General features: G+C 45.9%; 1 protein-coding gene and 1 non-coding gene across 3 annotated transcripts; one reads left to right on the forward strand and one right to left on the reverse strand.

Annotated features, from left to right (window-relative positions):
• Positions 1-23,235: 23,235 nt before the first annotated feature.
• LOC126522357 (uncharacterized) lies at positions 23,236-43,957 on the reverse strand. 2 transcript variants are annotated; one of them, XM_050171093.3, is made up of 3 exons: positions 43,774-43,957; positions 40,665-40,822; positions 23,236-26,178 (listed from the first exon to the last, which is right to left on the reverse strand). In XM_050171093.3, the coding sequence occupies exon 3, from the start codon at positions 26,031-26,033 to the stop codon at positions 24,915-24,917; it is 1,119 nt and encodes a 372-aa protein (XP_050027050.1). In that variant the 5' UTR covers positions 26,034-26,178; positions 40,665-40,822; positions 43,774-43,957; the 3' UTR covers positions 23,236-24,914. The 2 variants fall into 2 exon arrangements, with proteins under 2 accessions (XP_050027050.1, XP_050027049.1); XM_050171092.3 differs by having other exon boundaries at positions 40,665-40,863.
• Positions 43,958-55,750: 11,793 nt separating this feature from the next.
• TRNAY-GUA (transfer RNA tyrosine (anticodon GUA)) lies at positions 55,751-55,842 on the forward strand. The gene is given in 2 exon segments: positions 55,751-55,787; positions 55,807-55,842. It is a non-coding gene; the product is annotated as a tRNA-Tyr (tRNA).
• The last annotated feature ends 3,006 nt before the right edge of the window (positions 55,843-58,848 follow it).

Below are 58,848 nucleotides of genomic sequence, written 5' to 3' on the forward strand. Positions count from 1 at the left end.
GTAATAAAGCGCCTAAATTCGTCAGTACAATCAGTGCCTGAATATTTATGTTTCTCTCAAGTGAAAATACGATTAGTTTTCCCGGTGCCGTTAGTAGCGATGAGTAAACAGGCCAGTCAGGCGAGCCGCTTCGTATACAGACGATTGCTGGCGCGTCTGCGCTTACCGCGTCCGAGTAGAAATCACGCCAACGATTTACTATTTCGTACAACGTTTTATAACTCGCACTCTTTCGAGGTCACTTTATTCTAGAAGTTATATCGTGTCAGAAACAAATTCTAGCCCATTTATGTGCCGCCGTCAGCGGCGAAAGAGGCCCGCGTTTCGACCAGGGAGAAAAAAAACAAAAAAACAGACATGATCAGAGCGGCGAGGCGCCCGCTCGCCGGCCCCGCCCCGCCGGGTCTACCACGTGGCCATGACGTTCACGCTACCGGCGCTGTCCGATGCGGCAGTCGCACGACAATATTCAGCAAGTTGGTCGCGCACGTCATGGCTTTTTGCGAACAGGTGACCACTTTGTTTACATCCCCGTTTGTCCCGTCTCGTTGCTCTCTGGAACCGAAACTTCAACTGGTCGCTACAAAAAAGACTGCAAATAATTACCTGTCGCGCTCTGAAGTAAATGAGGTTTCGTGCCGTGATTACTGGGTCATTAACTACTTATTAAAGCAGAAAAAACCACCTGGATTTTTTTTTGAGTAAGTACTCCTTTAAAGGGTTCAGCCTTATTGTTCATCCACCCGTGCTCATTTGCCTTTAGCAATGTGGCCGGCGCCGGCTTCACTCTCCCCCATCAGGGTCCTCAAATACTTCAACCGTGGTATGGTGGTTTCTATAGCTACTCGTATGGTGGCTAGAAGCCACCATAAGAGTGGCGCCTTGACGAACGTGCGGCATCGCGCGATTGCACCGAAAACGGCACGAGTGCCCTCAGACGAAGGTATGATTGAACGTGTATCTAAGTCCAGCAATCTTTTTATTATTAATAATTAATTAATTTGTTTATTTATTGCCGCGTGCCGACAGCAGCAAAGTCTTTACGATCCACATCGTTTTGTCTAGAGGGCTCCACCAGCGAGGCGCGATTTGGGTTAGTAAGATCTTGATGAGGCATTTTCATGAGCGCTATATTTGGTTGGCTAGCTATTTCTTTTCCCTACAAGGAAAGAGAGGGAGCGCTTACACATTATATCCTTCCTTTCTAATGTAATAAGCCTCTATTATTTTCCTTTCCCTCTTACCTTTTCCTTTCCCTATGACTGTTTTTTTTCAAATATGGGAATGCGATTTGGGGCACCACTAGGTGGCAGGTGCCACTACCACGTAACAGAATATAAATACCTTGGTATATGGATAAACGAAGGCAACGGATATATGGAAACACAGGAAAAAACCATAACAGTCAAGGGGAAGAGAAATGCAGCCATAATGAAGCACAGAGCGCTATGGGGATACAATAGGTACGAGGTCCTCCGAGGTATGTGGAAAGGGGTAATGGTTCCAGGACTTACTTTTGGAAATGCGGTTGTTTGCTTTAAATCAGGGGTACAATCAGGACTCGACGGGAACCAAAGGTCAGTGGGTCGCCTCGCATTGGGCGCTCACGGGAAGACTACAAATGAAGCTGTGCAAGGGGATATGGGCTGGACTAGTTTTGAAGTGAGGGAAGCCCGCAGTAAAATTGAGTACGAAGAACGGCTGAGGAATATGGAGGAAAGTAAATGGGCTGGGAGAGTGTTCAGGTATCTGTACAGGCAAAACATTGATTCACAGTGGAGGAAAAGAACTAGGAAGCTTACCAGCAAGTATGCGGCCTGTGGGGTGGGCAACACAGCAACAAAGAAGGTCAAGCGGAAAGTCAGAGAGGCTGAATTAATCTCATGGGTGGCAGCAATGGAAAAGAAACCTGCCATGAGTAACTACTTAAGGGGAAAAAACGAAATTAGGAAAGAAACCATTTATGATAACTCAAAGGGAAGCTCATTACTTTTCGAAGCGAGATCGGGATGCCTTAGAACACGCACCTATAAAGCGAGATATAAGAATGAAGAAGAAACATGTGCTTGCTGCGGTAAAGCTAGGGAAACGACGGAACATATTTTATTAGAATGTGAGGATGTCTACCCAGCGGTCGATTTAGGCACCACTGGCCTCCTTGAAGCCCTTGGGTTCAGCGGGAGCAGTGGTAAAGCAAACAGGTCCGCAATAGACATCAGTAAGAGGCGATTGGAGGATTGGTGGAAGAAAAGTAGGGAAACGACAAAAGACGGAGACGTTCAAAAGCACAGTTCGCAATAGGGTATCAGAAAATTTGGACGTGGTAGTTCATAGTGGGTTTTTTTTTTTTTTTTTTTTTTTTTCATTGGTGAACATAGGTAGGATATTAGGCAGCATAGTAGTAAGAGCTTGGTGGCGCAAGCCACCGCCCCGTTCCAAAGGTGACGCTCATAACATCCATCCATCCATCCATTTCAAAGTAGTTGCTACACATCCGTTCATATCACGTGCCGATTCTTGCTGGCTACCATGCTGTCTTTTCGAACAATCACTCGAGCATAACCCTTGCATTGAGTTGCTTATGCGTTCACTGTACCCACTGTAGGTCTTGGTAACGAGTAAAAAAACTAAAGTCAAAAACATGAGTGCTTTCGACCACCAGAACGTCTCTCCGAGACACACACCCGGGGGACTACTCCCCGAGAAGCCGAGGACTACGGTACCGCTCCAGCAGAAGTCATTGCCAGATCTTCGGTGTGAAGTCTGCTCAGCGTTGGATGGCGTAATGGAACAAGCCTGGGCGCTTTATGGCACCAGCAGCCTCATGTCGAAACTGTTGGCGGCATTGCCTGAAGACAGGACAGCGACAATGCGGAGTCAGCATCTCGTGGCCGCAAGGCAGACAATGAACGCACTGAACACTCTACGGGAGCGCTTCCGCAGCAGCAGAAGGCAAATGAGTGCCCGACAGCGTACGACACCGTACCCTGTACGCAGGAGGCCGGTGTCGCCTAATTGCAGTAGCGTTTCAACGCTGCCCGAAGGCACTGAAATAGCGCCAGGAGCATTCTCCCGGTGCTGCGGCAGCGGGGACATAAATCAGTTGGCTGCGCTCGAGGACAGGTTTTTGATGCCCATGGGGCTATACGGCTCATCAAGCGAGCCCGCCACGCCCAAAGCAAGCCAGCACACCTCCGCCCCCGCCACAAGGCTTGACGAAAGTTGTGACGTCTCACGTAGTCAGCGTGAGTTGAACGTGAGTGACTTCTCCGCGATGGCCGTCGGCGACAGGACCGTGACTACCACTACTGACCATGCCAGAATGTTAGCTGAAGAGGACTACCATGCCGATGACGACGACCGAGAAGACTGCTCAACCAGCGAGGACGTGTTCTGCATGCGCGACATTTACCGGGACCTCAGTTCGATTTGATTCCCTTTTGTCCATCGATTGATGATGCAGCCTTGCTTAGGCATTGAGTAAAAGACTATAAATCTTTCTCTTGCCATTTTTTTGCATACGTCCTAACTGGTCATAAAGTGTTGTGCCGACCTTGCAGTGCGAGGGCTGGTCATCCAAATCTTTTGATTACACTAAAACCACTCGGACGTAGAGCTTGCCGGTGATAGATGGTTTGAGCTGGTCCAGTAAGAAGTGATTGGACCCATGCTTGTACACAGCTGACATCACTGGACCCAGTTCTTGGAATAAGTTGGGCACACATCATGCTTAGACACAAATTCCTGTGGAATATTATAATGAATTTCAGACGTGGAAGGGGCATCCCCGTTATTAAAGCCCACCAGTGCCACAGTTTTCCTTTTTTTATTATCACCATATATTAACCAGCCATACAGCATATCCTCCTTAAGGAAAATAGGTTGCTAATAAGGACAACTCGTCTTGGTGGCTTTGGCATTGCACTGCTAAGTCCGAGGGTGTGGGATCGAATCTGGGTCATCGTGGCCCCATTTCGATGGGGGCAGTAAGGACACACAATACGATTGCTGCTGGGATGTTTGCCTGTAGAACTTCATTTAGGTGTGGAAGCTATGTCTGACGTGTATGTCCAGCCCCATCATTTCTGTCTAGAGGAACAAACCACTGGGCCTCAGAATGAAGAAGCACGTGTTGAATGCAAATTTCGGTTTTGAAGGACAATGCTAAAGATGGAGAGAAAGCTTTTTATTGCAAAGCACATTTCTGTTGGGATGTGTGTGGTTGGGCGCATGCTACTAAAATGAGGAATTGAAAGGCCCCGAGAGGGGTCTCAAGAAAGAAAAAAAGCAAAACAGACGTTAAAAACGTTGACTAGGTATTTAAGTGTGAAATAAAGTTCCTGATAAAATATAACCCTTGAAGGCCACACCATACAATTACCACCAACAATGTTTATTTTCCACCTAAATGTGCAAAATATATTGCAACCGAAGCAAAGAAAAATATTTTTGTGGAATCTTTTAGCAATAGGGGAGCAACACCAGGCAGGAAACTGGAAGTGGGCTTCTCCCCAGATCATCTATGGCTTCATTTGGAACTTGTACATATAGCTTTCTATCACATGTGAACCATAGGTGTACACTGCATTTGCTTCATGTTATGTGTGTGAGGATGCATGTAGTCTGAGATCTCACGTCGGTTGTCTCCTCTGACTGTGCTTTCAAAAGAAAGCGAGCCATGTGGCAAACTTCTTCCTCATCCTCTGTTCCTTCTCGCAACCATGAAATGATGCTGGCTGCCTCTCATTCAGTGTCGGCCGAAGACATTTGGTCAGAAACTCTCTCGTGAAAACCGAAACTCGGCAAGCAAGAAATTTATTATGGCGATGCTATATATGGCTAGAGTTCCCCGTATTTCTTTTTCTCACTCAACAAAATCTATCATCATCAATGGCCCATACAACTGTAAGTAAGCAAGAAATGTAATGGCTCATAGCTACAAGCCCTCAGCAAAGTGAAGCGAACACTGCTTACATTCTTTGGAATCGTGCATACAAGATACAGAACAGCATGTTGAAAACTGGTATCATTAATGGCTCATAACCTCGTAAAAAAAAAAAAAAATGCAATGTCTCAAACCCCTGTAAGGCAGAGGTTACAAGCACTCTGCAAAGTGCAACAAACAGTACATAGTACATACACATTCTTTGGGATCATGCATCCAACATACAGAACAGCATACGTTTCAATAGAGAACAATCTCAAAAAAAGCATCCGAACCACACAATTGATGATACGACCCTCCTAATAGCAAAGCGCAGAACGTAATGCTCCCCACAAACGTTTCCGGTAAAGGTTCGATGCCAGCTTTCGACGTGGTGCGTGATGTCCGTAGCCTTTCGTATATTATACAACCAGCCTAGCAACTGATTTCGATCTAGTTGCAGCACAGCTATGAGCAGTGGTGTGATGTGAAAATTACGATTACCCCCATTCTTACCATTACTCTGACATAGAACTACTACCATTACTCTACAGCCATGAATCATTGCATACCACTTGCAGCACTTGTAGTGGTGGTTTTCAACAGCTTTGCTGGACATACACCTTAAAAGAGTGGAATGGCTCACGAATTTTTCATGAACCCTTTATGAGTGTTAACCCTTTATGAGTTAACCCTTTATGAAACGAGACAACACTCATTCATAGAAGGTTAATGAAATGAAGTAAAATGAACAGCTAAAGGAAAGCAACATGAATGTAGTACTGTACTTTAACATTTTCTTTAGGCTTTCTTTCTTTACAGCTTAAGGCTGACTACCTTGTCTCACTAAATCTGTGCATAATTGCAATAGCTATGGGTCAAATCAACCAGCCAGATGGGCGGCTACATGGTTTGCATAGGACTGTCTTCCTTGTGAGGCCCACTGAGTGGACTTTTCATGGTAGCATTAGAGGTGCATAAACGGTGATCCCCCATCACATCTCGCAACACATTGCTGATTCCTATTATTGAACGGCTGAGACGACGCCTAGCCTTTGTTGCACTACATGAAATTAATGAGATGGAATATAGACAGCCATAACAGAGGCTGTACTCCAATATTTTAAGTCTTCTTTTGTTTTAAAACAGCTTGCACTGTGAAGCTCATGCATTTCACTACTACTGTAGCGCATTGAATCCTTTATACATGGTTACTGTCGGTTACAAAACATCACCTGAAACATCACCTTCGTCACGAGCCAAAATATGTCAACACTTTATTATTTGGACGAAAAGTTACCTTGTTTCGCTTCTTTCTTTTATAGCGGATTTTCAAGCTTCTGTTTTTCTAAAGTACTTCAAAATCATTTTCAACCAATTTACGTCATACTCTACACGTGCAAACATGATTTTACTTCTTCGCTAGGCATTGTATATGTATTTGTCATTGCAACAAACAGTAAAGTAGGAAACGAGGAAAATGCTTTATATTCTACTGCTTCAAAATCAACTATTCTGCGAGCCTGATTTCAAAAACATGGTCTCTAAGCACTGACAAAGTGCTGTGATCTATCTGGTTTAACAGAAGGACCGAATAAATTCTGGCCTTCAAATGCCTAAAAAGTGCTGTCATCTATGTACTAAACACAAAAAAATGCAATAAATGCCAGTTTTGATTGCACACACTGTGCAGCCATCCAAGCAGTAAAGAAATCTAAGTCAACGCACTCCGGTCTTCCAAATTACATTGAAAACGGGAATATAGCGGTGGGTGAGCTGAACTCGTCTGATGCAAAGGTTACTAGTATCATGTTGACAAGCTAGGCTCATCCAAAATGCCTAAGGGATTAAACTGCAAGCCTACAAATGACTTATCTCCTTGAAACAGTATTATCCGCCACCTATATGGTCCCCACACTGAGCATGCTTAGTAGATGACCGTGAGGTGGTACAATATCATGCTACCAGATTCATTTAGTTAACATTACCACCCTCAAAGCAGGTCTGGGTTGAGAACATTATCTTTATGCGAATGCATAGCCACAGTTTGCCTGTTCCATAGGCTTTTGTTTTCATCACTTAATAGCATTCTTTACACTACCTCACCGGCATACATATCTCACCGTACCGGTCACCAAATGCAACCTTATTGCACATGCGTAAGAATTGTTGATTTTTTGTCATGCTTGTTTCCTTGTGCAGGCAAAGACTGAAACAGACTTCCTCACTATATTGCTAATTTATCAAGACAAAAATGACACGCGGGTCCAATGTAAGTTAACATTACTGATGTCAAATTCAGATAATTTTCCAAGTAATCAATCATGCATGCATCGTTAGCGCAAGAATAACCTTTGACAATATGGACAGATGATTTTTTTTAGTTTTAGCATAGGAATCAAGTAGTAAGGAAACACAAACAAGATAGTGGTCAGATAGCCCCTGCTTGGTCGGCCCTGTGAACTCAGCGAATATGTGAGCAAAGAAAACAAGGTCCAAAACTGAAGATGAAGAAGATTGCACACATGTCAGCTCAAGAGCAACTTGTCCATGGTCATGTGTTAACATGATATCAAACAGTACATTAATATCCTGACTATAGTGTGGCCTAGGCTGAAGGTGCAACGAGTCTACTCCAGCCAAATTAAAATCACCTACAAGAATAATCCAACTGCTTAAATATTTATTCATACAAGACTGTAATTCATGCGAGAATTCAGGAGGGGCGTCAGGAGGTCTGTAAGTTGCAAATAGAAGGAGGTTATAGCCCCAAAGGGATACCTTAATATGTACACGTACATTCCAACATAGATATTATGTCCAGAACGACAGCTTCTATACGAGTTTTAATTAGGACCGCCACACCTACTCTCCTAGAAGATCTATCCATGCAATAAACACTACAGGAGGGAGGAAAGATGTCTTGGTCATTAATATCCTCGCGAATCCAAGTTTCTGTAATAACAGTAATGTGTGGGTCGTGTTGAAGCAACAGTATTTCTAGGGAATCTGTTTTATTTACAATACTTCTAACATTAACATTATTTAATCATAGTTGCTTATTCCGTGAAGGCTCATTGATTCATGATTGTGTTTGCTGGGGGCGACCATCTGCAACCTGAACCCATTTGTTTTGCGATTTGTCCCAAAAGAACACAAGCTTATCTATTTTGAGCTTGACGTGCACAAGTGTGACCTTCTTTCCTTGAAGCTTATCGTTTCTTGCATTTACCCACAGAAGCTTGAGCTTCTTTAAGGTAGATTGCGAGTAGTCATTCTGGATGAAAATACCAGTTCCCTTCATTTTTTTTTTTAATTTTGTGGTATTTCTTCCTTTTAATTTAAATTTGGAAAATACAGAATTACTAGTTGATTGTCACCTTGCCTTCCTAATCTGTGAATATGACCAACAGAATCACACTGCACATTCAATTTTTCATTAAATATGTCCTTAACAACTTTGTCATTGAGCGTGTTTTTGATCTCATTCAGAATTTCAGGTATCCCATGAATGATGAGATTAGAACGCCGGCTTTGGTCCTCAAGGTCTGTTAGCTTTCTAGCCTGGATGGTGATCATATGTTCCATAGACTGCAAACTATGGGCATTTGTTACCGGGGTATCTATTGTTTGTGTGATTTGTGTCTGCATTTTGTTAAATGTACTGTAAATTTCCAAAACCAGATTCTCAGTTTTCAAGAAATGCCGTTGCAGTTCTTGGATTTCGTTACAAAGATCAGCCTGCCCCTCTAATAATTGGTAGAGCATTTGGGCCTGTGTAGGAACGGGATTCACTTCAACATCGCCGCAAAGTAGCAGTTTACACACAATAAGACACTCATATGCCAAAGCAAGGCATATCCGTGGGAAGCCGTGTATTAAGAACACGGCTTCCGTCAGTGCCATGGCAGTTCATGGTCTGCATTCCCACAGAAGGAAAATTCCTGTGGCGCTTCTTTTATACGAGCGACCACCAATGACGTCACAGCGCTGTACTCAAAAGGGTCGCTAGAAGCAGGGTTGCGTTAGGAGATGACAATGAGATAGGAGGCGTCATATCACCGCCGAAAGTTGATATGCGTACATCGCAGAACCGTTGTTCACCGACACATTCGTGAACTGTAGTTGATACCACGGCGAATCCAAGAATGCCCTGCACAATGAAGAACATGGCTTCCGTCAGTGCCATGGCAGCTCCCGGTCCAAGCACGGCGGAAAGGGACGGAAAGAGTAGTATGGCAAGGGTGGGAAAAAAAAAAACGATTGAGACATTGCATTAGTCAACGAAACGATTAGTTGACACGAGTTCCACTTCAAAACTGGGCTTCATCAGGCTTCTTTGCCAGACGCATCTGACACATATGCGAATTGGGTTGTCCCAAACTCTGGTAGCGTAGTAGATCACGTCCGCTCTCATACAGGCTGGCACCTTTTCTGCCTCTGTCGCCGCAGAAGGAGCAGTCTGGTACCCGAGCAAAGGACAAACCACAGCTGTGAAATCAAGTCATCCTTCCTGCAACGGGTTGTAGTCTGCTATTGATCCCGAGTATGCTTCTTGAAAGCGCCCACTAGGTGGCCATCATTGGTGCCTCAATAGGCAGCGGGCTATGTGCATACTTAAAGTTTATTGGGTTAAGTTTGTGCGTTATGGCCAAGCATACCGTTTTAGTTGGGCGTAATGGCATTTGTCATGCACTACACCACTGTTCGATGTTTTCTAGGTATTCATTCAGCCTTATTTGATAATCCTGCAAGTTTATTTCGGTGTAAATTAAACGATTGTCTGCACAATCGTCATACGTAATTATCGGCTGCTGAGGTAGACTTCTCAATTGTTGAAGGAAGCTCTAAACACGACAGCGCTAAACGGACAGTTGCATAGTTAATTTTCAATACATTTGTGGTCCAGTGCCTAATGTTCAATCTCTTTGGAGCTAACAAATGAATCTAGACATCTAGGCATGAAACTAGACACATTTATTTATTCATTTCTGTTACCCGCAGGGACCAAGGGCATTAAAAGGGGTAATGGATACCTTTAAGTAAAAAAATCAAATACAGAACACATAAATGCAAAATTAGACTAGTGCAACAGTTTGATTGAGAGTACATTTACAATGTTCCTACCAATAAAATGTTGGCTAGTTCATTATGAAAATATTCGCTGTTGCTAATGGCTACACTTACAATAAAGTATGAGACGTAAGGTGGCTCCAGTCTTGCAATGTGCGAGCCAGGGATGACTTAAAATATGACTTGGTAATAAGTACACAAATTCCTATCTCATAAACATAAACAATGCATGGTAAAGTGTAGTGTGGCAGAGGAACGAGATCATTGCGTAGTGCTGGATGGTGAAACAGCTTACGAAACTTGGCTAAACATGCAATTTTCCGTAGAAATGATAAGCTAGGTAGTATGCTGAGGCTTGCTTTCCTTAGGGTTATACTTAGTGTACACAAATAATAAGAGAATGACACACATGGAGCTATTTTGGACAAGTTCCAGAGGTTTAAGTCATCCTGACTAGAGTTCCATATTGAGGTGGCATATTGAAGTTTTGAATGAACTATGGTTTTATAAAGTATAAGCTTCAATGAAGAATGCACACTGGAAAAGTTATGGCATAAGTAACCTAATACACAATTAGCATTGTTTATTATGTAATCAATGTGTAGTGATCAAGTTACATTATGTGCCATGTGGACACCTAAATATTTGTAGGAGTTGACAGCTTCTTAGGAAATGTTACGTAATAGTAGGTACACGAGCTACTACAACTATGGGATACACTCATAAGTTCAAATTTTTTAGTATATGATCCCATGTGCCACTGTCCCCAGCAGTTAGTTATAGCATTAAGGTCAGACTGTAGGATTTTAGTATCTATGTGGTTACATATTGATCGATAAACAAGACGACCACCAGCAAAAGGTGAATGTTACAGGTTATTGAAGAATGGAGGTCATTGGTGCATATAAGAAAGAGGACCCAGCATAGGTCCCTGCAGTAGCCCTGGATGAATTTCACTGAAAAGATTTGTTACCACTGGCAATAGTGAACTGAGGTTGGTTAGTAAGGAAGTTATCAATCCATGCTAATAACTTAGTGAATATTTAATTGGTTCAGTTTATGAATGACCGAATTGAAACACACTTCATCAAATGCTTTAGAGAAGTCTGAAAATACCCATTCGGTGAATGATAATCAATCAAGAACAGTATACAGGCAATGGGTGAAAGATATGAGCTATGTTTCAGGGAACGATCTGCAAAAACCATGCAGGGAGAAAACTAATTCGACTCAAGAAATTTTGTCATTTTGGCATGTTAGTAAATATATGCTCTAGACCTGTGTTGTCACGTATATGAGAAGTCAGAAATTGGAATTTCTTTTTCTTGCATAAGTTTTCAAGCTTGTAGGTAGAGCCTTTAATCCACTTGGAACGCAATGTAGTCATTTATTGAGAAATATTTAATCACAGGTACACGCCGACGTCGAAATCTACAACGTTGTGTTGAGCTGCTGCGGGGAATTTCAGGGCAGCGTTGCTGTGTTTTTCATTTTTGTGTCTTTTCTGCCTTACCAAGCCTGCTCAAAGGCAGCCGTTTTGTCATCTTCAATCAATCAATCAATCAGTCAATCAATCAATCAATCAATCAATCAATCAATCAATCAATCAATCAATCAGAAATGAGCTTTACTGAAACAATTCAAGAAATGCATACAAAATAGTAGGGTCAGTAGCCTATGTGGCTAGTATCTGATCCAATACAAAAAAAATGCATATATAGGTAACCATCAATCTTCTTCATTTCGCTTTCATTCATTTACAGTTTACCATCAGATACCATCATTTACAGTTACCATTAACATATATTATCAATGAATGAGAACATTGTTTGTGTGAACAAGACTTAATTTACTTATTACGTTTGACTAGACAAGAAGCAGCTTTTACAGGCGAAGTCAAAGTTTCTCGTTACTTTTATTTCCACAGGCACAGTCTTCCAAGTCATAGCTTTAAAGAACTCTGTTGGACAACATTTAAAAAATTTTCCATCATGTACTTTCACGAGGAAAATGTGAATTAAAATGAAATTAATCAGATGTGGCAGCTAGGTTCAAAACCTTGCTCTAGAAGTGCATCACTTCAAAGTTGTGCAGCCAGGCGATCCGCCACCTTAGAAGATGACAGCATCAAGGCTTGAATTGAAATTGAGAGCCAAGGGAATGAAGGAACTTCTGTAGAGGCTTTCATGTTCACGTTTTGTTCACATTTTGCGTACATCATAAGAGAATTAATGAGACTGATTACATTCGGAGGTGACGGAGTTACGAAACCGTCACAGGGACTTCCTAAAATAAAACATGTGTATATTATGTGCAAATTACAGCCCAATCCACAGCTGAAGTTACTATATGAAAGGTTGTAACAGCACCTATGATAGCGCTGAACTGATAAAGATGGTGGAAACGCAACCGTGGGTCGTGTCTTGATTACAATTTAAAATTACAATATTCAAAAGTATAACAAAACGTCTCAAAGAGACATATATGACGGCAAGCATGACAGAGACCGAAAGCAAAGGCAAGGTGTTACTTTGCAGGGAATGATGGCTACTGGCGAAAGAGGTTATAAAAATAAAAAAGAGATGGGAAGGGGTGTGCTTTTGTGCCACCATGGTGAAAACACAGATGAGCTACTATGGGATGGTGCCCAGAAATTCCAAGCGCAGAGTAGCTACTCAATGCTGCACAGAATTGTCCGTCTCTACACTCACATGTGCTTTAGCACTAGATTAAAGACAACGGCAAATTCTGTTCTGCATGCTGGCCCAGACGTCCATGAACAGACTAAACAAGGCGTCGATCGAGAGGCTTTCAAACGCAATTTTTCTAGATAATTCTGAATGAAAGCGTTACCAGAACTGTCCTTCCTATAATTTTTTATTTGTAAAAGGCCAGATCTTTTGTCTCTGTAAGTGGCGCTTGTAAAAACCCCTCAGTTCCCCTTCTCATTCATGTAAAGGTTGCCTATCAGGGTGACAAACAATGGAGATGTAGCTCACCACCTCCATCAAAAATGTCACATAAACTAGATGAAATAAGATGTCACCTGAATATTTGTATGCACAAAGCGAAACCAACCTAACTTTAACAAAATTTACATGAACATAGTTCTTTATCCGGTCAATTTGGATCCACAATTTTTACATTTTATTGCCCGATAAAAAAAAAAATGAGAAAAAAAAAGCTATTGCATCTGCTACATCTGCTGCACACTAGCATTCTCTCTCCCCCTGATTATTCTCCCTTCATTAAAGGAGCTTCGAAACACTTTTTCAACGTGGTAGGAAAACATTGCCAATCTTGACGTAGAGGCTGCTGCAATATGTGAGCAAGATATTACTGCACAGTATGCTGCATGGAATTTACAATCTCCCGTCAGACACGGCTAACAATTGTGTGCTCTTGCTTCTGCAATTTTTGTCGTGCAGTGTCAACGGTAACAGCTGGACACACCAACACTATTCACTGATTTCGTGATCGCAAGAGCATTCTCAGTGACATACAATTACTAATTGTGAGTTAAATAAATGAAAGAAATGTGTATGCCTGCAATCTCAAAAAGACAGAAAATAATTTTACCTTTGCACTGCGCATGGCCGCATCCGCTGCGTGTGGCCTCCAAGACGGCAGTACTGTGCGGGATAGCATAGTCTATCGTGGCCGCCATGGGGTGCCGCGATGAGCCTTTTTGCTACTGCAATGCTCCACATTTAGCTGGGGCTTTGCCCTCTAGGCGTCTCCGCTGTATAGCATCCAGCGCGTTAGCGGAGACGAAACAGAGAGAGGAAGTCGGGCATTGGTGCGATAACTCCACTTATAGCTGAAGGATTAAAAACATTTTTGCGGCACGAGGAACGTGGGACGACATCCTTTAATAGTGAGGTTGTTCTATGATTAGTCAGAAAAGTGTTTTAGGGCCCCTTTGAGACCTTTGTATTGTACGTACATCTGTAACGACTCCAGATCTATCATTCTCTTCTCTGCATTTTTTACACAAATGCTGTAAACGTCTCTTGCTTATCCCAATCGCTGAGCAGTTAATGCTTCCATCCGCTTTTAATCGCAGCACTCCTGGGAGATGGACGCTTCATGGGGTCTTGCTGGGTAATTATCTTGGCATTCCATTAATATGTGCCAAGCCGTTTCCCGGCTTTTGCTGCACAAAGCAAAAGCCTCATTCTTTTGCGAATACTTGCTACGGTGTGTTCTTTTCCTCGGACAACTAGCTCAGGCCTCAAATAGCAAGGCACTGCCCTTTAAGCTATTGTGCAAATTTTCCCTCTCAATTTCTTTTTTCCCGTATTTGTAAAGCTCCATCGCGTTTTCTTCTTTTCATCATTTGCATCCAAATTACTGTCTATTTCACTTTCTTTTTTGAAGATCCCAGGTTGTCTAATTCTTCCAATTACCCTGTACTTGGTTACCAAATTTCTTGACCTGTTCCTCCATTCCGTGTCCACGATTATGAGGTGCAGATATTCATGCACTTTAGCCACCCACTTCATTTTACTCATGTTCCCCAGTCTTTCTTCAGAAACTAATTTTGCTCTGTGCTTCGCTGACCTCATAAGAGGCTGAATCTATGTCACCCTTGTTGTGCTTGGCTGAGCATGGGAGACGCCAACTTGGAGGGGCTTTTGCGCAATGCTTCATTATGCACTTCTCCTGAGGCGAGTTGAGAGCAGCTGCAGAGGAGCACGGAATCTGGTGCATTCTTTGCAAGTATTTACAGTGGCTGCGCTCTGTGACCTTGCAGCGCATCTGATGCTCGTTGGTTACATACGTTTCAGCAGCTGCCTGAGTGCTGGTAAGCGGATGCCACGAGGTGAGTATGTCACCATCACTTTGGCCACCACCTCAGCCCATGGCAACATCACACTCTCCGACTCCAAGCAGGCCATCTCCAATTTAGCCCAAGGTCTTGTCTCGCCTACCCACCCCATGGCTTGTTTGCCCGCTCCTACTGCAAGACAAACCACGTCACATCAAACTGATCTGTGCCCCCAACCACTCAGGTCACCCCGGCAACGAGTCGGCTCACCAATACACTTGAGGATTCGTCGACCAAGCAGTGGGCCCCTCCGTGTCGGACACCCCAGTGCTGGAGCCCCTGGTCACTTACCATGACATTACCCAGCACTACCGCCTCGAATGGTACACCTACCCACCCACTCACGGCAGCCTTCCCAAGTGGTCCGAGATCGCCTCCAGATTCCTTTCCATGTACCCTCACACATTTGCACATCCACCGAGGTGTCGTCGATTCATGATGCTGCCTATGTGGCGACATTGCCTCGCAGAACTACATCCTCTGAGGCTGCCCAGAGGATCCCCCGCCGACTTCGTCTCGCCAACCCCCACTGAGGAACAACGGGAGGCTCTTTTCTCCAACACCGACCGAGACATCCAGGGTAGGTCTTGGCACGAGCTGAAGACGTCATCGAGGAGCAAAGTCTGGCAGCCTACGTAGCTTAGCCTCCCTTGCCCCTCACCCCTTCGATTAATAAAGTTGTCACTCACTCACTCACCACACCACCAGCCGTGCTGCGGCAATGTATTCATCAGTGCCCTAACAATGCCCTGCATTGCCTCATTTGTGGCTTTACCATGGGCCTCCAATGTCAATCGGCCTACTGACCTTTGTTTAAATTTCAACTTCCAACCCCAACAAGACCTCAAATAAGATTCGCAATGTTACAGAATGAGATTTGCAAATGTTCGTACATGCACCCTCACTACTTTCTGGATTTTTTTGCACCGCCTTATATTTATTGCAGTGCCAGTCCTATACGTTTCATTACTGCTGCATTCCACTTCCCCTTCATCCTCAGTTACCTTGGTTTCTGTATGCACCTAGGTAGTCAAGCGTACGACTTGCTGCTTAACAGGACTTGACAGATAATTATTCGTCTCCTAAAGATGAAAATTCCGGATTTATCTGAACTAAAATTAAAGCTTAGATGCTTCATTGTCACACATATTTGCAAGTCTAAATCCATTGCTTTGTCCACTAGTAGTATATTGTCATTTGCATACATCAGCCCAGGTGGCACACCGATGTTGCCAGTGAGCTGTGTCACTGCTTTCCTCTAATTTTGTGTGAAGTATAAAGTTAGGAGTGGGCGATTTCAAGTCACTAAAGACACTGCTTTTTAGTTACTCGAACTCGTCGGCTCCACTATGCCCAACAATTGTGAATGCCACCAACATCGGCTCAAGCTTCATGTGGGTGGCTAGGTAGGGTTGAAGTTTGTGCATTTTAACTTTGAAAGCATCTTACAACTCATTGTGAGCGTGATCAAATATATATACAAGCAAAGACGATGCGGCTATCGCGTCGTCAGTTAGCTCAGCAGCAGAGCGCATGGGGAGCGGTTGAATGACAGTAGGCAGATTCAAAGAATGCCAAACTATTTTAATTAATCTTTAATAGAATGCCTATATCATGCTATGAAGCCCCTACTTGCAACTGGCAATGCGCGTTCGGCACCACCAAGGTTTGCGGGACTACAGTATATCAACAAGATCAAGCCTTAGGACGTACGTTACTAAACCGAAGTTATTGAAACCGTCCGCATGTTCCTTCTAACGAACAGCTCTCCTGCATAACTGTGCTGTGGGATGTATGAAAGCCGATTAAACTAGAACCATGGGAGCTGCTCTTCCGATGATGTAGGACTGCAAAGGTCATTGTGTCCGTAGTTTAGTACACATATTGCAGCATATTTTTAAAAGAACGGGCAGAAAGGGGTTTTCTGAGGGGCCCGACATTTATTAATCATAAGAAGCCAACAAACAAATACACCGAGGACAACACAGGGGAAATTACTGGTACTAATTGAAATACAGAAATTATAAATTAATGGAATTGAAAAGTGGACGAAGAAACAGCTTGCCGCAGGTGGGGAACGATCCCACGGCTTTGGCATTACGCGTCTGATGCTCTACCAATGCGATGCTCTACCGTGGCGCCGCCTTTTCCCATCCACTTTCTGGGGTATTTATGTGTTACTACTATAACTAACCCTGGGAGTGATAGCCAGCGCCATCACTCACAAACCTTGGCGGCGGTTGCGCAACATCCTTTCTGCTGCAGGTGTCATGAGTATGTGATCTTTTTGAGTGAAGGCATGATCATCATCATCAGCCTGGCTACGCCCACTGCAGGGCAAAGGCTCTCCCATACTTCTTTCCATAGCCTGTTGCGTCATCCTCAATTTAAGCAGAACCCTTTTCGTAAGCCTCCAGGTTTCTGCCCCGTAGGTGAGTACTGGTAAGACACAGCTGTTATACACTTTTCTCTTGAGGGATAATGGCAACCTGCTGTTCATGATCTGAAAATTCCTGCCAAACGCCCCCCAGCCCATTCTTATTATTCTGATAATTTCAGTCTCATGATCCGGATCCGCGGTCACTACCTGCCCTAAATAGATGTATGCGCTTACCACTTACAGTGCCTTGCTACTTATCGTAAACCGCTGTTCTCTTCCGAGACTGTTAAACATTAGTTTTGTGCAGATTAATTTTTAAACCCACCCTTCTACTTTGCGCATTGCAATTGGTCCCCTGAGTTACTAAGCAAGACAATATTATCTGCGAATTGCAAATTACTAAGGTATTCTCCATTAACGCTTATCCCCAATTCTTCCCAATCCAGGTCTCTGAATACCTCCTGTAAACTCACTGTGAATAACATTGGAGAGATCCTATGTTCCTGCCTGACGCCCTTCTTTATTGGGATTTTGTGAGTGAAGGCAACTGGTCAATAACCCCACACTTGCTACCTGGATACATCAATGTTGCCGGATTCGAGACCCTCATAATGCAATGAACGAGAAGAAAATGGGTTTACCGACGGGCCCGATTTTTATTAATCATATCATAAGAGGCCAACAAACAAAGACACCAAGGACAACACAGGAGACATTACTTGTACAGACTAAATAAATTATAAATTAATGGAATTGAAAGTGGATGAAAAGACAACTTGCCCACGTCTTTCGCATTACGCGTGCGATGCTCTACCAATTGAGCTACCACAGTGCCATCTGTTTATATTTGTAAATTGATACAGCCGACAACTATTCTAAGAAATGCCAGAGTGGACATTATCCAAGGTTTATTTTAGATCTGGCATCCTTTTTGAAAGCGGCACTGCACGATGCTGGTACGATAAATACCGAACTGCAGCACAAACAATAGTTCCATTGTCATTTTTTCATTGATTCATATAATTTACCATTACAATACATTTCTTTAACTTTTGCTCGTAGCCGAGAGAAATGAAGTAGCTGCAGTGCTCTCTACCTGAATTTCCCCACAGCAGAACAGAACAGAAACAAGAATACCGTACAGAGGCAGCACATAGGAACATCTGCTGGAGAGAAATGCAAATAAAGTGCAAGAACAGTGAATCAAGAACCAATGTCGGCAATATCCATGGCTATACCACTCCATTGACTTGCAGGACGACAAACACGACAGCATGCTTTAGGTTTTGGTTTCAGTGGCTTTGAGCTTCTAAGCACAAGGTCGCGGGATCACATCGCAGCCTCGTGCCATATTCTTCTGCAAGTTTCCTTTTCGGAACCAGGGTTGCCTGTGAGTAACTGACCTAAATAAATGTACTCCCGCATGGACTATAGAGGCTGACCGGTAATCATGAATTCTTGTTCCCTTGCCAGGCTATTGAACATTAACTGTCTTCTGCATATTAATCTTCATCCCTACCCTTACGCTTTCATGGTTAAGGTCCTTAATCATTTGTTGCAATTCATCCCCAGAAACAGAGACAAAAGGGAAGGAAGGACAGGAAGGTTAGCCAGTGTAAATACCGGCTGGCTACCTTGTGCAGGGGAAAGAGAATAAAAGGAGAAAGAGAGAGAAAAAGAAAAATTCACCCAGTAACACGGTGTTACGCGCAACAATAGTCAAAGGCAGTCGCACAATTCAAAGGCTCTTAAAAACTTCAGCGCCAGAACCCGTCTGGACCAGTTTCCTTGAACTTTCTCTTCTGTGAAGGGGCGATTGTCCAGTTTTTCGAGCATGGTCATGAGCACTTTTCTTGGCACATTGTAACGTGGACAGTCACAAAGGAGGTGTGCGATCGTCTCCTCGCAGCCGCAGGTGTTGCAAGCAGGGCTGTCGGCCATTCCAATGCGGAAGGAATAGGAGTTCGTGAATGCCATGCCGAGCCATAGGCGGCACAGAAGTGTTGCTTCCGCTTGTGGCAAGCCTGGTGGAAGACAGAGTTGCAAACTTGGATCCAATGTGTGAAGACGCGAGTTCGTGAATTCACTGGTGTTCCACAGAGTTAGCGGAAGCTCGCATGCGAAGGAGCGAAGACTTGGGGCTGCATCTGTTCTTGACAGCGGAATGGGTATAATCGCGGCATCATCGTGGGCCGACCAGGCAGCGTCATCCGCACTGTGATTTCTCAAAATTCTGCAGTGACCCGATATCCACTGGTAAATGATGATGTGTCCCTTGTCGATTGCGTAATGGTGGAGTAGTCAGATATCTGTGACTAATTGCACATTAGATCCGTGGTTGAAAGGGGACAGCAGACACTGGAGAGCTGCCTTTGAATCACAAAAGATGGACCATGAATGTGGTGATTTGGGACCAATAAACTCCAGAGCAGCACGGATAGCTGCGAGTTCTGCAGCCGTTGATGATGTAACGTGAGAAGTCTTGAATTTGATGGTGACAAATTGAGTGGTAAGTACCACTGCTCCAGCTGAACTTTTAAAGGAGACACAACCGTCCATGTAAATGTGGGTGCGTTCATTGAGTGTCATGTAGGAATGAAAGCACGGTTTGTTTGAGGGCGAAAGATGACATCTCCGTTTTTTCTTGATGCCGGGAATGACAAGGGCTTGGAGTGGATGCAGGCACCACAGCGGTAGAGATGGTTGTGCTGCAGGTGTGAAAGTTCGACGGTAAACTTCCATGGTTGGCAGCAATAATTCTGCTAAACGCTGAACAAGATCGAGCGGCAGAAAGGGAGGCGAGATGATGCGATGGAAGTCAGGCGAAGTGTCTGACGTGCATCCTTAAAGAGTCGACATGAATATACGTATTGGTGGGGTGGTCCTGCGCTATGGCTTTGTTGCTGCCGTTGACGCACAGCTGGGAAGGCCTAGACAAATTCGCAGAGCTTGAGCTTGCACAGACTGGAGGGCTCGGAGGTTGGTCTTACCGGTCCCACTTAGTACAGGAAGGCTGTAGCGTAGGAGACCCAGGAAGAGTGCGTTATAGAGTTGGAGCACTGCCCTCACAGACGCACCCTATGACTTTCCTGCAAGAAATCTGAGCACGTCTGTTATCATCGCTAGTTTCCTTTTTAGGTAAGAGACGCGAGGACTCCAGGAGAGATCTCGATCTATTATCACTCCTAGAAAACGGTGCATCTTCTTGTAGGCAATAGGCTGTCCATTAATTCTAACAATGCATGGTCTCATTGCTTTGCACGTGAAAGCGACCATAGAGCACTTCTCGGAGGACACCTCCAAAACCCGCGCTCGAAGATAGCTTGATGTTAGTGTGGCCACTTTTTTGGAGTATTCATCCCCAGTGTTGGTGAACAAGACAATGTAATCTGCAAACCTGGCATTAGGTGTACATTAAAGAACCACAGGTAGTCAAAATTACTCCGGAGTCCCCCCGCTATGGCACACCTCATACTCAGATTGTGGTTTTGGCATGTTAAATCCCAGAATTCTTTCCGGTTTCAGTTTCCTAGAGGCAACATCAATGCAAAGAAGCTGCCATTATTATGCAACTCAACTGGCAAAGGCTTGGTGCAATATTTCACTAGAAGCCGTTTTGTAGGATGGCATAGAGTCAATGCAGCTGTTCCACAACTGTAAAATGGTCTCAGCGACATGGTCTACTGGCTAGTTGACTGATTGTTGGCGTCAGTGTCTCGGCGGTGTCATGTCGGCTTTGCATCACTGCGTCACTGATGTACCTGTACATTCTCCGCTCTCCGATTTGCGCAGTAACAAGAAGTTAGCGAGATCTGGGGCAGTTTTGCCATCTCTTGTACATTTCTAGAAGCACATTTTCTCATATCTCTAGGTCTGCGAAGTGTGGGTTTTCTTTGCTGCGGAATGCGACCCTTCGTGGGCGTGGTTGCACCGTGCATATCTGCGGACGAGAAGGATGGCTCCTGGACTTCGTGCACTGCTACCACAGCGATTCTCCATCCAAATATTCACACTGTAGTGCAAGGCCAGAGTATTTCACGTTTCTGCCATCTGTCGTACATTTGTATTTTCTAACCCTTACATGGCAGCAATAACATGGGAACATGCACGTCAGAACAAATGTTGGCAGGAGATACAAAACGAAGATAGGAATGCAAGGAACATACCAAGAGTGCATTTGCCATTATCCACATAATTTTTTCCCCCTTCTGCATAACTGAAAATAAACCGCTGTGTTTGATTTATAATAGCTAAGAAAAAAAGAATGCTAGGGGTACGCCACCTCCAAAAAAACCTGACACTGAAAGGATTAAACGAGTATGCCATGTCTGGCACGATTTGCCACTGACAGCAGACGAGGGCAAATGCTTCAATACCCATGCCACAGGGGCACGGAAAATGACATTAACTTGCTATGAATTTTAACACCTTTTGCCTTAACGCCATGCATTAAATAATGCATTTGCCAGAAATGCTTCTTCCCATGATAGCTTTTAGAGAGCAGTACAATTCAAGTAATTGAAACAGCTTCCATCCTGTAAAAAATAATTTATACACAACTTACAACTACACTGCTCCTGTCAAGAATTGCACTCGCCGGCACTAGAACAACTTCGATGTGGCAGACACTATTTTACTTCTGGGCATGGAGGTCTGTGGATTGCATGCAATGGCTATCATATCATAAGAAGCCAACAAAGACACCGAGGACAACACAGGGGAAATTATGTGTACTTATTAATTGAAATAAAATAATTATACATTAAACTATAATTTCTATATTTCAATTAATAAGTACAAGTAATTTCCCCTGCGTTGTCCTTGGCGTCTTTGTTGGTTGGCTTCTTATGATATGATTAAAAATAATCGGGCCCCTCCGTTAAGCCCCTTTCTTCTAGTTCATGCAATGGCTATGTATGGTAGCTATGGTGGCTACAATGGGCAAAGTTTTTATGGTCAGTTGCAGGGTTATAAAAGACGGCAACAAACTCGAGGAAAGAGCACTGCAGTATGCCAGCTTTCTTTAACTTAATTATTTATGAAGGCAGATCAACCTTGTAAAGGCGCATTTATTTTTTAATTACTACCCTAAAACCCCTCACTTCGGAAAATGCTGTCATTGACATCACTATGTCAAATGTAGTTAAATTTGGACGGGTGGCAGCTCCGCTGAAAAAAGATGAAATTTTACTGCACTTGTGTGAGGCAGGTGAAGAATCTGTCAGCAACGTGATGTTTGATGAAGTCTCGCTCGGTGACATCGAAGTTCTTCTGTTTCTTTTTTCGTTTAGTAAAAGGCAGCTGCTACGTGCTTCACGCTGCATAGTCCCTACGAAGCCTACACAGCTTTCCCTTTTAAATGAGGGACTGCCATTGTACGTGGTGCGCGTTGTTGACATTGCACAGATACATAAGTAGGGTTTGCAAAGTGGTACCTGGCACTGCTGTTTACCAAGTACACATCTTTGGGAAACCAAATCGCTCGAATCCATGCACGGCCTCCACGATTAGGCTGCGCTCGAACCCTTCCGAGATTTTTCACGTTTCTGCTAGGCACACAGGACGTGTGCACCGTCACGCTGTGAAAAAGGAAGATTGTTATACCAGTACACAGCGTGTTATAGCGTGCACGGCGCTTCTTGGTCTGCGTCCCTTTTTTTTTCGTGTAGCTCCAATGGAATTTGAAACGATGCCAGATACGACCACTGTAGCTCCTGTATTCGAAGCGTCTTCATGTCACTGCTTTCACTTTAAAGCAGTCAACGACACTTTCGTGATGCAAGCATGCCAAGACATTTAATCAGCAGGGAACCAAGCTTGCGCTGGCAGGGGCCATGTTAAGCAGTGAACATGCAATGCCCACGACAGAACACGACATCAAAAAATGAGGCCAGTAACAGGGCATGTGTCGCCCCACAAACTTTCCAATTTCCTGCGCATGTCTGCGAGAACCCAACGTGCGCATGGGGTTGTTGGCATTATGCAAAAAGCCTGTATCAACACTGCAGAAAATTGTACACAAAAGCCTTAAAAATGAGATCACTTTTATTGAGGAATGGTCTTGCACAAAATGCAGCAACACAAAGCCTGCCATTATCAAACGGCACAATAGGTAGTTTGTACCAGTTCCTATGCTGCCAACTTTCGCATAGCAAAGCTTGAAAAGCTCTTCAATTGCACTGCACAGCTCTATCTTGGCTTCTTACTTTTACAGAAACTGCAGGCATTAGTACAATGCACTCATGGGAACATCAGCCACACAAGCTCCAAGTGCTTACTGATGGACCAAGACTCAATCAAAGAACACCCTGCAATGAGTCAACCTCCAAATAGAACACATTGACTCTGTTCCACGCATGTTGGCCCCTTACATTATGTTGAAGGTAATGAGGCAGTTGTGAATGAGCGCTTCAATGATCAAACAGCTGCGAAAGGACCTACTGCAAGTTCAAAATTAAACATTTGACAAACTACCTCAAACTGCAAGCTTGCTACACTTTACACTTTACACTGCTCTCTATAAACATCCAACGACTTCAATTTCAACCATAAAATGATACGTCCAGAATAGGTCATTGTGATTTGACACCTTAATCTCAATCACTATAGCAAAATAAAGACTACCCAAAACAGAACACTTGCGTCTCATGGCCTGAGTCCAAATATTAGTGGTTGGCAGGAAAAATGAGATGGATAGCATGCTGTCGATGCTTGGAGTATGCTGGACTGACATATACAAATTGAGCTTAACTCCTTCACCTTTGCACACCCACGAGTGTGTTGGAGTAAATGTATGCCACAGCAATAATCTGGCACTTACAGTCTCCACGTCGACTGTTAACAGCCACAAGGTCTTTTTAACTCGGCTACATGGTAACCACTGAATGGTCTTGCGTATCAGCATTGCACGAGTTTGCATTTCTCAAATTAAAAGCTTAGGTTGAACCACTACTTCATAAAGGCCCACATAGGAACATCTTTTATAGCCTGCAGGAAAGTACACAGGCTGCTTTTCAGCATATCGTGATTTGGACAGATGAGCAGACAAGACTAATGCAGCCAAATCAGCCACCCTACAAAAATACGAGAGTGAATCGTAAAGTCTTTGCCCTTGTCTTTTCTTTTTTAGCCAAATTACAGCTGTAAATGCGAAGTCAACGTATCCATCTTTAGTGGCGGACCTTTCTTGGACCGGCCCGGCCTTGATCTGCTGGTAGCTCCACGGCACAGCGCTTCTGGTGGCATACAGGCAACTAAAGGTGGCAATCGGAACCGCCGACAAGCTCCAGTCATTTCACAGGGAGGGTCTGGACTACCCATCATACAGTCCATACCTCACTCCTAGTGATTTCCAAAGATTTCAGTCCGCTGAAGACGTTCCTGGCAGAACAGCGATTCACGCGCAATGACGAAGCCAAGACAGCAGTTCCAACGGTGGTCCCACAGTTAATGGACAAATTCTACCACAGGAGAATCTCAAATTTAGTGCTGCGATGAGACAAATGTCTAAACTGGTGCGAGGACTACGTGGAAAAAGTAGTGTTAAGGTATGTAGATTAGTGTGTATATTTGTAATTACCTGCAGGTACCTTATTTTGGCTAATAAAATATAGCGGCAATGACTTTCTGATGTGCCCTCGTATCTACAGGTGCAGTGAAGAGTGGTGTCACATATTGCAAAAGGCAGAGATCTGCCTGCGAGCCTTTTAGACATCCTTTTTCCTTGCGTGTATTCGCATGTGGCGTGCCAAGCTGAAAGTCCGTGTAAAATGCTTTTTGCAGATGCTGCACTTGAACCTCTTCTCGCCTGTGTGAGTGAGCAGGTGTCGTTGCACTCGCCTTAATGCCGAGAATCTTTTGTCACACACAGCACATGCAAATGGCACATCACCTGCGTGTACCCGTTCATGAGCGTCCAGGTTTTGTTTGTGGACAAAAGAAGCGGGGCACTCACTGCATTTAAAAGGCCTAACAGCTTTGTGCGACAGTTCATGGGCCTCTAGCGAGGGCTTTAGGGCAAAAACTGCGGGACACAGGCTGCACTTGTGTTCTTTGTCAATCGTGTGCAGCCGTAGGTGGCGCCTCAGGTTCCCTTGCTGAGAGAACCGGCGGCCACACCTGCGACACTCAAACGGTTTTTCTCCCGTATGTGTTCTCTCGTGATTGGCAAGTGTCTTTCGATGCGCGAACGCTGCTGGGCACGCACGGCACGCAAATGGCTTTTCACCCGTGTGCGTGCGCATGTGTGCTATGAGGTACGGGAGCTGTGCGAACTTCTGACAACACACACTGCACTCATATGGCTGCTCACCCGTGTGTGTTCGCTTGTGCTGGCAGAGTGAGTGAAATTTTACAAATTCTGCTGGACAGAGAGAGCATTCATACGGTTTCTCACCCGTGTGTGTACGTAGGTGGTGGATCAGTGGAGTCCGTTGAGAGAACGAACGTTCACAGATGTCGCACTTGTGTGGCCTCTCACCAGTGTGCGATCGTATGTGCAGGCTAAGCAGGTATTGAGTGCTGTAGGCTGCAGGACACGAGGGGCATGCATATGGTTTTTCGCCCGTATGTGTGCGCATGTGTCTCACGAGTGCTGCCCGGCTGGACAGTGTCTTCTCGCAGACCTGGCACTTTCGTGGCCACAGGCACGGCATTGCCACTTTGAGTGATGCCATCATGGTTGACAGGGATTCTGCGAGGGTTTCATCTTCGGTGGTGTCCTCGTTGTATATACCCAGTCGTGTGAAACGAACACAGCTGATTCTTGCAGAGCGCCTGGGGGGCGGAACTGCAGCACTCAGTCCTTGGTACCTTGAATTCTTCATATTGTGTTTGGTCCACCACACCGAAACGATGCTATGATTAGAATAATGGTGAACGCACGCACCAAGAATTAACTCTGTCTTATGTCTGTTCACTGACACAATGGGTGCAAAGACTATGTGGTGCTTCAATGGTCCAGTGGCAATCCTGCAGAGAAAAATAATCTAAATTATCAAAAGTGCTCATAGAAACAATCACAGCTTCTTTTTAACTCGACATAATGTCATTAGCAGATAAAAATTGTTCCATATTTTGGTAGCGAAATGTAGTAATGTGCTCGCTTTCCACACAACACTTCACCTATCATAGCATATATATACAGGGTGTTCCAGCTAAGTTGGGCCAAACTTTTAAAAAATTCACGTGCGAGTAAAAAAATGCAACCGACTTAGCACTGTTTACTGTCCTCCTGAGCAACTCAAGGTATCTTTTACTATGAGCTTAGGTAATTGATAACTTAACAGTATTAGGTAACTTAACAGCTTAGGTAATTAACAGTGTGAAAGTAAACACAATAATAAAAGGGGACAAAACTCGTGGCAGCACTCAGTCATGTATAGATCATCACCAAGCAACTCACTTGTCATGTCATATCTCAGGAACATACTTCTCAGTCTGTGTGCCACATACAATGCATGTGTAACCACTCCTCCCCCCCCACGCATTGTGCAGTATAACCCCTTCAACCAGCCTCTTCATGCATGTCCCATTCATACTCTACAAACCTCAAATGTACACCTCAGGCAGTGATCAACATGTCAGTTGCTTTGTGCTGCAAAGGTTTCAATGTGTTCACATTAGTTCTGTCACACATAAGGCATGCTTTGCTTTCTAAGCATCAGTAAGTTGACACAAAAAAGCGCTACCGCTGCTTCATCAAGCCCCACCAAACTGTTTCTTTTAAGAGCAATGACACCTAGACAAAAGTGCAAGTTGGATGAAATTTGAATTCAGCGTCACTGATTGCAAGCACAACTGAGTGCAAAGGGCTCGCACTTACGAAAACGTGGCCGTTTTTGTAAGTGCGGAAAGTTGGCAAGTTGGCTCTAGTTAATTAAAAAAAATTTGCTGCTTCTGACTCATCGTCTCGTTCCTGTAACTATATGCATCAATCCATGAGGCAAGACACTCACTCTTTCGGAAGGATTCGAGTGCACAACAGATACTTCGGATGGTTTCGGACAGGTACAGTCGACTTCCGTTAATTCAATTCTGGTTAATTTGATCCCGACCAAAGGTTTCAGCCAGCGCCCATGTGTTTCTATGGACCAAAACTTTCGTTATTTTAGCCCTAAAATTGGCTTTCACCGGATAATTAAAACTTGACCTGTCAGCCTGACCCCTATGTTTACCCCAATAGCATCCCCTTTAGAGACAGAATTTGTCTTGGCAGAGCTTAGGGGGCTGCGAATGCATTGAAAACGCATCATCTCCCATCGAAAACACCTACAGCAAACATCATATTTTTCAAACTCCCTAGAGGCCATGAAAGCATCAGAAAAATCGAGCACTCTGAAAAAACGAATGCATGCCCTTCATTGGCCCCAACAGCTCAAACTGTCGCAGGCACTTCCTAAATAGCTCTGAATTCCAGCAAGTACACTTATTAGGTGTATCCATGCTCGCAATGTGACAGGAGACAGCAAGTGCACGTGGGCATAATTAAAAAGTACATACTTTGTCCCAAAAGGTAAACATCTTCGATAGAGACCGGTCTGGCTGGGTGGGAAATATTGCAAGTGAAAACTGCTCCAGCCAAGGTTAAGAAGTTCCCGACGTTTCGGGACCAGCTCAGTCCCTTCTTCAAGGGATGACTGAAGCGGCCGAAGAAACAGCATACTTTCAACTCCCGTCTTCTTTGTGCTGCGATTCCTCCTCTCCGTGACATCGTGAAGGTGTGGGCATACAAAGGGGAGAGCATCCGCAATGGCTGACTGATGGTGCTGTGAGTACATACCACAACTCAAGCAAGAGTCTTCACACTGGGCTGGTCTCAATTTCAATCCCAGAGGCACCATTGAAATCAAGTGCACAGTCGTGCTTCTCGCAGTGTTCAGCGAGAGTGCTGCACTGTGCTTCGAGTTTCCGTACGTTGTTCTTGTGTTGGCATATTCTGTCAGAAGAGCTTTTGTTTTCACTAATGCAAGTGGTGGGGCACTTACAGCACGACACTTTGTAAACAATCGTCTGGCATTTCTCTTTGCATGGTTCGTCCTTTGGCTGCGGGAGCAACCTGGTGAGCGTTGACACTGACTTGTGCGCAACTTTGACACTGCTTTTTGTCAGCGCTTTTGAAAGCTGTTCACTAATTCCAGGAACCTATGGAATGCTAACACGACTGGCTGACTTTGTCTCCTTTGTCCCCAGTGAAACGGGGGTCCCGGGTAGGAGAGGGTGGGCGACCCTGGCGGTACCAAACCCGGAAGATGAAGCCTCTTGTGTATCCACTTCTTACCTGTACAGTTACGGTGCTTTCCTCTTCCTTCCTGCCCTCCTCTGATGTGCAGATTGTTTTTGCACAGAAAAGAAGCGTTGAAGCGACCGACTTTATGGGGTGCAGGGTGGTTGGAACTGAACTGCATACAGTCGAACCCCCATATAATGTTACCGGTTTTAACAATATATCGGTTATAACAATGCGAAGCTGCTGCACCGTCGACTTTTGTATGTTTTCCACGGTGAAATAACCTGCTTACTACAATACCCCGATGCTGCATTATCGGTTATACAGTCGCACCCGGGTATATCAAACTCGAAAAAAAAAAAAAAAACGCAAATCAGTTTGATATAGAGCATAATTCGATATAAGCCTGCTAAAGAATTGGATGTCATAAAAGCACATACCATTTATAAAATCACTTTATTGATGAAACTAGCTTAGTTTCGCATGAAATAGTCCTGTATTTTTTGCTGCTTCGGTAATTTCGCTGCCCACGATGCACACACTTCTCCACATTGTTTAAAGAGTCAGAGCAGCTGAGGCCACAACCTTCCACATTTGCACAGAAGCACCAGACTAGTGCGAGTGCACCAATCACCTCGGAGTATGTGGGCAAAGGACCATCGTTGCTTTCCTCACTGTGCCCACTTTCACAGGGTGTCTACGAAGTGGAGATTTCCAAATTCCCTGAGTTTTCCAGGTTTTCCCTGAGTGCCTTTGCAAAATTCCCTGAGTGATGCAGGACTATGTTTTATGTCAAGACGAGCTGAAACGATATCGCCTGATGCTGTTACTATCTAGTAAGCATATGAAAAAAAATTAAAAAACGAACTTAATCGAATTTGAATACTAACGAGTAGTGTTTATGTTATTCAAAAAGAGAATAGAAGGAAGGGGTTAGTAAAATGCACAGCAAATAAAATGTCTTCGAAAAAAATTGCAAATCGAGTCGGACATTGTCAAATACGAATAAAAATGGAGATGCATACAAAAGCAAATATTTTCGAATATGAGGTATTTCTATCAATTGATAGCAAGCTCAGTGGTATGGGACCCGAACATTGTCAAAATTGAGATTCTCTCTCTACAGCTCAAAAGTCAACCTCAACTGTCCTGACATACTCTCAGCCCGCGCATGACGCCTCAGTGTTGTGTTTCACTGCTTTAAAGAGTTTATTTTGGTTTGGATGAGGGACACTTGCATCTCGGCATCAGCCTACACTGTTTTTTGAGCTCAAGCTCCTTCAAAACGGCGGCAGCTCGCTTCCTCTCCCGTTCATTCCTCAATGCGTAGGTCCTTTCTGTTCTTAATTGTACACCTTCGGCCACTCGCTCCTCCCACGGACCATTTGAAGCATCTTCTTGGTCAGTTGCACACTCCACGTCCGAGTTTTCGATCTCCTTAGGGGCCGCGAAAACGTCCGAAAAATCGGCCAGTTGTAAAAAAATAAATGCATGTCATTTACTGCCCTTAAGGGCTCGGACAGCCACAGGCACATTCAAAAACGCTCTGAAGGCCTGTCGGTAAACGTATTAGGCATATCGGTGCCCGTACTGCGGGAGGAAATACCGGGTACACGCGTGTATGATTATATAAGGAATGCATACTGTATCCCGTGGCAGTAGCCCCTTCGCACGCTTGTTATACTTCACTGCAATACTTTTGCGTGTGCTTCACCAAGTGACATTTCTGTACGGAGGCGAAGCTGACTTTGGGTAACCGGCATTATGCAACGCAACGTGCTTTCCAAGCTTCTAAGCCAATCGCGAGGACCGCAAAGGTTCTCGCGATTGCCGTTGCTGAGAGCAGTGAATTCTTTCAATAAAGAAACACGGCACCCAAGGGCAAGAAGCTTCATAGCGAACGTCGAAGCAGCTAGGCCTAGCGTTGCCGCAGTGGTGGCTACGGCTGCCAGCGGATCTGCGTGCAAGAGCACCAATTTGAGGCGGCGAGGTAATCAAAATGGCGGCAGTAGTGGTTTTGATTAATGTTGTTTCGGACCTGCGGTCACGGCAAAACGTCCCGAAAATCCGACGGCGAAGAGTTTTGCGTCCGGAATATCAGACGTTCTGATACATTGACTTTGGGGTACTGGTGGTGCCGCGAAGCCGTCCAAATTATCGGGAATCCGGATAGTCGGTCGTTGAATGCACTCTGGCAACTCCTTCAGCCGACGACAGGACGTCAAAGACGATTCATTGCCATTTCTACTCGAGCAAGCATTACCACGGCTTGCGACTTTCGACCCTTTCAATGAAATTGTAGCTCATTTTCCCTGATAGAGGCACAAATTCCCTGAGTTTTCCCTGAGTTTTTCCAGACTACTCAAAATCCCTGAGAATTCCCGGTTTTCCCGGTTGGTAGACACCCTGTTTCAGTTGTGCTCGGTATGATGTCGGCAATCTTCATTTTCGGGCTCTCCCGTGGTTGCGACACCATCATCTGCACTCACAAACTCGTCGATCGTTGATTCGTCAACAGCTTAATCGCACCCACCAGAATTTAGTCATCACCGGGCACGCGGAAGCCGGCACGTCCGAAGCAATTTCGGATGAAATACATGTACACAGCCGTGTGTATACATCAGGCGCCATGGGCACCAGGTCGTGAGTTTGTCCACTTTAGCCCTAATCTCCCCCTTATTCTTCAAGATCGTGGTGAGAGTGCCCTTCGGAATCTTGCACACAGCGGGGCATCCGACTTCTCACCTCGTTCGACCCGATTTATGATTTCGAACTTCACGGCGAAACCTGCCGCTTCATCACGGCAACACTGCGGGAGAAGGCTCACAAGACGCAAACACAACAACCCAAAAAGCAGCTAGACAACTCGCACTTGCGCAATCTTGACGAGGGCTCAGACTGGCTGTCTGAGCAAGCGCTGCAGGCAGGCCAGGATCATTTTTTTGCAGGGAAGTGTCGACAGCTCGCTTGACGCAGCATGGTCACGGCAGGGAGAGTGGTTTGATGTAACTGCGTCGCCTGGTTTCCCCGCCACCGCCAGGGAAAGCCAACTTCTGGGGGCACTTTTCCGCTGCTTTACGGTCTATATATCGGGAGTCGCTGATATTTTTGTTCAATGTAAACGTTAACTTTTGCTATATATACTCATTGCAACTATACCGTGTTCAGAAATAGTTCAATATAAAGAACAATTCGATGTAAACAGGTTTGATATAGTCGGGTTCGACTATAATGATGAAGTCTGGCTGCTGGGTGTCCGAGCCGAAAGGTAGTGAAAAGCGAAATCCTTGAAAAGAAAAGAAGAAAACGAGAAATTCGAGTCGCTGCATGATGGGCCGCTGCTTCAACAGCCGCCGTATGCTCATTTTCCAGCCATCTCCGTGCGGCTCTCTCCCATCGCCCTTCTACCCCTCTGAACACAAATGGGCTGTGCCCATAGATTTATGCCACCCCACCCTCCGAAACACGAATGGCCCGCGCCAACTGCACTGCAAGCAGATTGCTCACATGTTGATCGCTGGCTCCTCATTCAGTGCAGCTCTGCGAACAGATTATTTGCTCGTGCCATCTATGTTGGTTGTGTCAAAGTCATTCCTGGCCATGTGATTTCTCAGCTTCGCTTGACTCACTGCCGAAATGGAAGATGGCTGATCCGTCCACTGATCAACGGCAATTCATGGCGTTGCAAGTGAAAAGAAAGCGCACAGCTATAGATTTGTAAACTAAGTGCTTCTAACCAATGAGACGGATCGTCACGAACGTGCTGGCATCAGATAGCGACGGCGACGATGGCAGTGACGACGCGGTAGGGCAGGCTGCCTCAACATTGTCCTGACAGGAGGCCCGGCCGATGATTCAGTCCCTCCGGGCTTCGCTTTCGCGAGGAACCTCCTGCTGCACTACGTGGAGCACTTGGATGCCTTGGAGAAGGATGTCGGCAAGCTTCGCGTAACGCATGCATGGCTGACGGACATAAGCTTCTCTCGTGCAATCCAGTGAGAAGTACGTCGCAAGATGCTTGTGGCGATCTCTCCTCAGCATTTCTTCTTGATTTCTCAAGCTGACAGGCTGCAGCGGCAGCCTTCTCGCAACTTTTAAAAGGCCCCTTTTGGGGCCACCAAAGTGATGCCTCGGCAGTGCTCGCATATCGCTTGCCACCCATCACACCTCTTTGCAGTTATTATAGCACTGCCATTCTTTAATGCCGACAGCCACGGCTTGTTACACGCGATCGGAGCACCCAGGAAGCAGTCAAATGAGTGAACACAATCAGCAACCGGGCGTAGGAAGACCGAGGGGAGGAGCACTGTCCTCCCCACCTATTTAGTTTTCTCACATCAGCTCTGCCATCCCCCTATATAGAATTTTTCATGCAACCCAGTTATAACAATTATCGGTTATAACAATGGAATTTTCGTGGCACTCGTATATTGTTATAAGTGGGTTCGACCGTATACCGGCTGGTGTGTATTGGCTTAGTGTTCACGGAAAAAGTCACCCGCTCATCGTGTCGCTGGACGATAACACCCAGGAAAGGCAAGGTGCCGTCTTCTACCTGTTCCACGGTGAACTCGATTGCCTGGTATATGGATTTGAGATGGGCAAGGAAGCTGTCCAAGGATGACTTCACGATGAAGAGGCAATCGTCAACACACGTGACAAATACTTTTGGCTGGTCAATACTTTTGGCTGGACAAATACTTCTGGTGACCCCGCCGTCGGGGAAGACGGCTGCCCGGGCTTCGAGCTGGGCCAAGTCGCATCAGCTGTGCGCATCAACGCCTCGTCACAGTGGATTCCCAAACTGTCTGTGAATGTCTATCATGCCGGAAATATTACTGCGAGCTTATGATGCGGCATTTGTGCAGCGTGTGCTTATTTTAAGTCGTGATCCGGTGAAGCAACATTGCAGTGAGCATCGCTGACGCTGCGCTACGCTTTGCCTGAAAACAGGATCCCACGGCGACCGCTGTAAACACACATCCTGCCTATTTGTTCCATGTCTTCTTTATTTCGCTCCCGAGTGAAGTTATGACGAGAAAAGTTTGCCAAAGTCTGGCGCCTACTGTCAGCAGCGGGTGTGTTCGTGTACTGTGTCGCTGCGTTTTTCGTCGGACGAGGTGAAGTGATGGAGCAAAACCATTCTCAGGAGAAATGAAAAGAGCGTGCCCACATGAAACAAACCTACGAGCGTCTCAACAGAAAATATTTGCAAAAGAAGCCTCCAACGCAAAGATTTGTCGCTGAAAACTTAGCGTGAACGATCGTTGTCAGCAGTGAGATAGCAGAGCGTCTAACGGCAGTGTTCGAGCATTAAGTAGCACTGTCGATCGATTGCTTTCCACCAGTGCTCACCGCGCGCGCCAGCTGTAGAATGCGTGCTGTGGGACAGTCACGCATAAGTTGGGTTGCCAGCCCTCAATATGGTTTCCCACAACATAGCTTCGCGCTGTTTTTCGATTCTCGTGATATGTTGCAATTAAAAATTCCCAAGGCAGTGTTAAGAGAACGGTTAAAAAAAAACACATGTGAGAAGGTAGGCACAGCAGCTTGTGAACCGGCTCCTATAGTACCTCTACCCACGTCTGTTTGTAAATGTGTGTGTGTTTTCTTGCGTTTGTCACATTTTTTTTATTTCCCACATTTCTTTATATTTGAGTTTTTCTTAGTTTTCGCGTTTGTGCGTGAATACGTGCCTGCTTCCATGCGTATTTGCGCTTACTCTTATTTCTGTCCTTTTATATTAGCGTTTGTTTTTGCTAGTTTTCTTTCAGCAAAGTCTCTACGCATTTTCATTAACCAATCTCATTCAAAGCCCTAACTCTTGTACACTGCAGGGCTGGCCTCTTCCATCTCATTAAAACCTTTCTCACTGGTCTACCTCGTCTTCTCAATCTGCCTACTCGCTGTGTTTTCTGTCCTTGCTTCTTGTGTTGTTGCTTCAATGTGATTAACCAACTTGCTCAAAACAAATTTTGATCGCCTATGAAAACAGAAAGGTTTACAGTTACATTTTCTTAAAAGCGTCATGTGGGTTGCACAGCAACTTTGCCTCTTACCTCTGTTCATGTTTATGCATCAGTACATGTGGCAGCTCGCCAGAAGTGCACATGAAAGGCTGCATATTGCGAAGCAACATCTTTCTATGCTGTTGCATTTTTCATGCATTCAGTCTTAGTAAACAGACGGTTTCGCTGCCCATCACATATGATGGTAAAAGCTTTCAACACGAATAACATTGTGCAGTGGGGAGTCATTTCCTGTCTGACGCTTTTTTTCGTTGCAAAGACATTTTTCAGTGAATGGAGCCCCGCAAAGCAGTGCGCTGAGAGCTTTTGCAACTTTCACCATTTATTACTTCACAAATGTCATTGTCTGAACCTGGCCGTCGAACGCTATGCCGATGGCTTGTGAAGTAAATAATTGCCTGAATAAAACACATTCAACTTCACTCAGCATTTTTTAGTACAAACAATGCTAGCAGATCTATTCAGGGTGAATAATTGTGCTTACATTGGTGTTACTTGCCCAGTCAGATAAACAAATACAACAATGGCTGCGGCATGACTGTGATTTGACGTGCAGACTGCTAATGGTGCCTTTCAAGTGTGCCCTCGACTACTGCTATTAATAGTAACCCGAATGACTATTTTGGGCCTCACTAAGCTAATGATGTTTCATAATCATAATTACTTGCCTGGGCCAGGTAACCAAAATAAACAATGCCACCACATGAATGTGTGTTTGCATGCGAGCTGCCAACAGTGGCAGTCAATTTCGCGTTGACTACTGCTGTTTCACCTACAATGGCTAAGACATGGCTGCGCTTTGAAGTGCAGATGCTAAAGGTGCCTTTCAAGCGTGCCCCGACGACTGTTATTTCATCACAGGGCCCGTCATGCTCGTAGGTGGGTGCCCAACAGAGTATTTTGGGCCTTCTGACATTGGCATTATTCATCTCAATGGGCTGTAAAAAACAGTAAGGGCAGCACAACTGCACGCAAAGCACAATGTGCTTTGGCATGCAGGCTGTCAATTTCATGTTGACTACTGCTTTTTCATGGGAAGCTGGACAGTGGCTGCCCGAATGAGCATTTTGGGTCCCACATAGTTAATAACTATTTGCATTCAGATTTTCCAGCATTTCAGCACGTTTCCATGCCAATACTTATATTGAGCACAATCTGTGCAGGACGTTGCCTTTTCATAATTGGGCTTCCATTAAAAGGAATATGTCACCAAAATGAACTTGAACTGCTTATTTATTTGAGAGGTCACGGGAGAATGCTCGGCTTCTGTGCTGCTTGGCAACTGTGCTTGACGCACAGTACAACGCTTCAGTGATGGGAGATCCATGGTAGAGTGTATAAGCGCGACTGAACGAGGACGTAGAAAGAAACTTTCTTTCTACGTCCTCGTTCAGTCGCACTTATACACTCTACCATGGATTATAACCAACTAGCCCGCCAACGTGTTTTAACCAATGGGAGGTCCATTGTTGTGTGTGCCGAGGTATGTGTGGCCAGCAGGAGGTCTGGACCCCACCTCACGCAGAGTCAGAGACGAGGAGAGCTTTCACGGCGAAGAATTCTTTATACCATGTTTACATGTTGTCGTCATTATCAGGAGAGAGACCAACAGAGCAGCTGCAAGCTGCTTAAATGACACCCTTCAGTCCCCAGATTCCCCAGACAGTCCCTAAGGATGAAACAAGGTCGAGAGAGAGAGGGTCCGGGCAGCCCCCGTGGTCCTAATGCCGCTCTCGGTGGCCAGCGCTTCCTCGAACTGTGCTGCGGCGTCGGGCCTATCTACAGGGGTGGAAGCAGGCTTGAGCATTTTGGAGCAGCTCATGGAGCAGTAATAATGCCATTCCGGAGCAGCTTTGGAGCACGAAAGTTATGTTTTGGAGCACAAAAATTGTGTTTTGGAGCATGTTTCTAGAGTAAAGTACTTGTAATAATTGCAACTTCACACTGACATACAAAAAAACGCAAAGAAAATCATTTTATTCAGCATTCAATTTGCTTGTTAGAATTACTTGTTAGATTCCAGCGTGGAATCTATCATTCTAATGCGCTCAAGCACCGCCGGCAATTTGGAATTCACATCAACGAGCAAAACGTTTCCAGTTTCCACTTTGTCCATGTCCTTCAATTTTACTCCTGTGCTGATGAGTTCCTCGGCACTGGTAAGTAATGCCTTCAGGGTGGATAGACGGCACTGCAGGGTGGCCTTTTCCTCTTTCAGCTTTTTTTCTTCGCTGCTTTCTGTCAGTGGCTCGTCACATTTACGTTTGCGTGATTTTGATTCTTCTTCCATTTCAACGCGTTTGCGATAACCACTGTACGACTTTCCAACACACTTCAGGAGATCTCTAGTGATTGGCACCTTTGTGACGTCACCCCCATAACGCTTCAAGTATGCTTTCGTTTGACGAAGGCTTGACACACTTGTTATAGACAAAGAGGCTCGATGGTGAAGCGCCTGCTTGTTTTCGCTGAATCCTCTCTCGCAGTCTGCGTTGCCATGCGGCAAGGAAAGAACAGCCCTTACGAGCCTTCCCAGTCTTGGGTATTTGGGTTCGCCAGTGGGCATTTTTAGTGCAAACACATTAACCCAGTGTTCAACAACATTTGTTGAAACATCCCAGTCAGAAATTTCGCAGCAAAGGCGCAACCACTCATCAGTTAGAGATGATACTTCGCTGGGTGGCATGACTTGTGGCAGGGCATTCGCGATGTAGCGCAGTGACGTTGTGTAGTGGTCTCCTACTACACCAGGCTTCAAAAATCTACTGTGGAACAGCACTTTGTTGTCCAAAGGTAACCTTGAGACGAGGTACTTTGTGCAGGATATATAGAAAGCTGTGGTCTTGACATAGAAAGCCTTTTTCTGAGTTGGTGTCCAAAGCTCCATTTCTTTCTCAGTATCTAAGCCAAGCTCAGGTTTCACTTTCCAGTTAGCTTGCGATTCAACTTGAACATTCTTCAAATGGAAACCAGTTATGTACATCTACAAACGACTCCTGCCGCAAAAATCTGCCCATCAGCTGTTTGACCACAGCAACTATTTCATCATAATATAAATGAAGAAGAGGCTCTTTGCTCTGAAACAAGGTTTGAAACTTGTCAAAGAGCTGGGCGGCATTTAAGTTACATAACTGCTATAATGTAGCATTTTCTAGATTCGGTAGCTTCAATACACTTACTTTTGCTCATGTCCAGGCTTGCAGGCGACCAGCATCCAACGGCAGCAGCTTACAAACACAACACCAAACAGCTTCGCACGAAGTATCGGATCGGATCGGATTGGATCAGATCGGCTAGCCCACAGTGAGAGGAAAAATAACCCATAGGCTTCGCTAAATTTGACGGTAAAACATCGAAGTGGCCGGCGCGGCGGAGTTATGGCGCAGGGAAAGCAGTTTGGAGCAGGATGGCGCAAATGGCGCACCACTTCCACCCCTGTATCTATCGGTCGGTCAAAATGGTGCACCGAAGAAGTTTTATGGCCCGTATAGGACAAAGGGAACCAACTGCAAGGCACGGGGTCGAAACACAACCCTCCTATGAAAACCGTCCCAAGCACAGCAGGGGTCGTTCATGGTGCGGGCGCCGCCGGACAAAGGAGGGGGGGGGGGGGGGGGGTTGCATTGCTGCCGACACGGGGAGGGGCCGAATAGCAGCCCATGATTCGGTGGCCGCTTCCGTCGTGGACGCCATGCAGCCGCAAGGAAACCTGAGCCGTGCACGTAGTCGTGTGCCCAAAGCAGGCACCATGCGGGGATGAATGCTACCTCCACGGTCGACACACCATAGCACTGGCCTTCCATCAGGCAAATCCCAGAGGACAAAAAACTCGTTAGTGATCTTCTCCACCGTCGGTATCTCATTGCGGCGAAAGAAATCGTGCACACGACCTCGGCGCGCACAACGTGTCATACTTCGTGCTGCGTCTTCTTTTCTCCGCATTTCGTGGGCGTTTTCGCGAGGGCGTCGACAGTTTGCCACCCGAAATATTCGAAGCTTTGACCTCCCTCCTCACCTTGAACACTTTGCTTTTGCTGACACGGAGCATCTTGAGTTTGTAATGGTTGCAATAAATGCATTGTTTTATATAAGTACTTGTTCAATAGCAACTGATTCATCTGAAGCTCGGAACAGGAGTAGTAAATGTGCCGTGTACATGTAAACAAGTGCAAAAGCCATGCAGAGCTGCTCTTTCTACTTTTGCCACTTGCAACGAAGCTAAAGAGCAGACGATGGGCAGCGTTTTAGAAGGCACGGGGTTATTTTTCTGTCGAGATCCAGCATGTGCTGTAGCACATGAGAGCTCAACTAAACCAGTCATCAAAATACAAAAGTCTATCTATACCGAGAATTGCGCGTTTAAGAAGCACAATTCTTTTGAGCGGGATTATTTTAGTCGCAGAGGCAATCGGACGTCGCGCTTCAGTCATCTGAGCAGGGCGGCCCCTTTTTTCTAAAGTTGTACCCGACTATAGTGTTATATCTAGTGTAGTTACAAGATTTTTGGGATTTCTGCCTATGTTCCTTACCTTTGAGGTAAGTTCTTTACATACTTGGACCACACCAATTAGTGCATGGATTTTAACTGGGTGACAATTAACACATCGCAATGCTTGCTGGCTTACGCTACAAGAAGCAGAAATAGATTGATGATTCTGCGGGCATTCGCCACATTGCTACAAGCACACATGGAATGTACAAATTACAAAGTAGCTGTTTCTGGTATTAATTGTTTGATAATAGCCTCATAACATATAAGTATCTAATATTTTGTATGTGTACGATCGCCCTTACATTACACTCGTAAGACTTTTTTGCAGCCTTCAGCGAAAAAAAAAAGAAAAAATAAGCACTGCCTCAGCTGATGTGGTGAAATGTGAAATGGGCTATTTATAGTGCTTCCTCTACTCTTGCAATTTAAAAAACGAAATTGGGAAAAGGAAGTACAGCAACAGCAAGAATTCATCCAACACTTTGTTAGTGGAAGGCAGGGACGGTACCCCTACACTAATGTCTAACTCAACGTGGCGGCTCACTGACAGGTGCTTTCCGACGAAAGGCAGTTTCAAGTGCCTTCACAGCACTTTTATTTCTGGATCTCGGTTTGTTACAATGTTTTTCTGTCACCATTCTAGGCACATTACACACAAATTTGACTATTTGACAAATGCAGAACCTGCAGTTGCTGCTAAGACGCCTTTCTTTTCAATACTGCAAGTGACTGCTGTGTTGATCAGGGAGGTTGGTGTTGACACTGACGTGACGCACTCGCGTTTTCTACAGCATGCAATCAGTGCAGTTTACTTCCTGCCCACACCTGAGGTGCAATTTCAGCATGGTACAGTGCTGGCAGCATTCATGTTCCTGCCACGCTGCATCTATTTTCATTTAGAGAACCCCTCTTTGTCCATCAGGTGCAGTCACCACAGCTGTAGCAGCAAATGATCGGCATATTAAAGCAGAAGTGGGCCATTGGTTTGACAAAAAAGTACATTTATCGACATTTCTTGCATTCGTGCATTTATTTTACACAAATTACTATGCATATGTATGATATTAAAAAATAAGCTTAATGAAGCGTGACGCTTCTAGCATTCTCAACTATGTTGCATGAGAGGAAAATTGGATCGCTTGCCCGAGTAATATCACTCACCCACGGTAGGTAGCATGGGAAGGGGTGACTGAAAATCCTAGGGAGCGCCGCCGCTGTGATTTGTAGCAATGCACATTTCAAAAGCCATATAATAAACAATATGCCTTACGTGGAGCGCTTAATTTTTGTCTCGATTAGATGCACCTACCCTACCAACTCCATATGTCTGTACACTAGTGTTGAAATTGTTTCAGGGTCCCTTTGAGTTGTGTGGATCTCTATGAGGATTTCAAGGGCACATGCTTTGTTATATCCATTATTTCGTTATATCCTGTTACATAATAATGAGGTTCGACTGTAGTGAATGGAGGCGTCCACCCCAGCATCAATCCATTTAGGCTTATAATTGTTATGCCAACGACATACTTGTTTACAGACTGCAAAGTTCCTAATTATGAATAATTAGTTTTTGAAATCGCTCTTTTACAGCTATAAAGCAGTTTTTGCATAAATAGGTTGGTTCAGGCACTAGAAATCTGTTTTGCTACAAAACGAAATGCAAGAGAATATGCACAAATGCACAAATAGATTGGGCAATAAAACAAACCTGCTGGCTTGGAAATGACTATGGGCGACTGCTCTTCCATGGAATGAGACATCCAGTTCCTGTCGGGCGTGCTTTGGTCGACGTCGCAGTTTCAGGCAGTTGCCGTAGTGACCACAGCTGCAGGCCTGGCGTAGACAATAGCCTCCAGCCTCATGCAGCTGCGACAAGATTCAGAAAAGCAACTTGGTGATCTTGGTATCTGCTGTGACATACAGGTATTTACACAACAGCAGCCTCGAAAGTTTCGCATATATCAGAATATCTGCCAACAAAACCGTTCTCCTGTAGCACACATTGTCAGCAAATAAAAACCAGCCATCAGGCCATGCCAGCAAACTCAACCACTACAGTCTGCAGCAGTTATAGTGAATGCGCATTAAGGAATGCCCAATAGATACCCAAGGCTACTTGAGGGTAAGATGGAAAGCTACAAATGTTAATTGGGGCTCATTATGCACTTACAAAGTGTGGTACAATGGTATCTTTTCAATCAGCTACCAGGAGAATGTGGTTGCCATGGGTGGGAATCCAACCGCGACCTCAAGGTCAGCAGCAGACTGTCATACCCAGTGAGCCACCACTGCGGGTGATCTGCATAGAGGAGCCTCTATAAACATAAAACAAAGCATGTCTCTCTTTGTTTCATGAGCTTATAGTAGCAACTGAATTAACTTTCAATGGATCCAGGTAAGATAAATTATTAGTGAGAGTGGACAAAATTCCGAGCTGAAATAGCTGACATAGGCCGTATACAACTAACTTTGTTGTGCTCACTCTCACTTAGAAAATACTTCTCCGAAATGCCATTGCTTGATTCAGATACACAAGAGCTAGGAAAAAAATAAAATAAAGACTGACAACAGTGGCAATAGGCCTTTTTTCGGGCAATCTCGGGGTGCCTTGTGGGCGCTGTACACTATGGGGAAAGAGCTTACGTCAAGCGAGTCGCGAGCAGACTCGCTGAGGCCCCAGCCGCTACCTGTTTGCCCAGTGGTGCCATGGGAATACAAAGAAAGAAAGGACAGAGAATAAGGTGCCGCTTCTTTATTGACGCTCCTGACGACATAAGTACAGATACCCAAGGCATTCACATTTGTTTCTTTATAAAAAAATGCGAAAGCAGTAACACAGTCTATGCGGTTATTACCGATGTTCCGCTCTTTTGCAGAGAGCTAAGCTCCGCCATAAACATGTCGCTTCCATTGTTTAAAACATATGTTGACAGAATGCTGCATTGTCAGATACCAATATATTGAATATGTAACATATTCACCCTGGATATCATGTCTCATGCACGTGGAACTGTATGAAAGTGGTTTAGTTTTATTCTTGCTGCAAGCTTCAGAAAAAATTAATGCCTATTAGACATAGGCTGTCGTGTTGTAACAGACAACGAACAACAACCATGAAGTGTGTTTCGAATACAGCAAAACGACATGAAAATCCAGTCAACATGACAACCAACCACATAATGTTCCCTGTTCATCTCACTGTTTACGCAAAGGAAAGGTGTTTTTACCATATAAGACATGAAGAGATGGCTACTTATTCCATGCACATGGAGTTGTTGCTTCTGAACTTTAACAGCAGCATTAAAAGTATGTTTTTCATGCAGCATCCCAATGAGTAATAATAACCGACTTCAAACGTAAATATGTCCTTGAGCTGTCTTCCTGTCTCGGAAGGCTAGAAGAGGTTTACAAAATACTTCTCAATATCTCTTATCTAAACAACCAGTCTGTGTGGCAAGCTGTCCTTGTCGTTCCTGTACTTGGCAATTTTGCCTTTTCGATCACGTGATGCTTGACAATGGCGTGCTTATTTCTGTTAAGTTGGGACTCCCCTTGGCACCAGGGGCAACTGCCGGGGTGCTATCCTCAATGTGCACAGGCACAGAGGGCAGATGCATAACACATCTTTGGAAGAGGAGCTTCCTCTGGCATTTTTTTTACTTGTCACTGACTAGAGTGTGACTGTTCCTGTGTATCTACGTAATGACCATCTCCTTTTTAACTTTTTTAACATGTCTGCTGTCTGTTTCTTTTTTCTGCTGTTAAATGTTACTCCATTGCACATCCAAGACCCTGAACCCTCACTGACTCGTATCCAAGTGAGAAGACTACTGAACATTCACCAGAATGCTCTCCGACCTACATTCACCACATTGCATTCTAAAGGAGTAGCTTGGCGTCAATGGTCTGTCAACATGGCCGCTGTATGTCGTTGCACTATGTATCTGCCTTTGGAGCAATACTAAACTTTCAGACATTACCATATCCCATTTGAGGGATTCTCCTCAACACCTCTGAATTCAACTTTTCAAAGCATGGACTTATCAACATGAAGTACGAACAGTAGTCTTTGCTAAACAAATGCCCAGCTCCATCAGTTGCAGTGTACAACTCTTGCAATTGTGAGTCACGGGTTCTACTCTGTTTGCACAGCCAGACATGTGCTTAATGAAAGTTCTGTCAGGCGCCCACTGTACTGAATAAGTTGCAGTCATTTGCAAATTTCACCCAAATCATTCGCCTCCTACTGCGACTGTTGACTGCTGTCTGTAACGGCAGATCAGTAAACTTATTTTGTCACACATCTGAAACCCAGTGACAATAAAAAAAATACAAAACGGATAATGTAATTTACTTTTAAACTCGCAAGAAGTTGAACTTAAAACGTCAAAAATGAACAGCGAGCAATACACCTGCCGATCAGACGGAACAGTCATTTCAGACAAAGAAAACAACGCAGCCAAAAGAAAAGCGGCTGAGGCACGAGAAAGGTTTCTGCTTTTGATTTTCGTTAAACACCGGCTCCGGTTATCTGAAGCCTGTCATCGTTTCTAGGGTCAAGACCGCGGAAACAAAAGTCTTATCATCACAAAGAAAGCGATCTCTGCTTTCTCGTTACCGTTTGCTCTAAGCTCAAAGTAAAATTTCACAGTATAGTACAAAGGTACGCGCGCGTCAAGAGCAGTTCATTATTGTAGCATGGCACTACCATGCTGTGTGCAGTACAATACAGCACATTGGAGCTGAACAAAGCGCTAATGTAGTCAAAAACTTCAACAATCGCATCATTCGGAAAAAACGTGGAAATGCACACGCACCTGTCATTTGAAGCTCCACAGTCCCATTTACGATTATTTTCTAATATAGGAGCGAGAAAGCAGCATCGGCCAAAGAAAATCAAAACAAAGAGCCGCCCTCTCAGCTTCTGGCGAAGTTTTCCGGTTTCCCCGGTTTTGCAGCCGCGTTCATGGTTTCTTTGCTAGCTTTGCATGAAAAAGCTCCGGCTCTGGATTTGACTGTGTGTGGCTTCGTGTGCTTACATCCTGTCCGCATCCCCCCCCCCCCCCTAAAAAAAATAAAAAGTGGTTTTGAAGTTTGGCAGGTACAATCATAATATTGAAATAAAAAAAATTATGGCCTCAATCTAAACATGGCATTCTTACAGTTTTGAACAAGCCATGGAGGAAGGAAACGAACAAACAGAGAAGTGTCATAAGAGAATTCTAGATCTGTACCATACACGGAGGAAGGAAACTAAGGAGAGGCCCTGACGTCACTCTTTGTGAAGCAAAAGTGAAGCCGGAATTTGGCGTTGCTCATGGCGATGCTCCGCCTTTTGGGCCACCCTCCTCTCTTGTTTACATCTTTCGCGAAACCACGCCGCGCTGCGCGTGGTGTCGCGCGCTCGCGCAACATCTGGCAGAGCACGGTGCAGGTAACACAGCGCTACAAGACACGGTGACTAACGCAAACCCGCCCACTCAGCGCCTTTGCCACGGCCCGCAACCTACCAGAGCAACACGTGTGAGCGCTCAAAACCATAACAACGCCGCCACTGTGGCCCAAAAGGCGTGGCCATACAAAAAAAAATAAAAAAGCAGCAAGAAAATGAGAACCTCCTACGTCATTTCCGCCACACTTTTCTCCTAGCGCGCGGAGGGGGTAGGGCCTCTCCTTAGTTTCCTTCCTCCGTGGTACCATACAACCAGAGACCTAGCTTATCCGATAGAGATCTTAGAAGCAAATGATTTCGCGCGTACAGTTGCTTTAGATGCTCTTAAATTCGCCAGCAAGATCGCATTTTATGGTTCAGATCGTTCAATAAAACATTTGACATTGTTACCTGCCCGATTTGTTAAAAAAAAGAAAAATATGATAGCAGACTTGTGTGTTGCGTATAATTATATCACGTGCTTTAAGAGGTTCACCGTCGATGACTGGTTTGTTTGAAACTGCGTCCGAAGATGTGCGCCTTTCGTGAAACTCCATCATGTACGCTCTGGAGCGCTCGAATGCGTAATTTATTGCAATGGCCGTAATTAACCAAACCACTTTGCGTTTTGCCTACACATATACGACACATCTGCCAAATATTGACTTTGTGTAGCATACAGTTCAGTCGGAACGCCGGGAAACATAGCTGAGCACTTACTCTATGATTTTTTTAACGCAGCCTCTACTTGATCCATCTGCATTTGACTTCGCATAGTGATTTGCCATAGCATTTTCGCTAATTCGATCTAGGTAGCACCTGTCGTTCTGCCAGGGAAACAGGTTAAATTTCGCGTTCTCGCATGATCCGGTGACAACGCCCTGGAGTGATCACATACGTAACTTATTGCAAAGGACTCATTTAATAACCCTACGACATTGAGCACTTCCTACCCTCACTTATCACCAGGCCCTCACTTTCACCAAACGAAAGCAAGGTGCCTCGTTTAGTTCAGCGAATTCAGCGGGCAAACCTCGTAAAACATGAAATTAAAAGGTGGGGGGGGGGGGGGTACTATACTTATTTGTTACGACCAATTGATGTTAAGATGTCTTCTATTTCGACTAAATCTTCGCGCAACGCAGACCTTTTCGGGACATTGAGAAACGTGCTACCAGCATCAAATGAAACCTGAACAGCGGAGCGTGTGGCCCAAGTATAAGTGAAGGTATATATATATATATATATATATATATATATATATAGTAGTGTGCGCCGTCCAGTCATCACCATTGACAGGCGCGCACAGCCGGTTTGGCCGCACTGCGCGATCCCCCTCGCTTCTGTTCTGGTTCTTACACTTGAAAGGGAGAAAACAAAAAATAAAAATGAAGCTCAAATATTGCAGTTTTCGGCGAGTCTTGTCGCACAGATGGCCGAGACCACAAGTGCTGTCGGCGAGAACAGCGGTGCGCGTGGTGCAGTTCGCACCGTCATTGCCCGCGCCGCGCGGGCGAATCTACCACGACCTACTGTACAGTACAGTAGATCGTGGTAGGTCGTGGAATCTACGTTAGGGTGGCTAGAAGGCCACCCTAGATAGTCACCCTATCTACGTTGCGATGACGGTGCAAACTGCACCACGCGCACCGCTGTTCTCGCCGACAGCACTTGTGGTTTCGGCGATCTGTGCGACAAGACTCGCCGAAAACTGCAATATTTGAGCTTCATTTTTATTTTTTGTTTTCTCCCTTTCAAGTGTAAGAACCAGAACAGAAGCGAAATTATGTCAATAGAGGGGGATCGCGCAGTGCGGCCAAACCGGATGTGCACGCCTGTCAATGGTGATGACTGGAGGGCGCACACTGTATCTTCACTTGTGCTTGGGCCACGCGCTCCGCTGTTACAAGTTTCATTTGACGCTGATAGTACGTAGCTGACAACGGCCGCGTATTGACACTTTCAAACACTTGCTTTAGAAATCTATTGCTATAATATTGCTTATAGAGCTGTATATAATCGGCACGCATTTAACATTGAACACGATTTGTCATAGTGGTCCGTTCTTGTTTGTCTTGGCGGCGTTTGTAGTCGCGTCAGCTGTAAGCAGCGTGCTAAATTTTGCGCCGCTCGTAAAATGTATAATTGTGCACACCGTATGTGTAGCGCTTGGACACGTAATGATTGCACACGCCTAAATAACTAATAGACATTTAGTTTTGCCCACACATGATTAAGCAATAAGGTGCCCCTCATTTCCGCCAAATATCAGCTGTGTTACACAGAGCCCCCTTAAATTGATACACTGGGAAACAGCGTAAAATGGTCACGCAACGCTTTCGAGACCTTCAGAGAGGAATGATTTTCAAAAGCTGTACTTAATTATGCATATTAGTTAGCGCACAAATGTGTCATGGCGTTCCCCCCACGTTTGCGAAACTTGACCTCGACGGTGTTTGTAGTTATGCCATGAAAGCGGCGCGTTCGAGAAAAACGGTTATAACTTTCGGGAGCACTTGCACAGGTAATCTAATGCAAAAGCAACAATTAACACACGAACTTTTTTCTAAATTTTGCCCGCAAAGTGCTCCTAATTCCGCCAAATATAGATAAGGTACCTTGTTTAGTACACCGAGGACACCGGAGACACCAACTAGGTAGCTGGCACCTCGTATGAGGCATGGAAATAGGGGGGGGGGGGGGGGGGGGAAACAACAACGACGGTTTGGTAAGTTCTTGCAACGCTTCTGACCAAGTCAGGAGCGTGAAAGTTTCATCACAGATTAAAATTAAAATTTAAGCTTTTTTGCCCGGAATTTGAAAATTGTATGTTGCACTGTAATTTTCGGACTGTGAGAAACATTGCTGATGAGGGCAGTACGGCACAGCTGTAAGCTAGGTTTGAATAAGTAATTTTCTGTAGATTCTGTCATTACTCAAGACAGAATAAACATTTATATTTCGTCAATAACAGCATACTTTGTAATTCAACGAAATATATAAACAACGGGCCTCACATAGTTGACCGAGAGTACCGGGAAAAAAGCAACTACATGACTCGTATAACGCTAAAAATTTTGAAGACGAGTATTCAGTAATTATTTTCAAGTCGACCGCGTAATTATTCTACACATTTCAAACTTTCGGTACACGTCACCAGTAGAAATAATTGTGGGGTTTTACGTGCCAAGACCACATTCTGATTATCAGGCACACCGTAGTGGGGGACTCCGGAAATTTGAACCACCTGGGGTTTTTTAACGTGCACTTAAATCTAAGTACACGGGTGTTCTCGCGTTTCACCTCAACGAAATGCGGCCGCCGTGGCAGGGATTCGATCCCGCGACCTCATGCTTAGCAGCCCAACACCGTATTGGCCTCGAGCTCCACCACTGGAAAAGCTGGCGCCACCGTCGGTGTGACGTGCTATTAGGGATCACGTGGACATAAGGTCCGCGTCGGCTGCTTCGGGAGCGCCGAAGCGAGCTGACAACGAGAGTTTAAATTCCCTCGTACGCTGCGGTCCTCATTTAGTAGCGAGATTCTCCCACTTCGAGCGTCTCCTTTACAACGCTTGAAAGCACTACAATAGGTAGTGGCTGCCTTTGAAGGCGCGCAACATGATAGGCTACTGCTCGGTGCCGCAGTAGCCTTATTCACACGTAGCCGCAGGACAAGAAGCTGCGTGAAGCTTGGCTCACGAAACATAAAACCGGCAAAAAGCCATCGGCTACAACTCGGGCAGCAATCAAGCACAGACGCGAGGAAGATTTCTGCTACGGCGCCGGGTCTGTGATGTTCGGAAAACGCGCACTGAGACGCTCGCCCGAGTCCGCTGCCCGACTAATGTCATGACGGTTTGGTCTATGAACTTGTCGATGCTATAGATACTGGCAAGTTCACTGGAGTGGAAAGGGAGGGGTAAAAAGCACATTAAAAAAAATCATGGCATATGGTCATGTTTGTGTAATGAATTAATGCACTGGATTACAAAAAAGGAGCAGCGGGAAATCGCACGCTGAGAACACCGATAAACATACAGTGCGACACAACTCGAGAAATAATATTGAAACGTCCAAGAATTTAGAAGAGGAAAAAAAAAGATTGAATCGTCGCGACGGTACATCACAGTCCCCGTCGAAGTCTCTACGATGAAATTATTTTTGAACAACTCTGATAGCGCCCACGCAACAATGGTTGCTTGTACATGTCAAATGCTCATATTCTGCGACCTAAAGCTCACGGCACGGTGCGAAAATGCGCACGCGGTGAAAGCGAAACAGTGCGCGGACAAGCATGCAGACGCGCAGTCGGTCGCTGCGAATCTGTGCGATCGCTACATTGAGGCTTCATTCTATTACGCTCCATTCAGTTATACAAAAGAGCATATTTCACATAGTTTGCTCTCAGCGTTTACCCACCTTTCACGCAAGAAGCCGGTTCGGGAGACTCCATCGAGCGTCTAAGCGGCCAAGCGGATTTTCAACGCGGCGAGGCGGTGAGCGCGCGCGCCTGTTCAGACCGGACGGCTTGCCTGGCGGTCCGCCTCGCAGGGAAGGCGGGGCATCTCGCAATTTCTTTAGCAATTTCAGGGACGTGCCGCCATCTCGCGGCACTTTGGGTTGGTACGCTCACTTTCGATATTTTTTTCGTCGTGGGTTGGCGCGCTCCCGTCCGCTATCTACTTCTGCAAAATGATGAGCTCAGACGAAGAAGACGAGATCGTTGGCATTTTACTCGCCCCTTGGCTAGTCGCTTTTCAAGTTTTGTTACAGCGCAACACAAGACAAGGACAAAAGAAGGTATAAAGCGACGACACGGCGCCGTGTCGTCCTTTTATACCTTCTTTTGTCCTTGTCTTGTGTTCCGCTGTAATAAACCTTACTATGAATCCCAACCAACTGGCCCAACTTGCCGTTCTGACGCTTTTCAAGAACAGAAGCGAAAAGCGCAGAGAGAGACATTCGTTTACATTCGTTCACCAGCGCTTCCTCTGTGTCGGGTTCTGATTGGCTGCGGCCAAAGCGGCCAACTTGTCCGCGCGGAAAAAATCGGTCTGGGCGCGATCCGGCCAAGCGGCCGCGTATTTTCCGCAAAGCGGAAAATCCGCGGCCGCTTGGCCGGATCCGCTTGGCCGCTTGTCCGCTCCGCCTTCGGTGTGAACGTGCCTTCACTGTGCGTATTCGGTAAAGAGATAGCGTCTCTAAACGATTCTGTGCTTTTAGTTTGCCCAATATTATTATTTAGACAGTAAAAAACTTCTCTCGTTTCGAAAGCACTTGCAGAAATGTCCGGGAGAGCTCGTGCGTGGTGTTTTCAGTGAGCGCTGACAGCAAAACCTATGAGGAGCGCACCACGTGATCCCTCATACTACGCCAGCCAGGCGCCAGCCAGGCGTAACTCCTCGCCGCCAATACCCACACGTCACCAGAAGAGCAGCTCTTCGTTGCCTGCAGATATGAAATTTCTGCCGTTTTTGATCCTCTCAGGGGAGCGGGGAAAGTTTGTAAGCGTTTCGCATAACGCCTCTAAACGGGCCAAAAACGAGGGTCTAGTAGAGAGGGGTAGAGGTCTTCGGGTTGTGTGGCGAAGAGGGAACGGCCACGAAAAGAAGGAAAAGACGACACACAAAGCGCAAACTACCAACAAAGGTTTATTTTTCCAGCGTACAATTTTGTCCAGTCACACAGTACATATATCGCACAGATGCCCCTATAGCACAGTAGTTCATGGAGCACACGGGCAGGTGCCTTAAAATGACAGAGTTAGAGAGAACACAATGACAGTGTCAAAAATGCGCGTGACGGGTGGCTCGCCATTCATTGTAGATCCTGTGCACGTGAACCATTGTTCAGCGCATGCACCGTTGTCACGCGTCATGCATGACAAGCTCACAAGAGGCTGAAAAATATTTTGAGATTAAGGTCCTGAGTGTATAAGCGTCCCATGTTTTAACATTTCCGATAAGGGACAAGTATTTCTTAGGAAAGCATTTGCGCATGCGTGGCGTCGTTGTGCGAGCGTATAAAATTATGCACTGGAAAAATAAACCCTTGTCGGACGTTTGCGCTTTGTATGTCTTCTTGTACTTCTTTTTGTGGTCGTTCCCTCTGCGCTAGAGAACCCGAAAATCATGAACCAACAAGCCCAAATTTCCGCTATCCTGAAGAGTAGAGGCAATGGTAGAGGCTTGGGCCTGTTGGTAATTCACCGTGAAAGAAGCACTAAGAACACTGGGAAAATATAGACAGACGCGGCGTCATGAGTGTGTGTGTGTGTGTTTCTTTCTTTTTTTTTTGTCCCCGCCTTTAGCGCTGTGCTCGTTTTGCGAGAGTTTAACAAATTTCGTGTAAACCCTAATTGGCACAAACACTTCAAAATTTGCCAGCACGTTACTCTGAAGTTTCCTCACACTTCCCTCAATTATAAACTTCGGTAGCGGTATAAATCTTTTCAGAAAAGCGGGAAAACCTGTGTATGACGTTTTTGGACCCTTCTGTAGTCTCATTAACGGCTTCGCTGTAAAGATGCGCGTTGTCTTCTGCGCCACTAGAGATGTACACGTCGCATATGCCCAGGTAGTAGTGGAAAGCAATCTCGAAACTCATTTATTGACAGACAACTGGGCTAGCTGGCAAATATTCATTGTTGAGATTCTTACACTATCGCTTAAGTATAGGACTTCTCCATTTCATTATCAGTGCAGAAAAAAAAAAAAAAGGCTCCGTTCGATTCCCGCGTGGTTCCAATGCACCACGCGTACCAGTTCACGGTGCCGTTGGGCGATGGACGACAAGTTTTCAAAGACACTGCTGCAGTTAATGCACCATGAACAGTTGGAAGCGGTTATTTAAATTTGTTTTAATATTCATCCCTCGAGGCAAATCCTCCCGAAAAAAGAAAAAGAAGTTTACGGTGCTGTTGCACCGAAGCCCTCCATTGTGGCGCGGTGCGGCCGAAGTAGCGCCATGCAGACGACGATCGCAGGGGTGGTGTTTGCGGTCACAGCGGGCCAGCAGCGTACCAGTCTTTTTTTGCAGGTTGTTCTGTCCTACACCGCATCCACAACGGGGGATCGGCCATGGAGCGGACGGTACCCATAACGTGCCAAACTTGCTTTTTGAGATGACCGCCGCGTGTTTATGATGATTACGATTTCCATATTATGGCACATACCCCCCTGAGGGGCTCGGCAAGGAAGCCTGTCCGCGTTATGATTATGATTTCCATACTATATGACATACCCACATCGGGGGGTCTTCCAAGAGTGCCCCCCCCCCCCTTCTTGGTACATTTAGAATAAATGAGAAGAAATGACAAAATACAGGCCAAATATAAGATTTAGCACATTGCGTAGCATGGAAGCGAGAAAGCTCCTCTATCAAAGGAGCAATGAAAGGGGCAAACTTAAACCATTTTATTACACGAAAGCTTGGCTTCACATAATTTCCAAGGTGCGCTTTGGATTTGCTTAATTTTGTTTTTTCGTTTATTATTTTTCTGGCATTATATTCTTTTGGGGGGGGGGGTGGGACGAGGCGAACGATGGCAAATAACAATCAATGCTTTCTCACTGGAGTTCGACAGCCAGATTGGTGAGATCTATATGTAGCGTCGGATCATACGTATGAGTACATTTATTCCACTGTTTCTACATGTGCTCTGCAACGCGTGTGAGAACGACACAGGAAACTTACTTAAACGCGTGTTCCGACGCTTCGATGCGTGTGGCATGCAGCCCGGCCGCGGATGACGCACTGCTTCCTATCGTCTTGCCTTGTCAAATGTATAAGTGGTGAAAAGGCTTTCGCCTCGTCAGGGAACTACCAGGGAACTACCACGCAGAGAGAAGAAAAAGCAGAAGAAAGTTAATTAATCGGTATACATCCAACCCAGGTACTCAGCGTAGGAATTGGAGATATTACCGCCACGCTAACAAAACCGCCGAATTGCGATAGTTTCTGTATCTGTAATATTAACCGCTGAATGCAAACTGTCCAGCTTTCTGTCGCATGAAGTTTATTGCGATAGCAATTTTATGGACACTCCAGGCGCATTTCTGCCGTCGCCGTCGCCGTGAGGTTCCGTATGAAGCACAAGTGCGATAAATCCGTCGCCGCGCGCCGTATGCTGTATGTGCGAGCGAAAGCGCGCGAGTGTGACCCGGCCAACGCGGTTCAATCTCGCGTGGGCGAGCGAGGAACGCTGGCCGGAAACGTGCCCTCTATATACTGTCACGCGCGAACAAGGGGCTCAGGCGAGGGAAGGGGGGGGGGGGGGGCGTTCTTCTCCGGTGGCTGCTAGGGTGCCTCGATGTCCTCCTCGCCCGCCGCCCGAACAGAGTGGAGACAACTGCGGCGTCTTCTACGGCGTCGGACACGCGAATCGCGGACGCCGTAGATGCCGGCGTCTGCCAGACACGCGTTGCCAGCGCTCGTGTGTCTTTAAAGCGATCTGCGACGTGGCCAAAGTGCGCGCCCGCGCGGGTCTCATCTTCATCAGAAGGCTCAATGGCATGAGTTAAGGCAAGCTGGATAATTCCTGCAGAACCGTCAATAAGAGCCGAATGTTCCTAGAGAAAGTCAAGTCCTAAGATGACTGCATCTGGGCACTGATCCATGACGTAAAACAAAACTGAAGTGTGGCGTCCGGCAACAGTGATACGAGCGGTACACAACTCAGCAACAGCCGGAGTCGCACCATCGGCTACGGGGACTACAGCGATCTGAGCAGGGGTAAGAACTTTCTTCAGACGAATACGCAGGTTTGAGTTCACGACCTATATGTAGGCGCCGATGTCAATGAGTGCGATGACAGGTATAACCTCCACGTCTACGTTGATGAGGTTGTGCAGGTAGTGTGAGCAGAGGAATTTCGAGTCGGGTCGTCGTGGCAGGCTCATCACTCGGACCTGCGCCCGTCAGTTTTCCGCTGAGCGGCGGGAGTATGAGGAGGAAAGAGAGCGACGACGCAGAGGTGAGCGGGGCAGGTGTCGGCATGGCGAAGGGGAGCGGATTGATCGTGCTGGCCATGATGGCGGAGCGCTGTCGTCGTCATTGTGTACCGTCACTCGGGAACTACCACCTGGACGTCGGATGCTTCGATAGCTTGGCCAAGGCCGTGAGTTTCAAGCACTGCGACAATGTCGGGAAATGTGTCCGATGCGTCCACAACAGAAGCCGGTGGGCCTGTCATCCGAAGTGCACCATTCTGCGGAATTCTGATAACGAGGACGAACGGTTCGGCTTCTGTATAACTCAGGTGCGGCGGGTGGGCGGTAGGGTCCATTGACTGGGCATGCGTCTGTAATCCTGCGTTTGCTAATTCTTGACGCACAGTGGTTTGGATAAGGGAAATGGTTGCGCGGGACTCGTCGGCGTTACCGCCTGAAGGGAAACTGGGGAGGCAGCTTCAATCTCGCGGCGAATGATGCGCATAATATTGATGCATGCAGCAGCAACGGCTGGACTGGGCGGGAGAAGGAGGTCCTCGCAGGTAGACGTCGCAGCCGTGTTCGGAAGACGTGTGAAGTTCGGAATAATGCGGCGACCTTTTGCTTCTTCAAAGCGTCGGCATTCATTGATGACGTCTTGCACTGTGGATGAGTTCTAAAAAACCAGAAGTGTAAACGCGCCATCCGCGATACCTCTGAGGATATGCGCAACTTTTTCCGTTTCCGCTTTGCGACAAAGCGCCAGCACGTCCTGGATGTATTTCACATAGGACGCGGTGAAAGCCTGAGCTCGGCAGGCAAGTTATTTCTGCTCATCACGACGGCGTCAGATGAGCTTGCCGTACAGATTGCCGTACATGAGAGCGATTTTGTGCGCGACGGCGATGAGCGACAGCTTCGAGCGACAAAACGGGCTGTCGCTTGAACAGATCGCTCGTTCTTGTCGCCCGATCGCTCGGTTCTAGAAACCTAGAATCCGTCGGAGGTGCACGGAAGTGCTATGAGCTATCCGTCATAGCCCGGAGGTGCTATGAGCGACTAGCCAATAGCGGGAAGCCCGAACTGGATGTACATCACTCAAATACTACCGATTGTCGCACAGAAGGAGCAAATGATTGAATTTTTGTACGTGCAAGGGTATGAAGCTACAGTAAGATGCTCAGAAATATTTTATGCTGTTTTTTACAGTAAAATACATCAACTTAAAGTAATAAAGCACACGTCACGCTAGTTTCGGCGCGTATGTTGCTGCCCTCATACTGGCCACACCGGAGAAACGTCGCTCAAAATCGTAGCTCGCATGGGTATACGACTTGTAGGCCACGAGCGAACGCTACAGCCATCTCCATCGCATCGCTTGTCGCTGTCGCGCGCAAGATTGCTTGGCTGGGGTTTATACTTTACCTGTAAAGTCAGCTGGAGGTAGACTTAGGACGCATTTCTGTAGCCACAGCGTTTCCATATATGAAAGCTTCGCTATACCACGTGTACTTTCTCATACATGAGCCCGTTGTGGTCCAGTAAAAGTTTTCTAAAATCCCCTATCCTCGGTGTTTGGCTTTTATACACTGCAACGAAGGTCATTGTTGCCGATAATAAAATAGCTAGCTCCAAGCAGAGGACTTTAAAATGCATGACGTCATGGTGAACCGGAGGGCGGTAACTTTAAAATGGTGTCGCCAGCCGTCCTTAGTTTACGGGTCCTTTCCGGCTTACCAAGCCTCTTGTTACGCAAACAGTGAGTTTTCAGTGTTGTAGAAGTTGTTTGCTTATACAAATTAATAGTTTTGTATAAATTGTACAAGTTGTTATTATTCTTACGAGGATACTTTGCACTTCCGAACCGAGGACCTTGCGCATATCCACCCGCGACCTCATGCACAGCGGAGGATCGTTATTGTCACTGACAAACCACGGTGGGTCGACTTCATTTTCCCGCGCTGTTTCTTTTCAAGAAAGATACGCCAGGCAAAAGTATAAACGCTCTCTGTTACGGGATAGCGCCCACTATAATGAAGTCGCCCATACATCCGAGAAATCGGCCCAAACGGCTGCGGGAGGTGGGCCTCCTGTTCGAACTGATTGAAAGCAAAACATGCCTGATCGCATCGGAGTGGAGCACCGTCCCCTTCTTTACTGCCATTATCCTCGTCCATCCCGCACCGTGCAGCATTTCTTGCTCTCTTTTGCAAAGACGATTCCACCCCACCAGCAACGTGTCAGCCAAAGGAAGGCGTCTGCTTGTGTAACGGCGGCGGCGCGAGCATTCTGTGAAGAAATACCGATTCTCGAGCGACGGCTGAACCAGTTTTGTGCGATCGGGGCACGTGACACGCGTCGCCTCCCTTCAAGTGGGTCACACGATGCACCGCCGCTGTCGAGACGCGCTGGTCGAGAGACAGCCAGCGTTCCGTCGATAGCTCAGTTGGTAGAGCGGTGGACTGTAGAGGTTTGACCATCGCGGACATCCATAGGTCGCTGGTTCGAATCCGGCTCGACGGAGAATTTATTTTGCTTAATGTTTTAGCACTGATATTTCAAACGACTACTTGTTTCACGCAGTATTCATGCGTTTTTTCGTCGTTAGTCATACCCGAGTAGTCATATTAACATGATGTCATAAAGACCGTATGCCAACGCTGCACGCCTCGTGATTTTTTTTAATCCCATGCTTGTCTATTGTAGGTGTGTGCGCGAATAGTGACACGTGTACTTGTTTAAAAAATTTTATCGCTCCGCGCAGGACGCGCCTGCATGTATCGGAAGTTTCAGGAAAGTTATTGATGGTTCTATCCGCTGTCTGTTTTCACCGAACCTGGTGTAATCTGATTGTATGTGTGCGCGACGCGAATTCTGGAATTATGGAAGACACGCGGGCCCCAGCGATTACTCTGGAACCTTCCATGACTCATGTATAAAAAGCCGACGCGCTTGACCCGCTGATCAGATTTCGACGACCGCCGACCATGTTCGTCGCTATCGCTGTGCTTTGAGTGTAGCCTGTTTTTTGGGGGACCAAATTGGCCGAATAAAAGTTAGTTTCATCACTCACAGTTTTGCCGCTGTATTATTCACCGTCACTTCCACGTCACAATAGTGATTTTTGAGACCGAATCGAATAGGAATCGAATAGTGCCTTACGCGAATTGAATCGAATAGTTTTCGAATAATGCACACCCGTTATCACACTATAAAACGATGTTTACATCCTAGTATTCTTAACGTCAGCCAGTTTCTGACATTATATATACAATATCATGAAGCGTTGTTTATTAAAAGCAAATTCTGGGGTTTTACGTGTCAGAACCACGATCTGGTTATGCGGCACGCCGCAGTGACGGATTAGTTTTGACTACCTGGGGTTCTTTAACATGCCCCCACACAGGCGTTCTTGCATTTCGCTCCCAGCGAAATGCGGCCGCCGCGGTCGGAATGATATGGCCTCGTGCTTAGCAGCTCAACACAATATTCGTTAAGCCAGCACAGCGGGTGAGCAAACAAGTAGTTTCTTCGCATGTACGGGACTCTTCAGATAGCGCGAATGATCGCTGTATAGCCTGTAAAGCATAGCAACCTAAGTGACGTAGCTTGCTACACTACGCAAGTTCTCATCTTTTATGTCTATGCTATGCCCGCGAGCGTGAAAAATTACCTTTTGCTTCAATATATGTTTTAAAGCGAAAGCTTTACTGGCCGCGAACGTGCGATTTCGCCGTGGCCGTGCTCCGAGGAGGCACATGACGTCACACCGCGTTCCTCGTCGTTGCGTTCGCCTCCACTCGCTTCGCCAGCTGCGTCGCATGCCTGATAACATGTCGGAGGATTGAAACGGAGAGCTCGCGTGCGCCGCAACCACAGTTAAGGCGGCAGTATGGACGGCGATAATTCCGATAAGCAGGAGGAGGCCTGGAATCGAGATCGGAACGAGATGAAGAGGAAACGAATCGCCCAGGAAACAGACGAACAGCGCGCCGAACGACTGGCTAAACGCCGCAACATAGCTAGACAACTAGACTAATCTGGACTTGCAATCAAGATTAACCGAGGCTAACCATGCTATGCCTTAGCTTTCGCTACGTATATCCTGGCATAGCCGAAATAAGCCACTGCCAATTTGTTATTAGCCTAACGAGACGCTCTTGACGTCCTGGACGTAGCAGATGTGTTTTTATGCGCTCTGCTCTTCGATCCTGCATGCTCGAGGACCGTTACTTGCTACCTACCTGCGAAAGTGCTCCTGGACTGCCGAAGCCAGTTTGTGTGCAGGTTGGTGATCCACTGACCACTCTAGTTTTTTGAATCGCCAATTTCACGGGAACGCTGGGTCGTGTCAGACCTAGCGTCTCCCGATGCTTCCTATAGCGACACCGCGCCAACGCAAGCCCGTTAAGCCAAGAATGGAATACTCCGTCGCTGGTGAAGATGTTTCCCCGCAACAGCTCTCGTAAGCGGTCTGGGAACGACTCCTGGGACACCAACACAAGTACAGACACGTCGGATCCGGGCAATCAGCCCACGGTTGAAACGCGGGAAGAAGCGACGCAAAGATGGACGCGGCACGTCGTCCGAAATTCCCTCCGCCGGTAGCACGCCGCCTCTCCGTTCTCGAAGGGCGGCACTTCTTTGCTTTCCGGCAGACAACCTTAAGTGGTGGTGCACACAAGACGCTTTGAGCGTCAGGCTTACAGCCCCAGAACAGTTCATCAGGCAATCGCCGTCTCAGTGAAGCTAGTCCCGGTACTGGTATTGTACCGGGATTAGATTGTATTCGAGTCAACCCATACAACAACGCGATCATATCGGCACCAAGAATCCTGATCGCTTGAGAAGTTATCGCCGTTTGCAATCCGTCAATCTGAAAGGCAATCATTTTCCGACAATGGCCTATGTTCCATCACACGACGAGTCCTCCAGGGGTATTATCTACGGAGCCTATCATTCAGGAGAAGCGACCGATGGAGTACTGGACGCTGTACTAAGTTGCAACCCGGAATCGCCCGTAATTCCTGTACTAAGAATTGGCAAAGCTCGCTTCGTTTTGGTCGCATTTGCCGGCAAATATGTGCCCTTCGAACTTTACAATGGGTCGGCATTGTTCCCAGTGCTATAAATTCCGAGAAAAAAAAAATGGAAACAGGCTTGTTGATGGCTGCAGGAAGCTGCAGGAGCAGCTGTGCCACAGCTGCGGCAAATAGCACCCACCACCAGGCCCTGACGAGCCACCTCACTGCAGTCCTAAGTGCATTGTTTAGGAAGGCGCACATGGAACAGGCGGAAAAAAATTGCGAGTACCGCTTCTCAGATCAATTTAAGCCTGCTGCGCCGAAGAACCTGAACTCCAAGGCTGAACCACGACACGAATCAAGATCAAGAGAACGTCAAGACAAGATGAATGAACAAGGAAAGCAGTATACGCCGACCATGACCCCTCCATGCAGCTCATTTCCACATCTCTGCGAAAGGTCGCGGTCTCCTGCCCGATAAAAAAATTAAAAGCAAGGGACGGTA

Source organism: Dermacentor andersoni, chromosome 6 (genome assembly GCF_023375885.2).
Source record: "Dermacentor andersoni chromosome 6, qqDerAnde1_hic_scaffold, whole genome shotgun sequence".
Lineage (NCBI taxonomy): Eukaryota > Metazoa > Arthropoda > Arachnida > Ixodida > Ixodidae > Dermacentor > Dermacentor andersoni.

Coding starts and splice junctions, on each gene's coding strand:
- LOC126522357 (XM_050171093.3), bottom strand. CDS start 26,033: ATGAAGAATTCAAGGTACCAAGGACTGAGTGCTGCAGTTCCGCCCCCC.